Below are 72089 nucleotides of genomic sequence, written 5' to 3' on the forward strand. Positions count from 1 at the left end.
ACTTGCACTTACACATTTGGCAGCTAGGCATATCACTTGGCTCAAATATTGTTTGTCCCTCAGATACATGAAGGGTCAGTTCCTATGCAAATGCTGTTTTAGGGGTATGTGCAAAGTGAAATGTGTCCATGAATGCTCCTGATGTCGCCATCAGTATTATGCAGGTATTGTTTGCATTGTGAGCTTTGGATATTCGTTTCACAACCTATTGTGCATCCCATTGACCTTCCATTGTGTTGCAATGTGGGTGCTGTGTTAGTCCATCGATGAGCAGCACATGTGGCAGGACGTGTGTGTGATGGGCTCCATGGCGGCACAGGTCATGTAACACTGCCTGCAGGTGAGTTGCTTCCTTTATGCTTTCCGTTTCCACCTGCTGGGATGTGGTGGTTGGACTGTCATGGTCACGCTGGCGGTAGGCAACATCATAATGTTTCCATCCGAAACACCGGCTCCGTCAACCTTTTTGGCCTGCCTCGCCACCGCAGTGGTCTGCGCTGCCTGGTGGTGCTGGCGGGACTGCAGCAGTCTTTCCCTATGCGACTGCCAGCATCGTAATACTGTGGTCTGACTGCCAAGCAGATGGCGGTCACACCGGCGCCATGGTGGTGCACAAACCACCAGAATCGTAATGCGACCCTTTGAGAATATGTAACATTAATTTCAATATGTAATATTAATTTTAAAGCAAATCCACATAAGAGCAGAGCAAGCCATATTAATTTAAACAGCAGTCATATTCATTTAAACATGGCTTGGGTTCATTTCAATATTTGCCTAATTCATTTCAAAGCATGTTACATTTATCTCACAGTTTCATTTCATATCAAAAAGTGTGATATTCATGTTACAGAATGTCATATAACTTTTGATGTGGGCCATATTAATTTCATCAGGTGTCATATTCATTTCAAAGTGGCTCATATTCATTTTAACATGTGTCATATTCCTTTCTATGAATGTCATTCATTTCAACGGATGTCATATTCACCTTAACAACTGTCATAATAATTTTAACACGGGTCATATCCATTGCAACATAGGTCATATTAGTTCAATATATGCAATATTTTTTTTGCTGTGTATCATATCAATTTCAAAGCACAACATTTATTTTGACAAGTTTCATTTTAATTTCAGCATTGGTCATATTCAGTTTAAGACATGTTGAATTAATTTCGGTGGAGCTCATATTTGTTTCAGTGCTTGTCATGTTCATCTGAGCATGTGTCATATTTCTTTCAATGGATGCTTCATTCATATTAACACATCTTAATTTTAACATGAATCATATCCATTGCAACATATATCGTAATCATGTCAATGTATATCATATCACTTTCAATGCAAGCCATATTCATTGTGATAAATGTCATGATCATTTTAACGTTACTCATGTTAATTTTAAAACATGTCAAATTCATTTCAATGAAGGTCATATTAATTTCAACGTAGGTCATATTAATTTTAACATGTGTTATATTCTTTTCAATCAATGTTAAGTTTATTTCAATGGATGTCATATTCATATTAACACTTGTCATATTAATTTTAAGATGCAACTTATCAATTTTAACATACATCATATTAATTTGAATATGTATCATATTAGTTTTAATATGTGTCATATTGATTTCAAGGCATGCCGTATTCATTTTAACAAAGCTCACGTGAATTTCAGCTGTGGTCATACTCATTTGAAGACATCTCAACTTCAATTTAATGGGGTTGCATTAATTTCAACACATGCCATATTCATTTGTAATCATCTCCTATTTATTTCTGTGTGTCTCATATTCAATGCCATCTCGGTAATATTCATTTCAACACAATTCAAATTCACTGCAACATATTTAATGTACATTGTACATTGTATTAGTTTCAATGTGCATTGTTTTCTTTTCAGAATATAATATATTAATTTCAATACTTTATATTATTTTCAATCTGCCATATTAATTTCAATGTATATCATATTTCTCTTGGAATAAGTCAATCATTTCAAGAAATGCCCCATTCTTTTTGGTGAATATTGTATTCATTTCAGTGATTGCTTTATTGTTTACAGTGAGGGCCATATTAATTTCAGTATGATTTATATATATTTCAGTATATTTCTTATTCAATTTGATGTGTGTGTCATTCATATTAATCTCTAAGTAGCATATTCATTCTGCCAGGTTTTATATTTGTTTTGGGACAATTCAGATTCACTCTGCCAGGTATCATAATTATTTTGGCACCTAGTACATTCATTCTGGTGTGTGTCATATTGATTTTGCAGCATGCTATGCGGAGGTGTCCAATATGAGGAGCTGAAATTTTGACATGAACTGCTTCCCATAAAAGGGCTAATATTCCAAAACAAAGCCTCCCACTTGTGAAACCCGTACAACATTAAGACCGATCTGAAGGTAGTTAGAATTAGAAGTTAGGAGGTTTTATCATACACCGAATTACCTGGTGTGGTAAAATGCGGGCTCAATTCCACATGCCAAAATAGGTGGAATGGGCCGTGCTACTCGTTCTAGAAAAGGGAAAAATGTTGTTTCCCATTACATTACAAAACTATGTAAATGCACTATAACAGCAGACTGACACTGCACAAAAATAATCATTTTAGAGGGTATTCATAATAGTCCCACCATTACCGCTCAACTCATGATCGGACTCATAAATCTTTGTATATATCAGCATTAACGGCTGTACAGTACAAGTGAGAGAATAATTCTATCATTACACTATTCTTGCACATAATCCACATTCTAAAATTTGTGGCTGTAACTATTGGTTGCACAAAAGTAGATTTAAGTAATTAAGTTGTATAGTTTCCTTGTGAACATGTGTGCTATTATTTTTTCATTGTTATTTCACAAATGGCCCTGAAATCTCCTGCTGCATCAATGTAAGGGACACTGTTTTAATTGCAGTAAAAACAGTTTAGCAGGGCTGAAGTGAAACGGGAGTTGGGATATTGTCTGCTGATGATAATATAGAGTTACACGCATAGGAAATGAAACCTATTCATAATGACAATGTCCCAGGTAAGCCAAGAAGACCCATACTAATAAATGCATTCTACAATTTCACCGCACATAAAAGACAGGCTTTGGCAATTCCCTTGGAACATTTATGATTTAGTAACCCAACTCCATTAGTTGATTGCCATTGTTCTTCCAACACATATTTTAAAATGAACCTACTAGCAGTGACCGAAGAGCGTGACTTATCTGCTAATAGTACAGCATGCAAATGATGTGAAAAATGGGAAATTAAGCCTTGTTTTTCCCTGAACTGTTAATGATGAATTCGTTTCGCAATAGAAAAAATTAATCATGAACAAAATGAAAGAAATGAAGAACATAATGTCTTTGTGCAGGTAAACGCCATTGTACTGTAGACACCTGCAGAGAGATACCGATACCCATTCGAAACTTTCATCTAGTTTTTTTTCTCTCCTGCTGTTCCATCTTTATTCTTTCCTTCCCTACTGTTCCGTTATTTTCTCTTTTCTCACGCAAATTATTTTTCTTAGACACCCATCTCCAATACCCTGTCCTCCAACTTTAACATTCTTATACTCAATCCGTTTACAGAGTGAAAACGAAGATAGCTCGCGAATGTATATTCATCTCACAGGGATCTTGTAAGTTTTAACCCTTACATGTACCCACCTCTCGTGCAATAGCTGCCCATTCAAAATGTATATATGATTATGTCCATCGAGAGATGTATACCAGTGCAGACCAGTAATCACCTGCATACTTAAATAGTGATACATCTGTTCTTATTTGAAGCACGCATTTGAAGTCCGTTGACTCTTTACGAATATGGTGCACATATAAATGGTTAAGTATAGATATAGAGCCCCATTTAAAGACTGCATTTCAAAGCACGTCAAATAGTATTACAGTCAGAAACTTATGGATTGAGACCTCGGTCTCTATTTTGTATCTTCTCTGGGCAGCGATCCCCGCCACGCCACGTTGCTGGAGATCTCCATACTCCCGGGGGAGTGAGGAATAAGGGGCATATTTATACTCTGTTTGCGCTGGAATTGCGTCGTTTTTTTTTACGCAATTCCGACGCAAAACTAACTTCATATTTATACTTTGGCGTTAGACGCGTCTAGCGCCAAAGTCCATGGAGTTTGCGTCATTTTTTAGCGTCGACACCTACTTTGCGTTAATGAGAAGCAAGGTAGGCGTTCCCGTCTAAAAAATTGACTCCGAGGCATGTGCGCCGTATTTACACTCCCGGGCAAAATTCACACCCGGGAGTGGGTGGGTCAAAAAAAATGACGTACGGCCGCTTTTGCGCAGTTTTTTAGCGCCTGGACAAGGCAGGCGTTAAGGGACCTGTGGGCTCGGAAGGAGCCCAGAGGTGCCCTCCCATGCCCCCAGGGACACCCCCTGTCACCCTTGCCCACCCCAGGAGGACACCCAAGGCTGGAGGGACCCATCCCAGGGACATGAAGGTAAGTTCCGGTAAGTATATATATTTTTTTTGTGGCATAGGGGGGCCTGATTTGTGCCCCCCTACATGCCACTATGCCCAATGACCATGCCCAGGGGACAGAAGTCCCCTGGGCATGGCCATTGGGCAAGGGGGCATGACTCCTGTCTTTGCTAAGACAGGAGTCATTTCAATGGGGGTTGGGAGTCGAAAAAAATGGCGCAAATCGGGTTGAGGCGAAAAATTTGCCTCAGCCTGACTTGCCCCATTTTTTGGCGCCCAAGCTCCATATCCCCCTACGCCGGCGCTGCCTGGTGTACGTCGTTTTTTTTCACGCACACCAGGCAGCGCCGGCGGCTAACGCCGGCTAACGCCGGCTAACGTCATTGATTAAATACTGCGCCTGCATGGCGCTTCAGAATGGCGTTAGCCGGCGCTAATTTTTTTGACGCAAAACTGCTTTAGAGCAGTTTTGCGTCAAAAAGTATAAATATGGCCCTAAGTGCTCAAAAAATGGTAGGGTTTATAGGAAAATTAAGGAGCGGCTTAGAAGGGACATTCTACTGCTAAACACACTCACTAAAGAATAAGATCATTGCAATTCACAAAATACACTTTAAAAGTTACTACAGCCCTAAAAGTGCAAAAACAGGTGTAAATAGATTCCAACCCGGGCCTGGAGTAAATAAGGCAACACACAAGGCCAACCACTGGTACTCCAGCACACTTCAATAGAAAACAGCGGCGGTGGGGAATTAAAATAACTATGTTGTGCTGTGTTGAGCGCAGGCCGGGCGAGATGTCAGGCCCTGCAGCCAACCCCCACTGCTCACAGCCAAAGACTGTGAGCAGTGGGGACTACCTACCTAGTGGCGGTTGCCCAAAAGCCCTGAAACCAACTACCTAGTGCACATGGCCAAAGGCGTGGAGCGTTGGACACATGCCGGGGATTGGGTGCAGCTCGCCCAAGTGGGCTGGGCATATATTCACATTGGAATATGATATGAAAACAAACAGTAATTCACTAAAAAAAACAAAAGTTAAAGTGATGTTACAGTTAGATGTTGAAATGAGATATGATTTAACATTTTAAAAATGAAAAAACAATGAAATTCACCAGTTCTGGTTTAGTGAACTAACTATAGGCTGTGCCTACATTATAAACTGCTTATGACCTCATATATAGATCACTCAAGAATGTTAAATGGGATCATTGACATTGATAATATCACTGATGAAATCCCTCATGACATCCTCTATGATTCGTTTATTCACATAGCACCATATACCCTTAAATCATTTTTAAAAAAGTAAGTTGGTGGTAAAGGGCCTGTAGTCATTTACAATGTAGAATTACTGTGTGTGCAAATGTGGGTGCGTGGAATGGAAATAGCATAAGCCCTGGAGGCAAGTGTGGCTTTGTACAGCGAAAGGTATATGGTGCATAGTTTACCTACTTTTAAAGTTTTGAGTGCAAGCACTACTGCATGATAAGCAAGGTAAAGGCTGGGCACAGATGTTATGGGTTGGATAGGTGTGTTCTAAATTGGCTTAAAGCCAAAACAGGCTGCAGAAAATCTGAGAGAAACTTCAAAGCTTTTGTTCACAATAGATTAAACACCAGTTGATGTCTGGGCATGTGCCCATGTAAATAGGTGTTGTACAGTGTTATAGACACATTGTAGGTGAAGTGGACAGCTATTGACTCAAAATTACACATCACGTGAAGTCTTTAAGTGGGTGATCCCAGAAAGGTGAGTAGGGAAGAAACTCTTTTTGAGGAGTTTCAAGGTTTAAAAAGCATTGCCAAAGCCAATAGGTCTCACCATGTTGTACACCAGTATGGCTGCTGTTCTGCATGGCTAAACGTTAGTGGCATAGAATGTCCTAGAGAGAATGGGGAGTAGAATGACGTAGACTGAATTTGTTGGAGTGGAGTGTCGAAGAATGGAGTAGAGTTCAGTGGTTCAGTGGCAGAGAGCGAGTCTTAGAGTGCAGTGCAGTAGCGTAGACTGGAGTGGCGCAGAGTGGAGTGGTGTAGAGTGGAGTGGAGTAGAGAGGGGTGAGATAGGGTGGAGTGGGTAAGAGTGGACTCAGGTAGTGAAGTGGATTGGATTGGAGTAGATTGGGGTGGATTTGATTGGGCCAGAGTGGGTCGATTGAGTAGAGTGGGTTGAATTGGAGTGGATGGATCGGATGGTGTGGATTGGATTTGAGTGGGGTGGATTGAATTGGGGTAAAGTGGATTGGGGAGGATTTGAGTGGAATAGATTACATTGGTTTGGGGTTGGTAGATTGGATTGGAGTGATAGGACTGGGGTGGGCTGGATTGGATCGAGGAGGGGTGGAATGGATTATAGTAAGGCGGTTTGGAGTGGGGTGAATTAGACTGGTGTGGGGTGGATTAGACTGGAGTGAGGTGTATTGGACTGGATTAGAGTGGGTGGATTGAATTGAGTGGACTCAACTGACTGGAGTGAGTTGTATTGGATTAGAGTGGTTTGGGGTGGAGTGGGGTGTATTGGAGAGAGGTGGATTGGGTTTGAGTGGGGTGGATTGGAGAGTGGTGAGATGGATGAATTAGATTAAGTGAGGTGGACTGAACTGGGATGGGGTGGGGTGGATTGGATTAGGGTAGAGTGGGGTGGATTGGATTAGGGTGGAGTGGGGTGGATTGTACTGCAGTGGAGTGGAGTGGATTGGATTGGGTGGATTGGAATGGGGTAGATTGAAGTAAACTGGACTGGATGGTGTGGATTAGATTGCAGTGGGTTGAGTAGAAATGGGGTGGAGTGGGGTAGATTGCATTGGGGCTCACTGGAGTGAAGTGGATTGGATTGGGGTGGGTTGAGTTGGGTTGATTTGGAGTGGAGTGGGGTGGATTGGATTGGATTGAGGTGGGGTGGGTTGGGATGGATAGGATATATTTGGGGTGGGGTGGAGTGCATTGAGGTGGACTGTAGTGGAGTGAAATGGATTGAGTGCAGCAGATTGGATTGGAGTGGGATGGGGTGGGCTGGAGTGAGGTGGAATGGAGTGGGGTGGAATGGAGTGGGGTTGGATTGGAATGGAGTAGATTGGATTGCAGTGGGCTGGATTGGATTGGAGTGAGGTGGAATGGACTGAGTGGGGTGAATTGGGTTGGAGTAGATTGGATTGAGGTGGTTTGAAGTGGGGTGGGTGGATTTTAAGTGGTTAGATTGGATTTGGCTGGATTGAGTGGATTGGATTGCTCTGGGGTGGACTGGATTGGAGTGGGGTGGATTAGATTGGTGTGAGGTGGATTGGATTGGAGTTGTATGGATTGAAGTGGGGCAGGCTGTTTTGGATTGGAGTGGGGCAGATTGTTTTGTATTGGAGTGGGACGCATTGTTTTAGATTGGAGTGGGAGAGATTGTTTTGGATTGAAGTGGGGTAGATTGTTTTGGATTGGAGTAGGGCAGATTGTTATGGGGCAGATTGGAATGGGCAGATTCATGGGCGTCCGCTGGAGGGGCAAGGAGTAGGCGCTTGCCTCCCCCCCACCGGATTTAGGTACAGCCTGGTGTAACTCTATCACATAAAGCGCAGGCATGCAACCCTTTAAATGCCTGCACTTTATGAGATAATGACTATGCCCCTGTCCTTTTTGACATTGTCAAAAACGGTCAGAGGATGGAAGAAGTTAACATTATGCCCCCTCCTGAAAAAAATTCTGTGGACGCCCACGGGTGGATTGTGCTGTACTGAAGTGGGGTGGATTGGCTTGGTGTGGGGTGGGGTGAGGTGGAGTGGATTGGGAAGGAAGTGGGGTGAATTGGATTGGGGTGAGGTGAGATGAATTGGATTGGAGTGGGGGAAATTGGATTAGGGTGGATTGGATGGGCGTTGAGTGGAATGAAGTGGGGTGAATTGGGATGGAGTGGGTGTATTGGGCTGAGGTAGACCGGAGTGGGTGTATTGGGGTGAGGTAGACCGGATTGGAGTGAGGAAGATTTGGTTGGGGCAGATTGGAGTGGGGCAGATAGGAGTGGGGCAGATTGGAGGAGGGTGGTTTGTTTTGGATTGGAGAGGGGAAAAATGTAGTGGGGTGGATTGGGGAGGAATCAATTAATTTAGATTGGAGTGGGATGGATTGAAGTGAGGCAGGTTGTTTTGGATTGGAGTGGGGCATTTTAGAGTGAGGGAGACTGGAGTGAGCAGATTGAGTGGACCAAATTGGAGTGAGGAAGATTGTTTTGGATTGCAGTGGGGCAGATTGCAGTGGGGCAGATTGTTTTGGATTAGAGTGGGCCAGATTGGAATCTGGCAGATTGTTTTGGATTGGAGTATGGCAGATTGTAAAAGAGGATCAAAGGATGGATGATGTTAAAGTTATGCCCCCTCCTGAGAACAATTATGTGGATGCCCATGGGTGGATTGTGTTGTATTGGAGTGGGGTGGATTGTATCCGAGTGGGGTAGGGTAGGGTCAATTGGGGAGGGAGCAGGGTGAATTGGATTGGGGTGAGGTGAGGTGAATTGGATTGGAGTGGGGTAAATTGGGTTAGGTTGGTTTGGATGGGTGTTGCATGGAATGGAGTGGGGTGAATTGGGTTCGAGTGGGTGTATTAGGGTGAGGTAGATTGGAGTGAGGCAGATTGGAGTGGGGCAGATCAAGTGGGGCAGATTGTTTTGGATTGGAGTGGGGCAGGTTGAAGTTGGGCAGATTGGAGCGGGCCAATCGGAATGGAGCGGACTCTTTTGAATTGAAGTGGGGCTGATTGGATTGGGGTGAATTGTTTCAGACTGGGGTGGGACAGATTGGAGTGGGGCAGATTGTTTGAGATTAGAGTGGAGCAGATTGGAGTGGAGCAGATTGTTTTTGGATTGGAGTGGGGCAAATTGTTTTGAATTGGAGTGATGCATATTGTTTTGGAGTGGAGCAGACTGTTTTGCATTGGAATAGGGCAGCTTGGAGTGGGGCAGATTGCTTTGGAGATGAACACATTTTTTGGGATTGGATTGGATTGGATAGGGGCAGATCGTTTTGATTGTAGTAGTGCAGATTGGAGTATGGAAGATAGGAGTTGGACAGATTGTTTTGCACTGGAGTGGGGCAGATTGTTTTGGATTGGAGTGTAGTGAATTGGAGTGGGCCAGATTGGAGTGGGCAGATTGAGTGGGTGGGTTGGGAGGATTGGAGTGTGGTGGATTCGACTGGATTGGATTGGGGTGAATTGTCAGGATTCGAGGGGTGAATTGGATTGGATTGGTTTGGGGTGAGTTGGATTGAGTGGGGTGAATTGGTGTGGGGTGAGGTGGGGTGGAATAGTGTGGATTGGAGTAGAGCGAATTGGGGCAGGGTGGATTGGGGATACAGCACGATTATGTGTTAAAACATCCTTTCAGAAATTACACGTAAAAAAGAAAGAATTTTGCTTTGCAATACTTACAACAAGATAACCCATATCTTTTGAGAACATCACCCACACGTAAAACAAAAGAAAACATGAGTGCAAAGTAGAAAAAGAAGACTTGGAAAAATAAAAAAAAATGTTAACTATTGAAAATAAATCTTTACAATTTTGTTTGTCCTACTGCGCACATTTTTACCAGTCACACACCTTCTGTTTGCATGGCACTAAAAGTTGAAAAGAACAAAATAATACTGCAGTCATGTAGGGAGCAGCAGATCGTCACTGATTAAGTTGAATCAATCAGTACAATGATGCTAGGTCTGCAGTGATGAATTATGAGGCTGTAAAGAAGAGTGCCATGCAATCCAACAAATGGTAAGCAGTGGGTGGGCTCCAAACCCTTTTTGTTAACAACAGTTAACAACAGTGTCTAGCAAGCAAGATGCATGCACTAGTGCATTGTCTCGCAGACTCAACCCTAAAAAGTGGATGCCCCCATTAAAGTCTATAACCGCATTTTGTTTGTTAGGTGAGAAAATACCAGAAAAAAGAGGGTGGCATTCACCAAATGTGGGTGAGTGAACAGATATTATTTGACCTGGCATCCTTAGGATAGTCTTACCCCAGACTTTTTGCCTTTACCTCCTGTTTTGTTGCTGTAACTTTTTGTTGGCCTTAGGACTCTTAGCACTTTACCGCTGCTAGCCAGTGCTAAAGTGTATGTTCTTCTCCCCTAAACATGGTAACATTAATGTATCCCCAATTGATATCTTTCATTTTAATGTAAGTCTCTTGTAAAGTGGTATACCGAATACCCAGGACTTGTAAATGAAATGCTACTGGTGGGCCTGCAGCACTGATTGTGCACCCCACGTAAGTAGACCTATAAATATGTCTCTGTCCTGTCACTACAGAGACTGTGTGTGCAGTCTCACTGCCACCCCAACCTGGCATTCAAAACCTATTGCCAAGCCTTAAACTCACCCCTAAGGTAGGCCCTAGGAAGCCCATAGATAGGACATGTACTCTTTAGTTTTACATGTCCTGGTAATGAAAAGCTCCCAAAGCTCTCTCATAGGCCAGCACTGGGAATTCCTTAATATACTTTTAAGCTGTAATACATGATCAGAGAGGAGTAGCTGCATCACATTTAGAATAATTGAAATGGTAAAGATAAATCCTCTTCACCTGTAAAGTCAGATTTATTATCACTATTTTAGAAATGCCACTTTTAGAATGTGGGCATTTCTCTGCCCTCACTGTCCTGTGTGCCTACAGTCTATCTACAATACACTCCTGGTCTGGGGGTAGGTGGCGGCTACACTTGGGCATTCCCTTAAGACACCTACAACACAGGATACTCAACTGTATCTGCATTCACATGCATACTGATGGGCCTTCCTGGGGTGGGGGTTGAGAAGGGCTCCCACTTACACTTCAGAGGGTAGTGGCCAGAGCCCAAACAAAGGGGCTGATTACCCCCCCCCCCCAGTGATAGTCTGGAGCAGCGGCTGAGCTGAAAGGGGGACATGTGCACTTCACAGAAACATTTTGAAGTAATCCCCCACATCAAAGGCACTTTTTAGTATATGTACTGGGTCTCTGACCCACTAAATCAGTACACTTCTGGACTCAAGGAAACTGCTGGTGTTAAGACTGCTGTGCTAGAGGGTTGCCACTTTTCTGTGCCTGACAGTTGCAACAAACTGCTGCCCTGCCTTGCTGAGCTGCCCTGCTGCCTGCTGATCTCTGCCCTGCAAGCCAAAAATCAACAAACACCCCCAGAGTGACTCCAATGGCTTGCTGGCTTCCTCCAGTTCAGCACCAGGTCTCCAGGACATCAAAGACCTCAAGCGGAGCTTTGTTGCAGCCTGATGCTTGTTTCATCAAGACTTCAGAGAGGATTTGTAATAGCCTACTGCCCACTTCATCAAGACTTCAGACTGGCTACATTGCATCCTGCTGCCCATCTCATCAGGACTTCAGAGCAGCTTCAGTGTGGGCTGCCGCCCATTTTACCAAGTGATGGAGACGTGCAACACATGCTTGCCTTCCCCAACTGGCGTGCCGCAGTCGGGTGTAACCCTGCTTCTTGCCATCATGCCGGCCGGACTAAGATTACTTCACCCTCATACCGCAGCGGTGCATTCCTGGACCACAAGGGCCCGAGTGTCCTTAAAGCTTCTGCTGCGCTCTCTGCATTCGGAAGATGAGCACCTTGTACTCTCTACCCAGGCCTGTCCCACACGGCTCCGATAAGTCTGTACTGCAAGCCTCGGAGAAGGACACCTGTATTCTTATAAAATACCATAAAGACTCTAAAACGAGCCCCATACAAAGTGCGCTTATTGTGATACCTCTTAAAAGTGAATATTCATAAATGATGTCTATTTTAATTCACTTGTGAGAAGTCCTTTTGTTGGTGTTTCATTGAGATTGCTGTATGAGTGTTGCACAAATACTTTACACGTTGTCTTCTAAGTTAAGTCTGCCTGCTCTGTGCTAAGCTACCATAGGGTAAGCACTTATTAATTTACATTGTATAATTGACTTACCTTGACTAGGATTGTGGTCCCTACTTAGACAGGTTGCATACCACTGCCAATTGAGACCAAGGTGGTGATTCCTAGTTTGGTGGGCGGCAGTCGCGGCCCGCCAAGCGGGAACCGCCAGAAGACTGTACCGCGGTCAAAAGACCACAGCGGTCATTCTGGCTTTCCCACTGGGCGGGCGGGCGACCGCCAAAAGGCCACCCGCCCGCCCAGCGGGAAACCCACAGCAACGATGAAGCCGGCTCCGAATGGAGCCGGCGGAGTTGCTTTTGTGCGACGGGTGCAGTTGCACCCGTCGCGATTTCCAGTGTCTGCTATGCAGACACTGGAAATCAATGTGGGGCCCTGTTAGGGGGCCCCTGCAGTGCCCATGCCATTGGCATGGGCATTGCAGGGGCCCCCAGGGGCCCCACGACACCCGTTCCCGCCAGCCTGGTTCTGGCAGTCGAAACCGCCAGAACCAGGCTGGCGGGAAGTGGGTCAGAATCCCCATGGCGGCGCTGCCTGCAGCGCCGCCATGGGGGATTCTGCAGGCCAGGGGAAAACCGGCGGGAAACCGCCGGTTTCCCTTTTCTGACCGCGGCTTTACCGCCGCGGTCAGAATGGGCCTGGATGCACCGCCAGCCTGTTGGCGGTGCATCCGCGGTCCCCTACCCTGGCGGTCTCGGACCGCCAGGGTAGGAATGACCCCCCAAGTTTCTAACAGATATGCCAGGTGTCCTGCATGCTACCAAAGGTGATATCCACTATCACTTGACTGGTGATAGAAAATTGGGCACATATATACGTTGTTGAATTATTTCCAGCTCACAAACCCTATGGCACACTGTCTCATTCATTATATGATCTCATCAGTGATGCCATATGAAATGTCATCACTGAAATCATCAATTTGAATATGTCAAAAGTGATGCACTATGTAAGGTTATAAGCAGTGCATGACAGGGGCCAAGTTATAGCTAGTGTACTAAACTATTTTTCAGTGGTTTTCTTAAGTTTTTTAATTTTAGAATCTCATATCAACACATAACTATAATGTCACTTTAAACTTCGGCTTTTCAGTTACTTCCTGGGATGTGATTTTTAACTTATGTTATGATCAGATTACCATATGTAACTATGACTTCACTTTAACCTATAATTTGTTTTCAGTGAACATATATGAAAAGAATATGTGTAATTATTAATTCTTAGATTTTATTTTACAATACATTATAATAAACTTTGCTAAAAAAAGCTAAAATTAAAGCTTTTGGGGGGAAAAAACGTAAAAACATAAAATATGTAAATATATACCTTTTAACCAAGGTTACTAAAGATTACAAAAATGTTGGTGTGGGCGGTTCATTTTTTTTGTATAAAAATAATACTTACAAAGTACAGTATTTATTAAACAATATATTTAATTACAAATTTCTTTATGTAAATTATTTTTTGATTTAAAACACACAGGCCCAGATTTAAAAGGACCTATGGCCTCCTTACTCCACATTAGCGTCATTTTGTTTACGCTAATGTGGCCCAACGAGGCTAAAATGGCTGCGTCATATTTACAAAGTGGTGCAATGCATGCCTTGCACCACTTTGCAACCCCCTGCACCACATTATGCCTATGCCAGGCATAATGTATGCAAAGGGGACGTTCCCCAATTACGGGGACCGCAAAAATGGCACAGTGGAATCTATTAGATTCTCCACTGCGTAATTTTTTGTGTCTACTTTTAACACATTCACAGAGCAAGCGTTAAAAGGGGGCACAGAATTGCTTTCAAAGGTTTGGCACTAATCCTACACAGTACATCAATAGCGTCAAAAATGTTGATGCTGTTGCCCCTACCCAGCGCCATGGTGCTCCATATATTAAATATGGCACACACATGGTGGTGGAAGGGGTGTGCTATGGGGCTCAAGAAAAGAGGCGCTGCATTGGATGCAGCGCCACTTTTCTTAAATCAGGCCCACAATTATATGAATCAATGTGTTGTAGTGTGTTATTTTATTTTATTAGTTAGAAATCCGTAGGACCTGTGCAAAGCCTAGATTATCAATCAGAGCCTGTGGATGATTGTTTTCATACAGGAGCTAGTTTCTGTCAGTAGGGTTTAAGTAGACTTTACTTCCAAGCTTCCTATTATCAACTTTGATGAAGAGGTCTAAGAATGGTAATTTTTCTTTGTTCAGGTGCTGATTGAACTGGAGGTGTGAATCTTTTTAGCTTAACCAAATTGTAAACTGCTCAGCTTCCTCTTGCAGACTTGAGCGATTGATTACCAAATTTGCTGACCACTTTAAAACAACAATACACTAACGATGATTTTAGGAGAAAAGTTACTGAAAAGGTCCAAAAAAATGCCACCTGAACTCTTTATATATATGAACAATGGTAGGTGTTCAGACTGATGTCGCACAGTCGGATTGACCAATTACAATGAATGGCGCCAGCTGTAACAACCCCTTCTTGAGTCCATTAAAAGAAACTAAGCTCTCTTGCATGGTGGCATTTTAGGACACTACAGAATCCATAACATCGAAGGGGATACCTGGGAAAGATATTGCAAAAATCCTGCTACTGCTGGATAAACCTTTAATAGTGTGCCACAATTATGATAGACTTCAAACACCTGATATTGCATGCAATTGTGCATTGTCTAGCCATTTTTCTAAGGCATAGACCACTTCACACTATTTGAGGGAGATGCATCTCAGCATACATGGAGTTTTTTTTTAATTTCGTTCAAGTCATTGGTCATCTGTATCCTGCATTTATTCATGAAGATTTATACATTCAAAAAAATCGCTCTTTTCTAATAATTACAACACATGCATTCACATTTGTCCGAGAGTAATTCACACTAATTTAATTTCTCTGAACTTCTCATATCTAAGAATACCAATGCTTTCTCCAAATTTTTTATATTTATTTTTGGAGTGCATAATGATATGTTCTGTCCTGTAACTGCATCACCAATATGCAGTAGTACACAAGGACTGAGTTCCTTACTCTTTACAACATGGTAGACGTTCATGGTCAGATGACTAGGGGCTCTACCGTCATACATCATGCTGTGCACCTGATGCCAAAGGAATTAACAGCACAGATGACCATTAATTTAAAAGCTTGGTAGTTCTGATAGTAGGCACTGTTCAGTGGACCAGGGACCTGTGAATACTTGGAGTGCCTGTGATTGGGGTGAGTTAAAGACTGCAGGAGATAGAAGGTATTTCCCTTTGGGTATCAGGAAATTCTTTTTCTAAACAATTGTGCATTTTCCTCCAGATGTTGCTCTAAAGTTACATAGGTTACAGCCAAGTGAGTTCATTTTTAGCTACTTCTGATAAGTATGTCAATGAACAGTATTCCCACTTTGCAGTGGGCTGTATGTGCTAATTGTGGTGGTGCTCAAGTGTGCTATGTGTTTGCTGTGATCATGGGGAATGCTCCCACTGCAGCATTCTCAAAGAAACACAATGTTTACTCAAAATGTGCTGGGACAACCATATGTGGAACCTTGAATGGAAGTGGGTAATTATTATATCATCTCTTTGTAGGTCAGGTAACCAGATGGTGCACCACTCTGGCAAGGTGTAATCACTAATTTCCTTTTCCCTCATATTTTCTGTGCTCTTATAAATGACATACTTTGCGTGATCATAGACAGTGTCGGGTATGAGATGGCAAGGAGTGGGACCAGGTCCTGATGAATGACCCAGGTAGGTTTGGGCCATGACAGCAAAGTGTCAGAAACTTATCTACATGCTACTAGGGGTCTGCCCTGAACAAACACCTGAGTCTATTGCGTTTATTGATGTGAAAGAAAGGTATCAAGATTTATTTTTCAAACGCCACTGTCCCTTACACATTTTTGAACTGTAGGTCTCACAAGTAGGGATGCACACACTTATCTCCTCATAAAAAGCTCCACAGGGATCCCTCTTCAGTATATCATGGTGGGAAGAGCCTCAATGATGAAGCATGCCACCTCAGTGGCTGAGGGCCTTCGTATTTTTTTAAGGTCACCCATTGGGGGTCTAACGAATCTGAAGAGTCTATTCCTCACTGGTAGGTTCTCCAAGTAGCTGTTTATCTGAGTATCAGGTACTTTCTTGTGGCTCACTTGCAAAATTGTTCAGCATGTGCTATTACATGTGTGGAAATTGCTCCGTACACACGGGTCTTTAGTCCTATGGGTTTTTTTTTGTGGGTGGTTGGGAAGCCACAGTACAAGGTCAACAATATAGCCTCAGTGATTCCCCCTAAAAGGTGGCAGTGGTCTCAGGATGGTAGAACATCACTCTAAGGTGCTGTTGATATCATGGGAATGATAAGTTCTTCCCTACATAGCTGCAAGGTCTTTACTCAGTTTACTTCAGACAGTAGGTGCCAGGGATGTCTGAAAGTGAGTGACACATCACTAGTGAAAAACTTTAGGGCACTTCTAAAATAGGTAGGAGCTATACCTACACGGTGGGATGGTACGGGTGATCCAACCTTGCTGCTTCCTTATACCTTGGTTCCCAAAAATGTGGGCAAATGAAAAATAGTAGTAAGCTGGAGACAGGTGTATCTCACAGGGAGAGGTTATCTTAGTTTTTTCTGTTTATGTACCCCATAGTATTTCATATATTGATGTATCTGCGTACTTATCAATGTGTGCTGCACAGCATGTAACATTTGCTTTGTTATAGTTTGATAGCAGAATAATTATTCATATATATATATATATATATATATATATATATATATATATATATATATATATATATACAAACAAAGGTTACAGAACACTACAGTTAGGCTCACATTTTAAACACACATAACCATAGAAATTCACCTACTGTAGTTAGAGTTATCCCAAGTAACTATAACTCATGCCCTAAGGTAACGATAACTTGCCCTCCTGTATGCAGTTTTCTCATCAAACATTTGACTGCAAATATTACATTGCTATAATCAATAATGTTATCAAAGGTGCCCTGAGTGCCTAAATGTGTGGATAATTAGCAGGTCATGCAAGGGAGCAAGTCATAGTTAACTTAGGGAATGTGTTATAGTTACTTGCGATAACTAAAACTATAACAGGTTAATTTCTATGTTTTTGTACATCTAAAATGTGAGCCTAACTATAACGTCCCTGTAACCTTTGGTTTTTTAAGTGAACTTCCATGGTTTTCTTTATTCCATTTTCTAACCATAACATCCCTGTAACCCTTGTTTTTTTCAGTGAATTTCTATGGTTTTTTTTAACATAAAGTCATTTTCATTACATTATGCTAATTCAACCACCTACATGCACGGCCTTTGGCTGTGCGTGACACTAGTTGGTAGCAGGGCCTGTGGCCAGGCCCTGTGGCCAATACCCTATTACCACCCAACCTTTGGCCGTGCGCGGTATGGTGGTCGCAGGGCGTTTGAGAGAGAGAGAGTGATTAGGCTTCGAGGAATGATATAATTAGGAAACATATTTCTGGACAAATTGAAAAGAAAAATGTTTTTGTCAATTAAAAAGAGTGAGCTCACCTTTCAGTATGTAACTTAAATATCTTTAGTTAAAAAGAAACTAAAACTGTAAATGATCAAAGACTCACCTGGACTGGAACCCTTAACCTTCAGTGTGCATTTCTGAAACATTAACCACTAGGCCAGATGTGACTCATTACTGTGCAGTGTCCAGACTTAGCTATGACATTCAACCCACAGACTTTGAAGGTAAGAAGACTTCAATGTTACATCACTATGAATGTTTAAAAGTCAAAACACTGGAAAATACTGAACAACAGTCCATGTTCTTAACCGTTAGGCCAGAAGTGACCATGGTCTGCTGTTCATCAAAACATTACTATAACGTTTGAACCAAACATCTTGCTAGTTTGACAGTTTGAAGTCCCCATGGCCATCATTGGTTCCTCAAGAGGGCCACCCACTAATGTGTATTGCCCTGAGGAAGTGGTGGTCCCCAGGGCCCGGGGGCCGCAACAGACCCCCCTCATTGTTTTATTAGCCCTGGGAGGTGGTTCCTGGGGCTGCAGGGTGGCCATGCAGCCCCCACGCATATAATTTCACATTGGCCCCAGGGAGGTGGCGGTCACTGTGTCCGCGGGGGGGCACGCAGCCCCCCAGAACACAACTGATTGTTTGCCCTAAGAAAGTGGCAGTCCCAAGGGCTGTGGGGGGGCAGCAACCCCCCTACATATAGTTTCACGTTGGCCCGAGAGAGGTGAATAGTTTAGACCTAGGGAGGTGGCAGTCCCCTGGGCATAAAACTGCCCTAGAAGTGAGCCCTGAGCGCCCCTTCCTTAAATTTTACATGCCCCGAGGACCTGGCCCACCCGGGGGCTTCTTAAAAACCAGCACGGGAGTCCGCACTTTTTTTCGCCTTGAATTCTCATCATCATCACAAATTTGTGGCAAAATGATTTTACCATTTTTTGTAACATGTTTTTTAGCCCTGGTGGGGTGCCTCTGGGACCCCAGCACCAGAGCTAAGAGGTCAGGGTGACTCTACCCTGGCCCCTTGTCTTATTTGTTTTAACTTTTATGTGGGAAAGATAGCTGCCAACACTTCCTGGTTGAAGGGTTGGAAGCCTATCAGAGATCTGCAGATCTCTGAACAAGCTCGTTATTATTCGTTAGGTCGTCGCAGCCACAGATATACAAATTTGGATTTCCTTTAATTTCTCAACAACTACTGAACAGTTGTACACCAAATAACAAAACGCACAATCTGTGTATTGAAAGCTAACTTGCTGCCAAATTTGGATTAATTCCGTCCAGTGGTTCGGGCTGTAGTCATAGAAATTAGCATGGGAAATGCAAGTTTATTTACCCCCCTCTTCTTCTCAGCCCAGTTTGAAGGATCACCCTGAAACTTTCCATGCACAACAGAACTCACCGGCACACTGTTTTTGGGAGAACTTAGTGAAGATTCGTCAAACTGTGCCCAAGATATAGGTAAGTCAAAAAATGCTTTTTTCTATATAAACATGGTCCTAACTGTAACTACCTAAAAAACATATGTTATCGAGAGTTTATAGCTTGGGAATAGAATTAAAAATATATATATAAAAATTCACTTAAAAAAACAAAGGTTGCAGAGATGTTGCAGTTAGGTTCTGAATTTACTCGCACAAAACCTAGAACTTCAGCAGTTATAGTGTCATTTCAAGTAATTATAACTCACGCCCCAAGGTATCTATAACTTGCGCCCTCGTCATGCACTGCTAATTACCCCAGATATTACAGCACTTAAGAAAACTCTTATAACGCCAATAAAAATATCAATGATACATTAGCAGTCAAATATTGATGAAAAGAATGTGCATGGCAGGGAGGGCAAGTTATAGTTACTTTAGAGCATGAGTTATAGTTTCTTTGAGTTAACTATAACTAAAACTGGTGAATTTGTATGGTTTCATATGTTTAAAATGTGACCATAACTCTAACGTCCCTGTAACCTTTGCTTTTTTAATTGAATCTCATTTTTTTTTTTAATTCTATTTCCTAACTATAATGCCCCTGTAACCTTTGTTTTTTTCAGTGAATTTCTATGTTTTTTTAACGTATAGTAATTTTCATTAGCTGTACGTTAATCCAACCACCACCGAAGGCCTGTGCAGCAGCGGTTGCCCACAGGACCAGAGGCCAACCCCCTATAAGCACCCAACCTTGCATCATTAGCCCTTAGCCTTAGCCCGTGCACAGCAGAGGTTGCCTGCAAGACCTGGCCTGCAGCAAAACCCTGCGGCCAACCCCTCTAACCATCTAACCGCATGCTGTGCACAGCCCTTTGGCCGTGCACAGCAGGAGTAGGCTGCAGCCTCTCTGGGTGTTAGAATAGGTGTGAGGGGGTGTATCTAGGAGTGAGAGTGGCTGTGAGAGTGTGTGTCTGGGTGTGAGAGTGTGTTCATCAGTGTTTTAGTGGGTGTGTCACTGTGTGCACAGGTATGTGAGTCAGTGAGTGGGTGTATGAGGTGTCAGTGAGTCTGTGAGTGGGTGTGTGAGAGTCTGAATGGGTCTGTGAGTGGGTGTGTAACTATCTAAGTGGGTCTGTGAGTGGGTGTGTGAGGATCTGAGTGGGGCTGTGAGGGGGTGCACAAGGGTCTGAGTGGATCCTTGAGTGGGTGCATGAGTGTCTGAGTGTGTCTGTGAGTGGGTGTGCAATTGTCTGAGTGGGTGTGTGAGTTGGAGAAAGAAATTAAAAGATAGAGAGAGAAAGAGTGAGAGGGAGAGAGATAGGGTTTTTAGGCTTTGATGGATGATATACTTAGAATGGGATATTTCTGTACAAATTGAAAAGACAAAAGTATTTGTCAATTAAAAAGAGTAAGATCACCTTTCAGTATGAGTCTTAAACATTTGAATAAAGAAAAAGGAAATGACCATTGGCACACATAGATTCAAACCTTGCAACCTTCACACTTGAGCTCTTTTCATTTTTTTCTTTTTAGCCCTTTACGGGCTATCAGGGACGGTGGCCTCCCCCACGGTCTCTCACTATTTTTATATTTATTTTGTAATATGCCCTTACCGGTTATCAGTGACCATGGGAGTCAAGGCCCCCCCCACGGCCCCTCACTATTTTTTAAATGTCTTTTATACTAAGCCCTTTATGGACAATCTGGGACCTCAGGGAGAGCCTCAAGGCCTTGCCCGCACTCCCATTGCTCCAGCAAGCAGGCAGCTGCTTTTTACAGCAGCTGCCTGCTTGAGGAGCAATGCTTTCATCTCTGTTCCCTGCATGCAGAAAAATCTGCTCTCTGACAGCGGGACCTGTTTGATAAGTCGTGCTGTCAGAAAGGAGACTATGGCCCTCATTTTTACATTGGCGGTAAAAACCGCCTACTGCCGCGGCGACGGCTGCCAAAAGACCGTCGCCGCGGCTACCAGCCGTCTGCTGTATTATGACCACAGCCAGATTCCTGCCACAAGAAGGGTGGAAATATGGGTGTGGCCATGCCAGTAGACCACCGCCAGTCGTATTATGACCAATAATATGGCCTGGAAGTGTTCTGCTGGTGGGCCCTGGTGGTGGCAGCACCGCCCTGTCCCTTCCCCTGCCGGAGGACCACCTGGATCCAGGTATGTCGGGTCTCCGACAGGGGAAGGGGGGTGGGAGGTGTTGTGTGTGTGTGTGTGTGGATGCAGGTGTGAGTGCGTGTATGTTGAGTGATGTGAATGCGTGTCTGTGTGTACGTTTGAAAGTGTGTGCAGATGTGTGTGAATGGAAGTATGCATGCGTTGAAGCATGTGGAAATGGGTGTGTGCATGCGTGTGTGTGTGTGTGTGAAGGGGGCGTGAATGTATGGGGTGGTGGGGTGGGGCTTTGTAGAGGTAGGGGGGTGTGGGGGGTACCTGGAGAGGAAGGGGAGAGACCCCTATCTGTGACAGGGAAGGAATTCCCTGTCACTGATATGGCCTACCACCATGCTTTTATTGGCGTTACGGACGCGCTAGGCAGGGTCATAATCCCGCAGGCAGAAAAGTGACGGCCACCGGGCTGGAGATGGATATCTCCAGGCCGGCGGCTATTACCACCATGGCGGTAACAGGAGTGGTACATTGGTGGGTTGGCTTCAGCCAACCCGCCAATGTCATAATATGGAGGTACGTATCACCAGCCTGTTGACGGTACTTCCCACCATAGTAACGCTGACCGCCGGGGTCGTAATGACCCCCTATGTTTGCAAACAGCTATGTCTCGGGGATGGGCACCCCAGGATATAGCAGGAGCCGGTCCTGGGGAGTGGTGGCCCCAGGGCCATCAGTGGCTCCCTGAGTGGGGCCGTGCGGCCCCCCTCTAATGAGAATAGCCCCAGGGAGGTGATGGTTCCTGGGGCCTGGGGATCCAAATCACTTTTTAATTATAGCCCCGGGGAGGTGATGATCCCTGGGGCTGACAAAAGGGGGGGGGTTGCACGGCCCTCCTGCACAAGAGATAAATGCCCCCAGGAGGTGCTAGTCTCTGCGGCTGCGGATAGGTGCACGTCCCCCCCAAACACAATGACATAAATGCCCCCGGGAGGTGGGGTCCCCCAACTGTGGGAGAGCCAGGTGGCCCTCCTCATTTACTTGCATTAATGTCCCTGAGAGATAGTGGTCCACAAGGTAGTGGGAGGGGGCCAAGTGGCCCCCTCACACTTAAATATTGCCCCAGGACTTGGCCCATCTGGGGGCTTCAAAATGACAAAGCACAGAAGTCTGGGCTTTGTTTTTTTTTAACATGTTGCTGCTGATTCACAACCCCATTGCGATTTCGCAGCAAAATTTAAAAAAGAAAATGCTTTTTAACCCTGAGGTGAGGGGGGTCCCTTTGGGACCCCAGCACCAGAGCTAAGGTTCAGCGTGTCCATACCCTGGCCCCTTTTGTATTTTTGATTCTTTTTTGTGGGACTTGGCTGAAGCCGAGTCCCAACATGGCTGACAACACTTCCTTGTTGAAGTGTTGTCAGCCAATCAGATCTCAGCACAAGATTGGGAGGGGTCCCAAATCCTTTGTATCCCTATATATATACAAATTTTAATTTCATTTTATTTTTCTAAAGCTACTGAACGGAATTACACCAAAACACAAAAAGGGCTCTTTCTGGACCCATAGCTACCTTTCTGCCAAATTTGGTGTATTTTCATTCAGTGGTTTTGGCGATATCGCTGTTCAAAACCCCTATGGAAATATGAATGAGGAAAATTTGTTTTGGGACCCCCCTTTTTCTCGGACCCTGCTTGACAGATCACCACGAGATGTTCTAGGCAGCAGCTGAAGTGAGCATGGAAAATTTTGGGAAAATTTTGTGCAGATTCGTCAGGTAGCTCAAAAGATATTAGCAAAACAAAACATATTTTTCTAAAGAAACTAGGTCCTAACTATAACTAACTAGGCGTGACCGCCACTAGGAAATATAATATATATATATATATATATATATATATATATATATATATATATATATATATATAGTGTACATGTATCAATGTGATTTATAATATATGATTTAATTGTATTGAAGGTGCAACAGAAATAATGCACATTTTTGCATTTTGCATCATTCATCTCAGGGACTGCCCATTTCTAAATAATCAGAAAATGAATTAAAGCATGCTGAAGATATATTTATCAGGAAAAAGTGAATCATCAGCTTTCCTTCCTAGGAGATTGGTTTGTGGAAACTGAGCTGGAAATAGGCCAAGCACACATCATGGGCTCTTTAGAGCCATCTTGGTCTCATTAGCTCAGGGAACACCAAACCAAAGACAGAGAGTGACCTTCTGGAAGGACGACACAACATACTTCTTGTTCAGCTAAGGTATGTAGGCTAGAGGCCTCCTCAGGAAATTCAGAAGGGTACTTAACTATAATCTAGAAAGGAGGGGATGGTGGCAAAGTCTAGTTCTATCATTCAGTGCAATTAATTTCTGAAACACTGTCATAATGTTGTGGATCTTTTAAATATGTTGTTAATTAATTACTTTCATAACCACTATTGTGTTTGTTTGTATAGTTACATCCATACATATTATCTGCACTAGGTTACCACAGTTAGGCTTAACATTCTATGGTATGGATGTCCTGTGTGTCCATCAGTGGTGAAAGGAGTTTATTTCACAGCTCACTAAAAAGCAATTGATCATGTAAGTAACACAGGACTGATCATTACCTGAAATACACCACTCTCATATAATACGTAGGTAGTGTGTGGCTTATAATCCACCAGATACCCTGTGTCAAGTTAGTTAGTTGGCTTTGAATCTGTGCTTTAGCCAGAAGTCCTAGGTGGCTTGCAATGGGGCTATATTTTGCAGAAGCTGGTCAAAATATATGAATGGAAAAGATGAAGGAAACAAGGCAGAAAGATGAAAAAGGTAAATGACCTGAAGTAATGGAAGACCATTCAGGTCCATGTATAGATCCCTAAAGTACCCTAGTGGGAAATGAAAACAGAGAAAATGACACGGAACTGAGAACAGAATATCGAGGTGTGGACTAATAGGACTAACGGAAAGTCAAAACAAACAAGAGATGTTGCCAGGCACATCCAAAATAATTGCTATACTATCATTGCCAATGATGACCTGGAAGTGTACCAGCGAAGTGAAAGTATAAAGCCAGTTGTGAGTGCTCTCACACCCTTAGTCGATGGGCTCCAAAATGCCATGCACCAATTCACCACAGATGCCATGACCATTTTCTTCTTGTGAGTTGAGTTCTCCCCTTGCCTCTCCACCTTTAACATGAGTTGAGTGTGTGTACCTAACCATCTGACATTTCTGTTGCAGGAGGTCATACAAAGGAGAATAATTTGGTGTGTACCTCAAGGTGTTGACCCTGACAAAGGTGATTTTGAATGTTAAAGCAGGTCTTGGAAAAATGGAATAGCTGATTGGACTGTATCCTGTAAATACCATGTTTTGAATCCTAGTCCAGAGACATGCCAAATCCATATTTGCTATGACTCACTTTATATATTATGCATCTAGGTCCTTATTGGCTCCAAAACAGTACTTGTGGGTGACGTACCGAATGCGACAAACAGGCATTTCAACAAATGAAAATGGTTTGCTTTTCCGTTTGTTGGCTACAGCTTTCTGCTTCAAGTTCTAGCTGGTCATGTACACAGGAGCACCCCTGACATCATGCTCAGCAGCCCACATGTTAGACATGAATGTTATGCCAGCGGTGTTATATCTGTGTGATTTTACTGTGGCTTTTTTTAAGAGTCAGCCCAGTGCCCAGGGTTAAATATACCATTACATCAGTCGCAAAAACAATTGCACTTACCTATAAGCACCATTAGATATTTGGTCCCTGGTTTGTTGGAGATTTAAAGCAACTTTAGACATAGCGTCTGGCAATGGTTAAATCCAAATCAATTGTATCTAGCAGTTGGACACAGTTGTTATAGTACTTTTACTATGCTGTTACAGCAGCATTAGGACAAACTAATAGAGGTCCCTGCAATCTATGACCCACAAGAAAAGGCACCAGCTCACTTAGGATTTGAAGCAAATGGATCACTACTCCCAGGATCAGGGATTCAATCCCCTGGAAGACTTAGGGTGACTTTTTATATTTCAATGGGGAGCTGCTGCACCTCCTCCAGCAGACCCAAACTCACTTGCAGACAAACGGATGGTACAGTTGTCCTACCTGGGGCAGCACAAGAAGACATATGCAAATTGAAAGGCCCACGCTGAGTCTTGTGAGGCGCGCCTCCCCTGAGGCCTTGCACACATGATGAATGGCTTCTCAGCTGCAGGCGCTTTACTTTTGTGGCCTCGTGCCACATTCCTTCTTTGTTGCGGGTACCGCTGCACCACCCAAGGCACCGACATGCAGGTTCTCTTGTTGGAGGAATGGGGACCACTGGGAGTCCACTCCTGTGAGGATCAGCAAGCTGACAGTTGGCTGACATTATCCAATGGCAGTTCAGGGACACTGTGCTCATTCTCCCATGTGTGAGTTACTGCCAGGCTGAGCCTTCCCCACTCTTCCAATAATGGGCACAGGAAGTTGGGGGGGTGCAGCACAAATGGTGAAGCACAGTTGTGCACAGCTTCTTCTCTCATGACGAAGGAAGATGAGGTCCCCCCCAGGCACAGTTCTTTCTTGCATCGGACCCCAGCAGATGTGGTGCCCAGGGCCATCGAAGATCTTGGGACTTCTGCATGATTCCCTTCCCATAAAACTTAAACAGATGTGGATGCACCAACCACTGGGTCTTGGCTAACCTCATGGGTATTTTAATTTTCAGGAAGAAATTGCAAAGCAGTATGCGCTTTGTTGTTTGCTTGGTCTCCTGGGTACTAGGCTTTGTTTCATGTTTTTTTCCAACCTCTGAGTGCCAATTTTAATGCACATGTGCTCGTTTCTGCCCGGGTGGCGAGCCCTAGCCCCTGGCAACATTTATTCAGGCCTTCTAACCTCGAAAGGGAACTTTATGTGCGGAGATTGATATTTACTGTCTGTTAGACTCTTAATAAGGTGCAAATTCTTTGTGGTGAAATCCAAGAGTATGGAGTAAATCCTTACACATCGTGAGGTTCTTTTTTTAACTGATGCTGTAAGACATAACAAATGTATGTACAGCTGCTTTCAAAAATTGACAAGGAATGAAATATATGTGTAAATGTGATTAAGAAAGGCATTCTGAGCCTTCACAGCAGCCACTCAGAAGAATCCAAGATAGCATTCTTGGCAAAATCCCTTACATTTCCAACTGCAAGCCACTGTCTGACTCACAGAGATGTGAAACTTTATTGACAGATATGCGAGTCACCGAAGGACATGCACATTGAAAGAAGCACAGAAAACCTTGAAAAAAAGATAAAAATGAAACAACAGTCAGGTAAAGAGTATATTAATTGATCAAATTTAAGTGCCAGAGATGAGACTTCCAATAGAATAAATTATACACTCAAGAATTGCCATCAAAGTGGAAGGTAGACAAGTTAAAATAAAAATTTCAAGATCCAGTTCGGACAGGAGGATTGATAGAAGGTAGACGCACAGTTAAAGAACAGTTTTATTTCCCAAAAGGAGACAGCTGAAAGAGACAAAACTATAATATAACAGAAATCTGAGAGACCTGAAGTTAAGATATCACTCAGGAGTAAAATGATTTAGCAACAGAGATCAATTATCGAGTGGAAAGCCCTTCCTGGACCGCAACAAAAGATTGAGGGGAAAAATAGGAAATTCGGTTTTAGTTAATTTTATTTTTAAAAATATGATTGGACAGCCAATCCTCGATGGAATCAAAACATTCCCCCAGTCCCTGGACATCCTCTAGTATAAGCTATTTAATACGTATACCTAAATAACAAAGCTATCTTTATAGGAAGACAAAAAGAATAGAAAATGCAATTACTATCTAACGTTGAGATTTTACAAAATAGCATTCCCTTTAAGTTGGCTGCACCCACATAAGTTTGTGTATTGCTCACGAGGTTGAGAATAAGTTTGCTCTAAGTATAAATATAAATAGCTATGTAATTAAAAGGAACTTTGAAAGCATGCACTGAAGATTGTAATTAGTATGTCCTTCCCAGGTTGTGCTTCACTGAGTCCCTACATATAACGTTTGCGACTTATAGTTAATGAACGCAGCTTTAAAGTGTTTCACTGCTTCTAATTAGAATAGCATAAGTATGGTTTATCCTGATTTGTGCACTCCTTATATGTATCGGACGAGAAGCAGTCTAATAAATGAGTTGTATCTTTCGTTATATAATAATTTGTTTTGATACGTTAATCAGTAGCATTAGCAGTTCCGTGTCCACTTTTCCATCACAATCATGCTTACTGAAAATTGTTCACCCTTAAAAACAAATTTAGAACATTACAATATTGAGAGAACCATTGAAAGCAGATAATTTGCCGTGGCCTATAAATAATCACGTGCGCTTTCTTCTGTGTACTCTCTAATTTAGAGCACTTCGGCCGCAAACGAGAACTGCAAACAAAGCATTATAGCCCTTCCGTCCCAGGCTGCACGAGTCATTTAAGACCCACTCCTTGATTAAAGTCCCCCCTCCCCTTGGCTCGGGTCAATAATTCTAGTAGAGGTCCTTAACGTCCCGTATGGCCCTTAACAGCAGATTGTTAGAGACCCTTTTTCTTGCACTTTTTGAAGCTCCTGCCTTTTGTTTTTGCTTTTATCGCATTGGGTCACGATGCGCAAGTTAGTAGGACAAACTCACCTTTTTAAGCGGTTGAAAAACTGTTATAATTGAACTGGCCTGGCAATATGCAAAATAGTGTTTCTCTTGCCAGATTATTCCAACAGAAGGGCAACGGGTAAAATGCACAAAATAAAGAGGGGCGAGCTTAGAAGGCACCAGGGGCGCAGCTGCATGCTACTAAGAAAAAACATTTTTGGGAGGGAAATGGGAGAGTTCTGTGAGGGTTTGTGGGATCTCCGTGTCTAGGGAGTCGAGTAGAAGACAGTGTCTTATAAAAAAACACCTCTGTGTCTCCTTAAAAATATTGGCATAAACAGCAAAGTAAAATCCAAATCCCATCCTGCAATTAAATATAAAATGTAGATATGTTGATCATTCCAAAGCGGTCTTGATGTGAATTGAAAGTCAGATTTTAGGGGTATGTGGATGGATCTCGTGGGATATAAGTCGTTCAGTTCACTGTAGTTTAGCGTCTTATCATGTCAAACGTGCCAGCTGATTATGTTAAAGCTCTGTGAGGACTACTGTGAAATAGATGGCATTGATGCATACTGGTGGGAGAGCCCCTGTGAGAGCCAATTTGTTGCCAAAGAAATGTGATATGTATGGCACGGGGTAAGCAACGGTGATTACCACTTGATGTGGTCTGCCGTACCTTTGAAAAAAAAGAAACCATCAAAAAAATCTAAAAAGCTCTAGTATTATTGACTGCTTTCGCAATCAACGTTTTAAGCAGTTACTCCCTGAAAGGTATCTGTGTGCTTCACAATGGATAGTATAAAAAGTGACTGGAGGGTCTTTTCCCTAAGCAATATTAATTGAACCACAGTTTGACTGTTATAAAACTAAGGGACATATTTTCAAGGAATTGGCCCAGGACAGCACCACAAGTCTGTTAGTTGTGCTGCCCTATGCCATTTCCAAAGGGAAAAAATGCACCTTATTTAGAAGATTCAGTGCATTACTGTCCTTTCCACCGCGCTGGTGCACAATTTGCTGCCTAGCACCAACACAAGCACCCTTCCACCATTGCGCAAGGGTGTCTATGCTGTTGGTAGGATTGTTTTTGTGCAGGAAGGGATACCTTCCTGCACAAAAACAATCCCAAGAGGCGGTTTCCTCTTTCTTTGGGTGCAGCACCCTCTTTAGAAAGAGGAAACAATGAGAAGAAACAAAGATATTTCTCCTTGTTGTGCCTGTCCTGGAGAGGCATACAGTTATGACGCATTCTCAGTTTTACAAATCCTTGTAAATCTAGAAATGCGTCAAAACTCATGCGTGTTGCTTAGGAACACCACTGCAACGCCCATGGAATTTATCCCTGAAGCAATATAAGTCAATGCAGTGACTTGCACTGCGTTGCCTTACACCTTTTCTATGAGGCCATGACAAGCCACACAAAGTGGCTTTGCGTGACCTCATAGATATGGGTCTGGACTCTGCACCGCCAAAGTGTCATAAAAATTGACGCACGAGAGGTGCCAGTAGCTTAAACATATGTCCCCTTAGATTCTGGGCTAAATGATGAAAATCCACCAGTTCTAGTCTATACTTACGATACTCAGAGACATAGAGGAGAAGAGCAGGAAGGGTTTTTCAACAATTCTGCTCTTGAGCCACCTTGATACAAGGAGCCGTTCTGCTGATTCTAGCATTTCACTTTTACAGATGGTGAAGGATTGGCTAATCACAAGCACTCTGGTAAAGAGGGCCTGATCATCACCTATGGTGTAGCTTGTTCAAGTTTGTGTAGTGTTACAACCCAAACTGTAGGCCTTATTAAGTCTTTGGGTTCACCCAGCATCCCTAGCATTGTTTGGATATGTTGATTGAACCTGCTCTTGGAATGAAGGTGGGTGTGAAAGACTCATTAGAGAAGCTGAAAACTTATATTACGTAATTTCTCATGATGTCATTTGTGTTCAAGAGACCTGTGGCCATATGTACGAACACATTTTCCCATTGACACAGAGAAAGGGATGTCTCCAGGTGATTTAGCGGTTTATGTAACCACAAAACATAATCTTATAGTGCTTGAGGTTGTAATCCGGTGCAGACAATTACTATTCCTTCTATGCCATTGTTCAACAATTCCTAAAAACGTTATTAGTGGACACCCATATTCAGCATTCCTATTGATAGAAGCCACACTACAAAGTTTGACTAAAGTTAAGAGTGATACAGCAGCAATTTGGTAGTGAAACTCTAATTTTATTTTGTGACTTTATTCAAATCTCACTGTTACTTATTCTGTTGATTTGGACATCAGGATTCTCTGGGGAAATAAACCTTTTACTGGGTCAAAACCTTCCTTGTTCATACATATGTCTCCCCTATGGTAGGCCCTAAAGGGCAGGATGCATTGTATTTAAAAAGTAGGACATGTGGGTTTAAGTTATACATATCATTGTAGTGAGAAACTTCTATAGTTGTTTTTCACTATTGCAAAGCCTTTATCTCCCGCAGGAGAGTATTTGGTTACCCTATTACACTTAATAAGTGATAATGTAAGTTTGGGAGCAGATGGGAAAATGATGTCTACAATCAAATTCATTTTAACTTAAATCCCTCTTTAATGCTAAAGTCGGACTTTAAGTCAAAATTCTGAAAATGCCACTTTTTGAAATTTGGCATTTGCTTGTCCTAACCATTTGGTGCCTTCTGCCTGTGTCCTGGGTCACATGACTGTGAATAGCTTGGCAGTTGGCCTTTGTGTATTACTTCAAGACAGCAAGACACAGAGGGACTAGTTGCTGGCAGGATGGGTTATCATTACATTTTAAAGGCCCACCCCAGTACACTCACAAAGGGACTTGACACCAGCCTATTGTTAACCTGGACCACATGGAGACTGGGCAAAGGAAGGAAGAAAGTGTCCAGAACCAGATGTGGGGGAGTATAGGGAGTACCCCCCACTTCAAAGGCTGGCAACAGGTATAAATATTGGACCGCTTGAACCATTCATCAGATCACTTCTGGACATGTTGGAGACTCGGAAGAAGGATTATCCTGCTGCCCTGTTGCTGGGAAAATTGCCCTGCTGCCATTAGAAAGAAGCCTGGACCTCCTCTTTAAAAGGAAGACCACCAGTGTTATTCCAAGAGCTGGCTGACTGGCCTCCTGCTCTGAATTACAGAGACACTGGCCTCTGCTAGAGTGAGTCCCAGCTCCCCAAGAAGTGCCTCCCCAGGTCCTGACCCCTTGATGGCATCAGAATGCACTCCTCTGCCAAGAAGGATGAAATCCTGAAGCTTTGTGGTTTTCACAAACATGAGCAGTCCCACTCCCTCTGAGGCTTTGCTACCCAGGACAATCGGCAATGAGGGATCTGCATTTCACATCATTGACAGCCCATGGTGACTGCCACTGTGAAGCTCTAGCAATGAATGTCCTCAATGCTCGACTGGATTTTCATGCTACAACGATGACCATCTATGAGCAAGGCCTCCTCTTCACACTACAGCAACAACCATCCACTAACATTTTCAGTGGGACTAGTCTGGTCCCTATATTCAGCCTGTGCTCCAATATGGTCAGCTGAATTTGTGACTTTCCTCCCAGTCTAGCGTGACCAGATGTCCGCGAGTGGTGCTTTTTTCCTATAGGCGCTGTACTTACCTAGAATTTTGGAATTGCATAATTACTCTACTAATTGGATTTTTTGTTCTGGTATTGTTTTATTTATTAAAATGTTTTTTCTTGTGTTGTATATTTACTTTATTACTGTATGTGCGCTGCATAAATACTTTGCACATTGCCTCTATGTTAAGCTTGGATACCTTTATGCAAAGCTACCAGAGGTTTAAACACAGGTTTATTTAGTGACCTTTGTGGTTCATCCTGACAAGGATTGTGATTGTTAAGAAGCAACCCCCTCAACCAAAAACTCAAATTCCCACCGTCTACAAAATTCTTAGAACTTGAGCAATCCAAGTCATTCAGCACTTCATTATGTATCAACATAAACTTTGAGTGGGCAAATCAAAATCTCGCCTGGAATGTGTGAAATGTATTACAAAATTGGGGAATGAATCCAGAGAGGATAAGTAGCAGGTGGGTCCTAGTATTAAGGTTCCTCTGTACCTTCCCTAGAGAAATGATGTGTATTTTTTGGAAGATGGGGAATATTTAGAGGCTGAGCCTTCAAGGACTTGGATTGAGTGTCCGAAAGATCAAAAGAAGAGTATCATTAATAGGGTGCCAAGAAGTGGCTCTTAGAGTTAAAGATGATACCTCCCCCTTGAACAGGATTACAAACAGAATGGAAACCAGTGCAAAAAGTGAAATAGTAAGTTCATCCTCATTGTTGTAGACATGCTGACCGGCAAGTGAGGAACTACCTTAGGTAGGAATGGCACAAGCTCTCAATTTACGACAACAACACTGACTTCCTTGAAGTAGACATTAATAGGGTCATATTTAGTTGCAAGTTTTCTAAGGACCTCAAAATCAACATTGACAGGACTTGGCAAGCCTGCTAGGACAAAATGTTGGCTCTTTCTGGGTGCCTCCTACATTTTTGGAGATGGCCAAGGTAGCCAAAGAAAAATTAGGTTTGACCTATAGGTTCTAATAGTTCTGTCAGTTTGGGCTCAGACAACTTTGTGTCTTTTAATGAATGCTAAGGGTGCCATCTATTGATTCACCTTATATTTGACCCAAAGTTACGGGACATAGCATTTTCAGGGTTGGAACCAGATACAGCCTGTTGATATATTTTCTGGAAGAAGTTGTGCAAATAGTTGAGCAAACATTCACAGTTCTAGACATGGCTCAAATTGCTATAAAGTGTGTCTTTACCTCTAAGAATTCTGAGAGGCTGGTCTAGGCAAAGGGCACTTGTTTGACAGAGGGCAAGCCAAAGGCCCATGTGCTAGGCAAAAATCAAGAAGGAGTGGTGGTTGGCAAGACCAACACCCTTTCAGATCCTTCCATCCGTCAAGGCCTAGAGTTAGTTGTGGATGCTTCAACAAATGAGCTGGAAGGAGTTCCGGATCTTTTATAGGTAAAAGATATCTTTTCCTCCAGAGATAGTGTTAGCATGCCCTCGGCTTATCTATTTTTAGTGATATTAATTATAGTAAGCTGATGGCATCACTTAAGGTCGATGAGTCATTTGACTTGTTTAAATAATATTGGGATTTTAGATGTAAAACACATCAACAACCATCAAAAAATGCAATTTATTAGAGAGTCAGTAAAGAATGCACCATGACCCATTTGGCAATGAATAACCACACCTTTTAGTTTCAATTTAAATGTTTATTTCCCTATATTAACAATGCTAAGGTCACGAAAATTAGTCCCAACACCAAATGGTACACATAAAGAAACATCACAGGCTGCCCAAATTTCCGAAAGAATCTTAGTTTAAGCAAAGCAATGAGAACAACAACTTTAATGGCGAAAACACTAATCAATAGCAACAATATTTGAGCAAGAATAATTTCATACATTGATCCAACAATAGAGTGATAACAATCTGTAGACAAAAAAGTAATACCTCGCTAACCTCGGATTAGCATTAGCATGTTGGGCTTCATGCAAAAGTTTTAGAAACATTAATTTAGAAAAACATCTTGCTATGGCTCTATCAAAACAGCAGCAGTATTAAAACAGTAGCAGTTGGTACATGAAAAACAAAAGACAAATAACAATGCAGAGATCTTTCTTAATTACCTAACCCTAAGAGATGTCAGCAAATAGCTTCTGCTTCGTCAGGGGGACCTCAGTGTCAGTATCAGGACAGGAACAAGGAAAGGAGGATGGTTTAGAATTTGGACTATAAGATCACTAAACCATCAGTATATTAGTTCAGCATTGAACAGGCAAGGTAAACTCAAAAAATAATAATCCACAGAGTGTCAGTAGACTATCTGGCAAGGCATGAAGTCAAAGTGACAAGTCATACCAAAAATGAGAAGTGAAGCCTCTGGAAACCAGAAAGCAAAAAGATCCCTTGAAAGTTCTGAGCACACCATTAAATTTTAAATTAAAATCACCAAACTTTTCTATTGGCTAAAAACATCAGGTGAAGAAAGAACATTACAAAAACATTACATATCAGCAAAACATAAATTGTTAACTTGGAAAAGGTCAATCGGGCTCCTCCATCTTTTGCGTAACTCCAAACTATACTAAATGTATCTTGTGCGCTTCTTCTTCCAACTGTGATCTGCAAGATCTTTGTTTGACACATTCCAAATATGCTGTGAGACAGTTGTTACAGAAAGCTCAGTATCGTCGAGAGAAGAATACGAGCTAGAAACATAACTACGGACAAATATGCAAATTCAGTGAATGGAGTCTGTTAAACAATGGAGGTGAAAGCATACAAATGTATCAACAGCTTGAACACCGGGAGTTAGATAACTTCCCACTGTGGCCTTGTCTGCTTGAGGCCCAGCAGAAAACAAGAAATACTCAAATTATTTTAGCATTTAATTTTACAAGTAACATGCTCTTAAAGAGACATGTTTTCCATTTCAATATTAGTTCAATATTTCAGAATACATATGCAGGCCTTTTTCTCAATGGTTGTCAATCTTAAAGGCACATTTTGTGTTACATATAAATTGTTGACTGTTAATGCATTATATATATTAAATTACACACAGAAATATATGTAGAAAATTATTATCGAATTCTATGCGCTCACAAAAGTACTGGGGAGAGGGTCCTGCAGTGCCTAGAAAAATAGAAGGAGGTAATTATGCCTGGGTCTTGTCAACTGTGTATAGTTTCAGGACAGAATCTGTTGAGAACCATAAAGCATCCATTAGCGAAACATATTTAATTTGCCCAGGAGGAAACAAACCTATTGGACCCTAGAGGACATCATAAAAAGGAAGGGTGCAATTCACTCAACCGATTTATACCCTCTGCAGGATTTCCTAAGCAACAGTTTCCTGGTAAAGAAGAAGAAGGAAGGCTGGTGATCAACCTGCAAGGATATAATTGTTGGTTGGGTTAGAAATTGGGTTTCTGGTTGGCAGAGATATGTCCCTGACCAAGCAGGAATGAAAGTCCTAGTCAGGGTAAATCAAATACACAAATTAACCTGTGCTCACCCTCTGGCAGCTTGGCACAAAGCAGGCAGGCTTACCTTAAGAAGCAATGTGTAAAGTATTTGTGCAACACTTAAAACACTAAATAGTGACAACGCCACACAAAAACAAAAACACACCCGGTTAGAAAAATAGAGTTTAATGTAATGAACGTAACAAGACCAAAACAGGAAAAATCCATTAAGTAGCAGTTGAGATATGATTTTTTTAAAGAGTATCTGCAAATATAGTGCTTAAAAGCATAAAGCACCAACCAGAGCTATCTGGTCACGTTAGACAGGGTCAAATCTGAAAAGTCAGACTGACAACGATGTGTACAGGTATCAACCTTGTTCTGCTGAAAAAGTACCTTGTTGTGCTATTGACAGGGCCCAATGAATGGAGTAGAAGAGGCATGCATCAATCTAGATGGATGTAGGCAATGTGTCAGTTCTGAGGTGCACACATTGAGATGCATCAGCAGCATCTTTCTACATGCCAGGTGATGTATCATTGTCGAGGCACACAGCCAGCGAACCGATATCCTTAAAGTAGGCGAATCGTTGGCACTGAAGGGGATGCATTGGTTCCGACTGGTGCAATGGCACTGATGCACTAGTCTTGGCAGTTGCAACACTTTATTCACAATTCCAAGGGCCCAGGACTGGATTGGCACAACTTGACAGCAAGTCTTTAGTCCAGGTTCTGTTGCAGGAGAGAGAGAAGCCTTTGATGTCCCTGAGACTTCAAAACAGGAGGTAAGCCAGCAAATCCTTGGAGTCACTTTGGTTCTGGGAATGTAGAGTTGCAGGTCCACTCCTTTTCACTCCCAGGCAAGGAGGGCAGCAGGCAGCAGGGCATGGAACAGCAGAGCAGGAGTCCAGCAAAGTCCAGTACAGTCCAGCAGAGTGACAGTCCCTTGAGCAGCACAGCACTCCTTCCTGCCAGAATGTCCTTAGATCCAGATGCACACTGAAGTGGTGGTGTTTGAGGTCCAGCACTCATACCCAGTTGTTCCTTTGAAGTGAGGGAGACTTCTAAGGGAGGCCCTGTTTTTTCTTGCCTTGGCTCCAGACCCACGACACAGGGTATGCAGTCCTTTCTGTGGAGACAGGAAGAGCCTGTTCAGGTGTTATTGTCAGGTCCTCCATCCTATCCTGCCCAGAATGGCCCATCAGTATATTGATGGCCTATCAGTCACACCTAAGCACCCTTTGTGTGTGGGTGTCTGGAGGGAGTGCACAAAGCCCAGCTGTCACTCACCCCAGACGTGTATTCAGAGACAGGCACAGAAAGGTTAAAGTAAGAAAATGGCACTTTCAGAATTACAGTTCAAAATCCAACTTCACCATAAGTTGTGATTTTAAATTGTGGTTTCAGAGGCACCAAACTTGGGAGCTGGGGAGGCTCACCTCTTCCCCATTCGAAATTGCACATATAAGGTGTAACAAAGTAATCCCAATGTTAACCTGCTTGAGAGATAGGCCTTGCAATAGTGAAAAACAAGTTTCCCACTACCCGAACATGTAAAACTAAAACATAAATACACTGCACCCTGCCCTTGGGACTGTCCAGGGCCTACCTTAGGGGTGACTTATATGTATTAATAAGGAGGGATTGGCCCTAGCAAGAGGGTTAACTTGCCAGGTCAACTTGGCAGTTTAAAACTGCCCACACAGGCTCTGCAATGGCAGGCCTGAGAAATGTTTAATGGGGCTACTGAAGTGGGTGGCACAATCAGTGCTGCAGGGTCAGTAGTAGCATTAAATTACAGGACCTGGGCACGTGTAGTGCACTTTACTAGGGATTTATAAGTAAATTAAATATGCCAATTGTGGATAAGCCAATGTTACCATATTTAAGTAGCGTGCAAATGCACTTTAGACCTGGTTAGCAGTGGTAAAGTGCCCAGAGTCCTGAAGCCAACAAAAATGAAGTCAGCAAAACAGGAGGTCAGAAGGCACAAAATTCAAGGGAGACCATGCCAAGGATGCCAGGTCTAACAGTTGGTCTACAGGCATTTCAAAATGAGAGGGGCAGAACACTAGAAGGACCTTTTACTGGAAAAAACTGTCATTCAAGATAAATCTAAAGGATTAGAGCCTATTGATGCCTGTGTTTGGATGCCACCTAGGAGTCCTCCAGTTCCCCCTTGCTGGCTCAGTTCAGGAAGGACCACAAGATCTGCCTCTTCGACTGATCCGCATCCCCCCCACCAGTACCTTGAGACTCCCCGGGTGATAAGTTGCGCTATACAAATATCTGATTGATTGATTGGTTTCTCTGACAAAAGCTGTGGAAGTTCAAGGTTCTCTCATTCAGCCCTTTATTTGTCTCCAAACTGATGTGCCCAATGGTTGCCTCATTAAAGGCACAAGGGGCGAGACTAGTTCTTGACTAGATTGGATAATTTGTATGGTCCATGATGGGGAACTTTTGCTTTCACATGTGTAGATGGCAATTCAATTGTTAGAGGAAGTGAGTTGACTAATAAATCAAGATATTTAAAACTCTGTTCCAAAGAGACAAGTGACATTTTTGAGGTTTCTTATCAATGCAGACTACATGAAAATCTAAGTTTCAAAGACCTAGAAGGCCTTGATAGAGAAAAAAAACGAAAGGTGTTCTTGCAAACAGTAATGTCTCCTTGTGAAATATCACTAGAATGTTTGGGTTATTTGTTTCATGGATCCAGGCAGTTTTTCAGGACATACTTCATTACTGCGACCCCAAAGAACTAAAATTGTGCATCTGTTAAAGGGTTTTACTTAATTGGAAGGGGTTTGAACCCAAGATAGAAAATAACTAGTGGTGGCACCATATGGAGGCCTGAAATTATGGCAGAACAATTCCTGGGTGTGTTTAGTCACATGCCACACACTGGTTTGGGGCTCTCTGTAGATGATCTGTCAACCAGAGGTAGGTTGTCAGGAGATGAATTGAGAATGCATATAAACTCTGCTCTTTCAGCGGTTCATAGGAAACCAATGTCTGTCCACAGACAAGGTTTCTTATTGTATTATTTTCAAAAAGAACTATGTGTCAGTGCTATATTCATATGTGGGTCACTTGGTGGAGTGCACCTACTCCAAGATGTCCGATGACTTGGCAGAGGACATTTGGTACTCCTACCTGGAGAAGGAGATATTGGTCAAGGTCGAGTACCTCCTGAAGAAGATCAAAATAGTCATAGATTAGAAATCCCAGTTCCTATGGGATTCCATCAATTGAGGCTGAATCTGAGAATGTAAATATTTTTCACTGTTAGATGTAGACTCCTGGTATGTCAGTTATTTGTTTCCATTCTGAATGCCCACATCACCTTGTTTGTCAGTTGGAGGATGGACCTGGACTTTGGTGGCAAATGCCTTTCCCCAGGCCAAAGAATAGTTCTGAACCATCCCTTTCCTTCATTCATTATGATGCCACGTGTAGGCTCAGGTCAATAAGCAGTTGGTTGATTTTGTACTATTTACTTTAATTAGGATGTCAGCTCTTCTGGAACCTCTCTGGGATTGTCTAATCTGACTTTACCTGTTTCTGGAAGTTCCGAAGCTTGAGTTTTCTTACCTTTGACAGGTTTGAGGACTTTTGCAAGAGGCTGCATTCTTCATCAATCAAGCCTGGGCATTGTGTGCAGATGGATCTTCATTCCATGGCAATATATGTTTCCTATGTGGATTAAAGTAAAACTCATCATAATATCAATTAATATTGGTCCACTATTTCAGCTGGTTATCATCTGTTTGCTTTTAGATTGCTTGGTAAACACGCTTGGATGTGTAAATTGTTGTCAGGATTTACAATGTTTAAGTAACATAACTATAAAGATACTGAGCTTTTGGAAATCAACCAAGCGTTCTTCATTTTTGTAGTTGGCAAAAAATAAAGATTTGTGATGTAAGCATTTGTTGATTTTTTATTAATGCTTTACCAACTTACAACTTCCAGTTCTGTCGAACCCTCCCTCCCTCTGCCCTCTTGATTCGTTTTTCCACCCAAAGATGAAGACTTTTCATCATGTTGACCACAACATTATACCTGTGGTGAGCTTAGAAAGTGGTAAGGGGCAAATTACCTGCATCGATTTTGTATGAACGATTACATTTAATGTTTCAGAACTCCTTTTAGAGGACGGGGAATATTGCTATCACAAAAATACACACTGGTTATACAGCATGTGAATTCATATATGCATGAATTCAATTTGAATGATGTCAGACATGTCTCACTCCAACGTTCACACAGCCACAATTTTGCAGTCATGAGATTAACTTTATTTCTGCTGTTGTAGTCAGAGCCATCTCATATACATTGTGTAGAACAACCATAATTAGATATCGTTATTTGCTCTCTGACAGCCCGTTTCAAGGCCTCTGGAGAGGCTCTGCAAAGAGTAAACTACATTTGTTAATGTCAGGCAGAAATTAAGCTTATCGGATCATCCCAAAGGTTTCTTTCTGGTACTTTTCTTAAGAGATGATTCCCTTCTGCTCATAAATGATGATTCTCTCAACAAGAAAGTGGATTGGGCCGAAGTCGGTGCAGCATTATGGATGGGAGCGAGCATCTTGGTGAAACATATACAAAACATTATACCAAGCCTGATGAAGAAACTGGTCCATGTGCTAAATTGCTTGTGTTTTCCGTCGCCGTTTTCATATCTTCTCTTGAATGGTGGTCTGAGTGGTCACATACACCAACCACCCCTGCTTTTTACACTGGTTCAAGTATAAACCTTACATCATGTACACCAACCACAAACCTAGTTTTCTTGGCTCGCTTGACAGCTATCGTGAGGAGGGTCGCTATATTGGCTGTTGTTGATTTCGCCATGTTGGCTTGGCGTGCCTTGATAGCAGGGTGTTCAGCTTTTATCCAATACATAGCTAGTAGGCGTTTGGCCATCATAACTATCATTCTAAATATATATTTCACTATCCCCTTATGTGGGAAGATCCCCACTAGACAAGTCTCTGGTGTATTAACGTGATGCTCCTAATGCCTCATTTAATTTGTTCATTATAGCTAGTCAGTATCTCTGTAAAAAAAGGGCATCCCCGCACCATTTTAACAAATCCCATATTTAGGAATTGCCATGGGGGCAGATTCCGTGACCCACACCAAATATTTGTTTTACTCTTTGGGGTGCAAAGTATAATTTATGTAAAAAATTGAATAGAAATAGTTTGAATCTACTCTTTCTGCACAATTTAGCATTGCAGTCTATTGCAGTACACTATCTTCCTCTCCAAGGGGCAAATTATCAAACACATTTATTGGCTGGAAACCCTGAGATTTGCTAAATCACAGCGTTTGCGACTAGAAAATGTGGTTTTCAAATGTACTAAATCCATTTAGTGATTCACAAGTTACTAAATGAGTTTGAGAAACCATACTAAATTGGTACATGGAAGGAGCATGCTTAGAGTGTCTCTTCCAAATACTGATTCTTTATGGTATGTATTAATGTTTCGTGAACAAAAACCCAATCGCAAAACATTAATGTTATTGACTACTGAATAATAGTTGTAACCCATTCACACACAGGAAGGGGTCCCCGAGGGACCCCTTCCATTGTGTGAGACATCACAAAAACATGTTTTAGGACTCTTCTAGTTGGACTGTCACTCCTAGGCGAGACTGCTGGTTTAGGGGTGACACCACCTTTGTTTGTGGGCGACTAGGCCAATCCTACAACAAGTTGCAAATGTCAACCCAACCCTCCCAGCTCATAGGCATTACCTCACCATAAACCCAAAAAGTAAAAGGTGATTTCTGGCAGCCTTTATGCATGGACTCTAGCATGAGACATCTCAGAGGAGTCATGTTGGAACGGAAATTACTCTTTTTTCACATTAGCAACAAGTCTCAGTCACACACAGGCAATGAAGGAGATGCAGGAAAGTTTTCAATATATTTATTGAAATGACTGCAATCTTCTGTAAAATGCATGAGCTCAATGATTAGGATAATTAATAATAAAAGAAGCATAAAGCATAAAAGATGAAAGCCGTGAATACGAAGACCCACCACCATTTTATGATAACAGGAGATGTAAAAACCCTAGCATGGAGAACCTAATCTCTAACATAATGAGAGGTAGGTGTGATAAACCTAATCTGCCAGTACCATGCCCATGAAAAGCACCCCACCAACCCTTGTTACCTTGGAATGAGGTCTCTAGGTCAGACTCCGTGGTGACATGAAGGCTGGATTCTGCAGCGAGGTGATGTGCAGCATATATGGCATCAATGGGATCTGCTAGGAATCCCACTGATAACCTTGTCTGTGTGAGATGTATTTATACAGACCATGTAGGACCCCTGACGCAGCTATGTTCCCAAACAATAGATAAGGAGGCATACTAGTGGCGGCAATTATGTAAACAATCCCCAACAAGTGTGCATTATGTTCCTGTCACCCATAAGTGAGAAGGGCACATAATGTGACAACCTATGTTCATCACTTGATTATGACATTGATAGTGACGCCTTCACAGTGTGGCACTGATAATGAAATACAAACAATTATCTAAATATAAATAATGGCAGCCATCTTAAAAGAAATAACAAAATAAATGTGCTAGATCAAAGCAAACTAAGTAGGTTAAAAGTCACTAGGTGACAGGGGGAACACAGGCCTGCAAGCCAAAAGGCTAATCTAAACATCTGAGTCCCAATAAAATTAAATAGGATCCACTACATAATTATGCAGTGGTCATAAACCATAACAAATGCTGACATTAGAAAAACATTCAAAACTTTTTTTAAAGGCATATGTCCTGCATTTAAAAAAGTTGCTTTATTGAAAGCATTCAAAGACATTGGTGGTCATTCTGACCGCGGCGGTAAAAGGCGCTTACCGCCGGTCAGAAGACCGCCATAACACCACCGCGGTAAACCGCCACGGTCATTCTGACCCGCAACTGGCAAGCCGCCAAAAACCCAACATCAACAAAATTCCGCCACAGCAACGGCCAGCGAAAAACTAGCGATGACCAAACCTCCACCGTCACGCCAACAGAAATACGCCCATGCCATTCCGACCCACAAATCCCCGCAGCGGTCTTTCAACCGCGGTATTCCATTGGCGGTACACACCGCCGCGGTCAAAATACACACACCTTTACAAAACACTACCACATTGGACAATTCAAAATACACACACCTGAGACACATACACACACCACTCCCACACACCCAATTAAATATAAAACACACACCCACATCACCCACAAACCCTTACGACCACAATTGCGACTGAAGGACAGAGAGAGACAGCACAGCATAGAGTAGACCATCACACAGAGGCAAATCACAACATCACCCACACAATATCCACGCACAAAACACCATACACCACCACACTCACCACACTCTACAACTCATACACCACCCCTCACCTCATCCACACCACCCCATGGCACCCCAAAGACACCCCAGGTTCTCTGACGCCGAACTCAGGGTCATGGTGGAGGAAATAGTTCGGGTAGAGCTCCAGCTCTTCGGGGCACAGGTGCAGCACACCACCATTGCCAGGAAGATGGAGCTATGGAGCAGAATAGTGGACAGGGTCAACGCTGTGGGACAGCATCCACGAAATCGGGATGACATCAGGAAGCGGTGGAACGACCTACGGGGGAAGGTGCGTTCCATGGTATCAAGGCACAACATCGCGGTACAGCGGACTGGCGGCAGACCCCCACCTACTCCCCCAGAATTCACAGCATGGGAGGAGGAAGTCTTGCACATCCTGCATCCTGAGGGCCTCGCAGGAGTAGGCGGAGGAATGGACTCTGGTAAGTCAAATCTTCACTACTTCATTCCCCCCACCCCACCTGCATGCCAAATCATACCCCCACCCTCACCCCCACCCCCATCACACCAACTCCTTGCAAATGGCTCACCATCACAACCCACCCATCCCAAAACCTAGCCCTGCATGCCTCCTTAAAGCATGGACACCCATCACCAAAGCATGCCCACTGCACATACCCATCTCCCCCACAAGCCACCGTCACAAAAGCCCCCACGAGGGAATGCCAGCACTGGGGTACACGGCCACCCACCCATTACACAAAATGTCACACACAGAAGCAATAACCATACTCTAATACCCCTGCAGAACCCGAACGCCACCACACCGCCCAGGAGGGTCCAGAGATGTCCATCCCACCCCCAGAAGAGGCCCCCAGTGATGACAGCAGCTCTGTCTCCCTGGACCCAGATGACCAGCCCGGCCCATCGGGGACCTCAGGACAGTCGGTTCCCCACAGACAGGCTACAGCAGACCTAACCCCCTCTGGGAACACCAGCACAGCTCCCACCCAGCGGGCCCATGCCTCTGTCTCCAGGACACGTCAATCAGCGGTGTGTCCACCACTACAGGGCACCCAGGTTGACCCACCACCCCAACAACAACAGGGACCTGGGGGCAGTGGTAGTGGGCACACGGTCCAGGGGACAGAGGCCCAGGGAAACAGGGGAACTGGGAGGGCTGCTGTGCGACAGGGGGGGGACAGGCCCAGGGAACCGACTCTCCAACAGGCCCTCTCCTCCATCATGGGAGCATACCACCACTCCCAGGAGACGATGGCGACGGTACTGGCCAGGTTCCAGGAGATCCAGGTACTGCAGGAGGAACAGTACATGGGGTTCAGAGAGGAACTGAGAAACATTAGTTCCGCAATGGGGACCATCGTCGTGGCCCTTAACCAGATAGTCACCACATTGCGGGACCATGTGGCACCACAAAGGGCCCCTGTCACTAGCATGGACCAGGAACAGCCTACCACCTCCGCCGGCGCTAGTGGACAGGAGGCCCCCACACAACGACAGGCCACCAGAACCCCACCTCCTGCAGAAGAAGAACCACCCCGCAAGCGGTACCTGAGATCTCACAAGAAGACAGAGTAGGATGCCAAGACCCCCGCCAGCAAACGATACCCCCTGATGTCATCCCACTGTCCCACATTGTCACCCTGTCCAAACTTAAACTGCCCCTGCTCCATCCTTCCACAGGCATATGGACAATGCACCTGTGAGACTGAAAACTGGACTCTGCCATGGACATTACTCCACCATCACCCATCACCGTTTTACAATCATGTCCCTAAATTTAGCACTTTAATAAAATCACTTATTGCACTTAAAAAATCTGGAGTCTGCTTGTATTTTGAACAAATGTATTACAGTAGACATAACGTTGCCAAAATGTTCAGTTACATTGTGATGACAACATACCACTGTCACAGAGCTGTAGTCCATGGGCAAACAAAGCAGAGGTCACGCAGTGGGGCCCACAGCTCTGAAAACGGAAGGGAAAGTCACAACTCAGTTAACAGGAAGTGGGGGGAAACCCAGACAGTAGAGAGGCAGGAGACTTTAGGTAAATGTAAAATGGCGGGGTTGATTCGTACCTGTGTGCTACTGAAAATACTGTTGTATCACTGTGTCCCTGTTGTCTGTGTCGTCCCCGTCGTCTTCCTCCTCTTCACTCTCCACAGGCTCCACAGCTGCTACAACACCACCGTCTGGACCATCCTCCTGCAGGAAAGGCACCTGGCGTCGCAAAGCCAGGTTGTGAAGCATACAGCAGGCCACGATGATATGGCACACCTTCTTTGGTGAGTACATTAGGGATCCACCTTTCATATGCAGGCACCTAAACCTGGCCTTCAGGAGGCCGAAGGTCCGCTCGATCACCCTCCTAGTATGCCCATGGGCCTCATTGTACCGTTCCTCTGCCCTTGTCCTGGGATTCCTCACTGGGGTCAGTAGCCACGACAGGTTGGGGTAACCAGAGTCACCAATTAGCCACACACGGTGTCTCTGTAGCTGTTCCATCACGTAAGGGATGCTGCTATTTCGCATGATGTACGCATCATGCACTGACCCAGGGAACTTGGCATTTACATGGGAGATGTACTGGTCAGCCAAACAGACCACCTGGACATTCATCGAATGATAACTTTTTCTGTTCCTGTACACCTGCTCACTTTCACTGGGGGGAACCAAAGCCACATGGGTCCCATCAATGGCACCAATGATGTTGGGGATATGGCAAAGGGCATAGAAATCACCCTTCACTGTAGCCAAATCGCCCACCTCAGGGAAAACAATGTAGCTCCGCATGTATTTCATCAGGGCAGACAACACTCTGGACAAAACCTTAGAAAACATAGGCTGAGACATCCCTGATGATATGGCCACTGTTGTTTGGAATGATCCACTTGCCAAAAAATGGAGTACTGACAGAACCTGCACCAGAGGGGGAATCCCTGTGGGTTGGCGAATGGGGGACATCAGGTCTGGCTCCAGCTGGCTCCAGCTGGGCACACAGTTCCTGTATAGTGGCTTGGTCAAGTCTGTATGTCAGTACAAATTAAGCCATGTGGGTCCTTGAAATGGCGGCTGCCTGACCTGTGAAGTGTGACAATGGGATGTGAGGTCAATGTGCTGGCGTGGCACACCGTGGCGGTAGGCGGTCGAAGACCGCGGCGCAATGCAGCATTGGTTAACATTGAACCCTATGGGTCTCAGGAGCCAATGACGATGTGCGCCGGCGGTCGCGGTACACACCGCCGCGGTACGCACCGCCGCGGGCGTGACCACCATCTTCTATCTGCTTAATCACTCGAGACCTGATCATCCACAGGAGAGGACCTATACTGCAAGTGCTGCTGTGACCTCGGTCTGGAAGATACAATGGCTGCTGCGACTGGGGAAAGGGCCCCTGCCTTCACATCTGAGGAATTGGAGAAACTTGTTGATGGGGTCCTCCCCCAGTATGCGCTACTCTACGGTCCTCCAGACCAACAGGTAAGTACACTGGGACCATGCTTTGTGGGCAATGCCTGTGTTGAGTGGGGTGGATGAAAGATGGTGGGGAGGGGAGCGAATGAGGCATGCATCGCACGACAGATGAGAGCATGTGCCATATGGCAAGGTTGGGGGGGGGGCCACTCACATCGACCATGCAGAAAATGATGATATTTATTTTCCCACCCTGTCCATGTCACATAGGTCAGCGCCCATCAGAAGATCGACATTTGGCGTGCCATCGCCAAGGACGTCCGGACCCTAGGGGTCCACAACAGACGGGGCACCCACTGCCGCAAGAGGTGGGAGGACATCCACCGCGGGAGCAGGAAGACCGCGGAGGCTCTGCTGGGGATGGCCTCCCAACGTAGGAGGGGTGGCTCCCGGCAATTGACCCCCCTGATGTCCCGGATCCTGGTGGTGGCCTACCCCGATTTGGATGGGCGCGTGAGGACATCACAGCAGACACAAGGGGGTGAGTACCAGCACATTCTGCTATGTTAGCGCACAGTGGAGGTGTCTGGGTGGGGGAGGAGGGCTGTGGGTATCTCTAGGCCAGGGCAACTTCTGTAGGCTGGTCCCCTCCGTAAGGCATGGCCCTGTACCCCCGCCCCCCACCTCTGTAGGGTGCTAAGTACAGCTATCCATGGCCCTGGGTCACCTACGTGTGCAGTTGTCGTCCATAGGCTTGTAGGCCAAGTCACAATAATTGAGTAGTGTACACCGAGTGCGCGGCGTAGTGCAGGGGGCTTCTGTGTCTGTCCTCTCCGCCAACGGTGTCGCCAATGCATGCACTCAACATGTAATTTTTTCTCCCCCCACCTTTTTTGTGGTCTTCCTGTTCATGTGTGCATTAGCATCATCAGGCGGAGGAGAAGTGGCATCAGAGCACGAGGGAGCTGCATCTCACATGGCCCCGGAGAGCCATGCAACCGACTCCGAGTTCACCAGTGAGACGGAGGGCGAGGGGAGCTACACAATGGGGACCCGTGGAGATGTCAGCGACACAGACACGTCCTCGGAAGGGAGCTCCCTTGTGGTGGCGGCAACATCCATGCCCACCGCTACAACAGGTACAGCCGCCACCCCGCGCACCAACTCCGCCCTCCAAGCAGCCCCTCAGTGTTCGCCTCGTGCCCGCTCGGCCAGGAAGGCGGGCATCTCCTTCGCCCCAGGCACCTCAGGCCCTGTCCCAGTTACCCCTGCTGCCCTCAGTGAGGAGATCATTGACCTCCTGAGTACGCTCATTGTTGGGCAGTCTACCCTTTTGAATGCCATCCAGGGTGTAGAAAGGGAGGTGCACCGGAGCAATGCATACCTGGAGGGCATTCATTCGGGTCAGGCTGCCCATCAGCGATCGTTCAACGCTCTGGCCTCAGCACTGACGGCAGCCATTGTCCCTGTCTCCTGCCTCCCCCTCCAATTTCCTCATCCCAGTCCCACTCCCCTGTTCCTCTGCCTATCCCAGCCACACCTACAGACCAGCCTGCACACACATCAACACCCAAGGGCAGCTCATCCAGACATAAGCACCACAGATCACACAAGCATTCACACATGCAACATCCACATGCAGACATGCCAACAGCCACTGCCTCCTCTGTGTCCCCCTCCTCCTCGTCTCCCTCCTCCCTCCCTGTGACGTCTCCACTCACACCTGCATGCACACCACCATCAGCCAGTACGTCCATCACCAGCACACCCACCAGAACACTCCGCACACGTGCAGTCACCACCCCCACTGCCATTTACACATCCCCTGTGTCCTCTCCCAGTGTGTCTGTCACCCCCTCTTCCAAACCACACAAATGCAGGCAGCCACCCACCCAACAGCCATCCACCTCACGACAGCCTCCGTCACAAGCACCTGCACCCAAAGACAGCACACTTGACTCTCCTACAACCACATCCTCTTCCTCCACTCCCATACCCACTGCACCTACCCTTCCCACAGCTACTAAAAAGTTTTTCCTCTCCAAACTGAACCTCTTTGCATCACCTGACCCACCCCCTCCATCTCGTAAGAGTCCAAACAGCACCTCAGCCACCACAAGCCCTGCACCTACAAGGACCATAGTCCAGGGATATTGGAGTCCACCAGCTTCTAGGGCAGCAACATCGGCCAGCAGCAAGGGGACAGCCAGCCCACCCCCTGGGAAAAAAACTAAAAAAGGGAAGGGCCGGCGCGAGAGGCCAGAGACGGCAGCCCCCAAAGGCACTACCCTGACACCGTCACCTGGCACATCCACAAAGGGAGGCAAGGGCCCCAGAGAATTGGCGAAGGAGGGCAAGGGCAGCAGGGCGGACATTTCCGGCAGCAGACGAGCTGCCCAAGAGGGCCCCACCAGCCCCATTTTGGGTGTGAAGGAGGACACCCACGGGCCCAGGACTCCAGCACAGGAGGGCCCCGCAAGCGAAAGGTCGGATGGCGACTGAGCGAAAAATATTTGCCCGATCTGGTTCCCTGGGAACACATGTCAAGCACCGCTGAACAGGGCCCCGCCGTGACAAGCACCGCTGAACAGGGCCCCGCCGTGACAAGCACCGCCGAACAGGGCCCCGCCGTGACAAGCACCGCCGAACAGGGCCCCGCCGTGACAAGCACCGCCGAACAGGGCCCCGCCGTGACAAGCACCGCTGAACAGGGCCCTTCCTGTCAAGCACCGCTCCGCTGGGCCCTTCATCTCAAGCACCGCTCCACTGGGCCCTTCATCTCAAGCACCGCTCCGCTGGGCCCTTCCTGTCAAGCACCGCTCCGCTGGGCCCTTCATCTCAAGCACCGCTCCGCTGGGCCCTTCCTGTCAAGCACCGCTCCGCTGGGCCCTTCATCTCAAGCACCGCTCCGCTGGGCCCTTCATCTCAAGCACCGCTCCGATGGGCCCTTCCTGTCAAGCACCGCTCTGCTGGGCCCTTCATCTCAAGCACCGCTCCACTGGGCCCTTCATCTCAAGCACCGCTCCGCTGGGCCCTTCCTGTCAAGCACCGCTCCGCTGGGCCCTTCATCTCAAGCACCGCTCCGCTGGGCCCTTCCTGTCAAGCACCGCTCCGCTGGGCCCTTCATCTCAAGCACCGCTCCGCTGGGCCCTTCATCTCAAGCACCGCTCCGATGGGCCCTTCCTGTCAAGCACCGCTCCGCTGGGCCCTTCATCTCAAGCACCGCTCCGCTGGGCCCTTCCTGTCAAGCACCGCTCCGCTGGGCCCTTCCTGTCAAGCACCGCTCCGCTGGGCCCTTCATCTCAAGCACCGCTCCGCTGGGCCCTTCATCTCAAGCACCGCTCCGCTGGGCACTTCCTGTCAAGCACCGCTCCGCTGGGCCCTTCATCTCAAGCACCGCTCCGCTGGGCCCTTCCTGTCAAGCGCCGCTCCGCTGGGCCCTTCCTGTCAAGCACCGCTCCGCTGGGCCCTTCATCTCAAGCACCGCTCCGCTGGGCCCTTCATCTCAAGCACCACTCTGCTGGGCCCTTCCTGTCAAGCACCGCTCCGCTGGGCCCTTCCTGTCAAGCACCGCTCTGCTGGGCCCTTCATCTCAAGCACCGCTCCGCTGGGCCCTTCATCTCAAGCACCGCTCCGCTGGGCCCTTCCTATCAAGCACCGCTCCGCTGGGCCCTTCCTGTCAAGCACCGCTCCGCTGGGCCCTTCATCTCAAGCACCGCTCCGCTGGGCCCTTCCTGTCAAGCACCGCTGGCCCGTTGGCAGGGCCGGATCTGTGTCGGCCAGGGCTTCACGAAGCACTCTGGGCACCATGCCTCCTCCAGAACCAGTGGAGTTTGTAATCCACTTGATGGACTGTGGCTTTGCACTCCCCAGGATGGATCAGTGGGCAAGCCACCCACTGTAGAGACTTGAGAGACTGTGGCTTTGCACTCCCCAGGATGGTACAGTGGGCAACCCACCCACTGTAGAGACTTGTGAGACTGTGGCTTTGCACTCCCCAGGATGGTACAGTGGCCATGGAGGCCCCTCGTGGATCTGGCGTCGTGGACTCAACTGGCTGAGGTGCCCCCCTTCACTTCTCCCTGAGGTGCCTGTAGTTTTACTATCTGATGCCCCTGCAGTGTTCTCTCCAATGGAATCGGGTCTCGTGGGTGGGCTTTGCCCATGTGTTTAGGCCCATTGGCCCACGAACAATGGATGATAGCCAATATGGCCCGGACTTTTGACCTATGTATATATTGTTCATGATGTAATATATTTTATTTATATATTTCATATTTCACTTAACTTCAATTATGCTATAATATACTTCATTTTTAATGATCATTTTATTTTGTCTTTGCATTCTTCCGGGGGGGTTGGGGGGTGTCACTCTGACTTGGTGCTCTGCATTGATGTGTGTGTTGTAGTGGGTGAGGGTGGGGGTGGGTGTGTGGCGTATGTGTGTCCCCCTAATTTTTTGCCTCCCCCCTCCCCTGTGTCGTAGGTGCAGTACTCACCGTTGTCTTCTGCGCCGGCGTTCGTGCTCCTGGTAGAGGAGCAGGTAGACAATAGCTGGTAGGATGTGTAGTTCGGGTTCCATGCTGTCCAGATTCCTTGTGGAGTGTGTAGAGGTGAGCGTTTTCCCGTTCGAAGTCTGTTTCCGCCGTGTTTTTATCGGCGGGGCTCCCGGCCGGGAAAAGGTGGCGGATTGGTGAGTTGTGATAGGGTGGGCGGTACATTGTCTGCCGCCTGTCTGTTGGCGGTGACCGCCACGCTGCTTGTCTGTACCGCCGTGGCGGTCGGAGTGTTAACGTGGCGGGCTGTGTTGGCGGTTCCCGCCAGGGTCGGAATTCCATTTTTTTGCCCGCCTGCCTGTTTGCGGGTTGGCCGCCTCTTTTACACCGACCGCCAAGGTTGGAATTACCCCCATTGTGTCATGCTGACCCAAGCAGGTCACCATTCCTGTTATGGCAACAAATCGTAGTGGGACACAATGTGCAACCTACCTCATTATTATGCATGAGGTAGGTTGGATTCTGGCCCATTACTACTTTTAATAACCAATTTACCAGAACATAGGTCAGTTCTTATAAATCCATACTGCCTACAAAAATACTTGCCACAAATTGCTAACAGTTATGTGTGACCCGTAAATAGTACATATGGCATATGTACAATGCACATAAGTACATAATAGTACATTGTACATAATCACAAATGGTACATATGTACAATGGTACATACATACAATGTACATATGTAAAATAATACTTAAGTCTGCCTAATGCCTCCTTCCAATGTGTATTAAAAGCTGGTGAGCCCTGGTCCCAAATTTCATTTATTTGCTAATAAAATACATATATAGTTTGAAATACCTTTTTTGTGGGTGGTTTATTGTTAATGGTACTCCACATATTTTAACCAAATGGAAAACTTAATGTAAGGTAGAGGCTGATGTTCTGGGGTTCCAGAGCTCTCCTCCATACCTTCCAATTCTCTCCTCAGTCCCTCAGAGTACATATTTCCCAATGTGTTGCATGAGCAGGATCCCCACATGCCCTTTGTCATCTCCAGATGAGTCCACCTACCAAGCCTTCATACATCTTAGGGGTATTTCTGAATAATAACCAGGGCCTTGGCCTTTCAGTCTAGTATACCATTGCAAGCATTGCTTCAAAGCTGACACCAAACTAGATATTGCTTTGGGACATTGTTTCTTGACAAACACAATACTCCATAGTGTACCTGGAATAACAACCATCTATGGTAGTTTTGTTCTGGGTCATCCGAATCCAGAATCCATTGTGCAGCATATTGCAGTTGTGTTGAAATGTGATAATATTCATTGTTAAGTATGCCTAATGGGATTGCTAGACAGTATCACAACAATGGTGTTTAAGAACTATAATAACCTAGGTAGCATGAATATTTTAGATAGCATCACCTGGCCCATCACTAATATGGATAGCTCCTTCCAGAATGCTACAAGTCTTTCTTGTGCTCATATGGATCTTAATATATTTCCTTCTATCACTGTTTTTTCTCTGCCTGAGTGGGATATTTGCGATGTACCTACATGTAGACAGGAACAACTACAGTTAATACAGATACAGCCACTGCTGGTCCACTTCACTGGGTCATGCACAAGAAACAGGTATGATATACCCCCATTCATGTACAGTCCAGACATCTCATGAAGAGTCCCGTAATAGCATTACCTCAAATATTTGAACTTCTGGTACATAAAAAAATAAAGCAATATGTTGTCAGTATAGAAAGAGATCATATGCTGTGGACAGCAACTTCCAGTGTGCCACCCATCATGTATTGTGTAAAGTGTCTGGAAATAGACTTAGGCCCTCATTAGAGCCCTGGTGGTCGGTGATAAAGTGGCAGTAATACCGCCAACAGGTTGGCGGTAACTACCGCCAAATTATGACCATGGCGGTCAGAACTCAGATAGACAGCCACTTTACCACATCGACCGCCAGGGCGGATACAACAGCCCCCACAGCGGTAGCCGCCTACAGCCAGGCGGAAGTCAATGTTCTGCCCACCATATTAAGACCTTGGAAACCGCCACCTTTTCCAGGGCGGTACCAACGACATCAATAGCATGGTGGAAACACTGCACAGAAGGGAAAGGACTCACCTTTGTAGACACAGGGAATAACCACACCACCATGGAGCCTGGACTTCAAATATTCCCAATGATTTTCTACGTCCTGCTCCACCACGAACACCAACGACGGCGAAGACAACCACGGTGAGTACATCTGCCTAGCACACAGAGGAGGGAGGGAGGAAAAAGACAGTGACACACACACACACAACACACACCCCCACCCCAACACCATAAACACAGTCAGCTGCAGTAATAAAACATATTTACCCCGTCCCCCTGAGGAATAATGCAAGGACAATAGGATTGTGCAAAAGTGAGTGTAATAATAACAACACAGTTGAAATCTGAAAATGCAATGTAATGGTATATACATATGTACAGTTCAAGGGACACTGCCCAATCCATATTATGCGTGGGCCACGGGGCCACAGGCTAATGTCCAGGGCCCCACTTGTCACCTGCGCCAACACAGAGAGAACACTGCAGGGGCATCAGTTGGAAAATAGACAGGCACCTCAGGGGGACGGGGAATGGGGGGCACCTTAGACGGCAGTTGGAACAACACCACACGTTCTGGAGGGGGCAACATGCCCTGTGCATGGTCCTGGGGAGTGCAAGGCCACAGTCTCTCCAGTGGGTGACTTGCCCACTGGCTCTGGAAGTGGCAACATGCCCTGTGCTTGGTCCTGGGGAGTGCAAGGCCACAGTCTCTCAAGTGGGTGACTTGCCCACTGGTTCTGGAGGGGGCATCGTGCCTTGTGCTTCTGATCCTGTGGAGGCTGGGGTTGGTGGGTGTCTTACCCACTGGTTCTGGAGGGGGCATCGTGCCCTGTGCTTCTGATTCTGGGGAGTGCAAAGTCACAATCTCGCAGCTGGGTGTCATACCCACTGGATTTGCAGGGGGGCAGGCCACACAACAGCCCATGGAGGCAGGACTACATACAGTCCGCAGGCGGTGATGGCTGCTCAGTGGTGGTTGTTCTACAGCCGCTAGTGGGGGGAGGCTCCAGCCCATCCCATGCAGCCTCGGATGACTGCCCACTGGTGGTGGTGGTGCTGCTGCTACTGCTGGTGGTGGTGGGGGGGGCTCCAGCCCATCCCCTGCAGCCTTGGATGGCTGCCCACTGGTGGTGGTGGTGCTGCTGGTGGTGGCAGGGGAAGCTCTAGCCCATCCCCTGCAGCCTCTGATAGCTGCACAACCATGGTTGGTGGTGGGTGCACTGTCTGAGTCCTTGCACCAGGCCCATTGTCCTTCCTGCCTGCTGGTGCTGGCTCCTTGCCCTTTCTGGCAGCAGCTGTGGCAGGCACCCTGCCCTTCCTGGCAGCAGCTGGGGGGGGGGGGGTCCTTGCCCTTCCTGGCAACAGCTTGGGATGGCTCCTTGCCCTTCCGGGCAGCAGCTGGGGATGGCTCCTTGCCCTTCCTGGCAGAAGCTGAGGATGGCTCCTTCCCCTTCCAGGCAGCAGCTGGGGATAGCTCCTTGCTCTTCCAGAAGCAGCTGGGGTTAGCACCCTTTCCTTGAGGCTGCCTGGTGCCCTGGATCCTTTTGCACCATGAGTGGGTATGGAGACTACTGGGCCCGTGAACTGGGTGGCTGAGTTGCTTGCCTGGGTTTTTGCCACCCTGACCAGACATGAAGGACAGGGGGAGGGGGAGGGAAGAGGTCAATGGTTGAGAGGAAAATCGTCTTAACGACATTGGGGCAGGAAGAGAGGGAAGGTTTGGGAGTGGAGGAAGAGGGAGTAGTTGTAGGAGGTGTCTGTCTGCTGTGTTTGGGTGCAGGTGCATGGGCTGGATGCTGCTGTGAGGTGGATGGCTGTCAGGTGTCTGAGTGCTTGTGTTTGTGTACCTTGGGAGGGGGGGTGACAGACCCAGTGGGAGAAGACACAGGGGACGTGTGCATGGCTGTTGTGTAGGTGTCTGCCACTGAGGTGTGTGTTCTGCTTGGTGTGGTGGTGATGCTGGTAGTGGATGAGGATGTAGTGCATTCAGGTGTGAGTGTAGACACGACTGGGAGTGAGGTTGAGAAAGAGGAGGAGGAGGACACAGTGGAAATTGTGGATGTTGGTATGTCTGCATCTGGATGGTGTTTGTGTGAGTGCCTGTGGGATGAAGTGCGATGCTTGTAGTTGCCTGTGTCACGCTTGTGTGTTGTCTTGTGTGCCTGCTCGTCTGCCTGTGTGCTTGGGATAGGTTGAGGTTGAGGGGAATGGGATTGGGAAGAGGAAGTTGGAGGGGGTGGATTGAAACAAAGGCAATGGCTGCCATCAGAGAGGAGGCCAGAGTCTGGATTGATCTCTGTTGGGCCTCCAAGCCAGTGTGAATGCCCTCCAGGAATGCATTAGTCTGTTGCATCTGGGCTGCCAGCCCCTGGATGGCATTCACAATGGTTGACTGCCCTACAGAGATGGATCTCAGGAGGTCAATAGCCTCCTCACTCAGGGCAGCAGAGCTGACTGGGGCAGGGCCTGAGGCGCCTGGGGCAAAGGAGATGCCCACCCTACTGGGTAAGCGGGAATGAGCAACTGGCTGAGGGGCTGCTGGGAGGGTGGTGCTGGTACGGGGGGTGGCGGCTGTACCTGTAGCTGGGGTGGTCACACAGGTTCCCACCACCACCAGGGAGCTTCCATCGGAGGAGGTATGTCCGAACTGTCCCCTCCTGTCTTCGCCATGGTGCTCCCCTCACCCTCCGTTCCACTGGTCCCTCAGTCCTGTGGGATGCAGCTCCCTCAGTCGCCGGTGTCTTTGCTCCTCTGCCAGATTATGCTAATGCACACAAGGACGGGGTGGCAAAACAAAAAGATGGGGGGAGACAAAGGATACACTGGGTCAAGTGGCTGCATCAACACCACCGTTGGCATAAACACCACTGGGGAGGGGCACATACTGCCAAACGCAGCTCACCTGGGATCCACACAGCCCTGACCAGTTGTGGATGCCGACGAGCTAGGTAGCAGGATTATCACTTCAGAACCCTGGCCAACATGGAACCTTCTCTGCAATGTCAGGCCTGGCATAGGGGCATCCACTGACACACATCCCCCACTCGGATACCACCCTACCATGCATACGTTGTAATGATGGGCACTGTACTCACCCCCTTGTGGCTGCTGTGATGCCCTCAAGCACCCATCCAGCTCTGGATAGGCCACTGCCAGTATGTGGGCCATCAGGGTTCGACGGGCACCCCTTCCTCGTTGGTAGGCCATCCCCAGCTGGGCCTCCGCTGTCTTCCGTACCCAGAGTCTCAGGTCCTCCCACCGTTTCTGACAGTGGGTGCTCTGCCTGCCATAGACCCCCAGGGTCCACACGTCCTTGGCAATGGCACGCCATATACCCTTCTTTTGATGGGTGCTGACCTGCAGAGAAATACACACAGGAAATAGTATCAGTCAGACCGTCCTGCCTGTTACACTTATGGCCCACCATACCCCTTCACATCGCCATTTACACACACATGGCTCAGCACACAAGCAGTACGCCGCCCAGAGGGACATCCATCCACCCCCCCTACACGAGGCCTTCACACACACCACTCCATGCATTCATGCCACATTCATCGTGCCCACAGTGTACTCACCTGCTGGTCTGGAGGCCCGTACAGCAGTCCGTACTGAGGTAGGACCCCATCCCCCAGTCGCTCCAACTCCACCGAGGTGAAGGCAGAGGCCCTTTCCCCAGTCACACAAGCCATGGTAGGTTCCAGACACCAGATGCCATTTCGGGGGGGTCAGGGCCTGGATAATAACTGTCACAGTTAAAAATTGGACATACAGGACAAATACCACTTACCCATTACAAATGAACATCATGCATTGTACTGTTGTGGCTCCGATGTTAAGTTTGTGACCAGCTCCTAACTCTTTTGTCCCTTACACTGCAACCGCTGCAGATGAATAGGAGATGGAGACATTCACCCGTGTACAGACCCCTGGTGGACTTGGCAACAATGGAGGACACGCACATTATCCTCACCTATAGACTGGACAGGGCCACAATCACAGAGCTGTGTGCCCAAATGGAGCCTGGCCTGATATCTGATATCCGTCACCCCACTAGGATCCCCCCTCTTGTGCAAGTCCTATCTGTGCTCCATTTCTTGGCAACTGGTTCTTTCCAAGTGACAGTGGGCTTGGCAGCAGGAATGTCACAGCCAATGTTCTCAATAGTGCACACCAGAGTGTTGTCTGCCCTGATTAAACACATGTGCAGCTACATTGTATTCCTCCAGTTGGAGAATTTGGCCACAGTGAAGGCTGACTTCTATGCAATGGGACATATCCCTAACATAATTGGGGCAATTGATGGAACACATATTGCATTTGTCCCCCCCGGCAAAATGAACAGGTGTACAGAAATAAAAAGAGTTTCCACTCCATAAATGTCCAGATTGTGTGCTTGGCGGACCAGTACTTCTCCCATGTCAATGCTAAGTATCCAAGGTCGGTGCATGATGCCTTTATCCTGAGGAATAGCAGCATCCTAAATTTGATGGCCCACCTACAGAGGCACCGTGTGTGGCTAATAGGTGAGCCCTGGTTCCCACCCAGTAGATGTTGGTGTATGGGTATAGTGTGTGCCATATAGGATAGTGTGTGGCTAAATGTTGCCCCTAAATATTTGCAGGTGACTCAGGTTACCCCAACCTATCATGGCTACTGACCCCAGTGAGGAATGCCAGAACAAGGGCAGAAGAAGGTTACAATGAGGCACAGAGGTGATCCATAAGGATAATCGAACGGACATTTGGCCTCCTGAAGGCCAGGTTCAGGTGCCTCCATCTAACTGGGGGATCCCTGCGCTACTCACCCAAGAAGGTCTGCCAGATAATCGTGGCATGCTGCATGTTGCACAACCTTGCCTTGAGACGCCATGTGCCTTTTCTGCAGGAGGAGGCTGGAGATGGCCATGTGGCAGCAGTGGACCCTGTGGACAGTGAGGATGCAGAGGATGAGGAGAACAGAACTGCAGTGATTCGACAATACTTCCAATGACACACAGGTAAGAGAGTGTTACTTCACACTTCATTGTCATTATTTAGATTATCTTCGGCACTGGCATGCTGTTATTTCCCACTTCTATGCCTACTCACAGTACCCTTTGGCAACTAATTTTGCAGATGTTGGTGCCCCACTATCGATCCTGGCGTGATCACTGCAGCCAACTACAGGTCTTTCCTATTTGAACATTATTGTACATTTGAACTGCAATGCTTGAACCTGGTTAAACAAATACATATTAAAATACGTTTGACATTCTCCATTTTTTCAAAGGGTGTTTATTTAAGTGCTAAGAAGTAGAGGGGCAAGTGCATTGGGATGGGGTGATGATGGAGGAAAGTCCAGGGTATTGTTCCAGTCTATTTGCAGCACAGGTGCATTTGCCATGGGGACATAGGAAGGGGAGAAATGGCAGTTCAAGGTGGACAGGGTGACAGAGTGGGCCACATGGGTGACAATCAGGAGAGTTTAATTTCCTGGCGGGGGTCTTGATAATAGTCTCTGGCTTCTGCCTAGATCGCAGGGAACGTTTGTGGGGTGGTTCTCCTTCTGCAGGAGGTGGGGTGCTGGTGGGCTGTTGGTCCTGTGGTGGGGCCTCCTGTCCACTAGCAGCAGCGGAGGTGGAAGGCAGTTCAGATGTCTGGCTAGTGGCAGGGGCCCGCTGCAATTCCTCCCTGATCTGCTGGTACTCTCCCTCCTGCAGCCACCTGCTCTCCTGCACGTTGTCCAGGATCTGGCCCTGTGTATCCTGGGAATGTTGGTAGGCTCCCAGGATCTCTGCAAGTCCCTCCTGGAGAGTCGGTTCCCTGGGCCTGTCCTCCCCCTGGCACACAGTAGTCCTCCCAGTTTCCCTGTTGTCCTGTGCCTCTGTCCCCTGAACCATGTGCCCACTCCCACTGACCCCAGGTCCCTGATTGTCTTGGGTATGAGGTGTGCCCTGGGGTCCCTGTAGTGGTGGACACACTTCTGATTGACATGTCCTGGGGACAGAGGTATGGGTACACTGGGTGGGTGTTGTGGTGGTGTTTCCAGATGGGGGAGGCTCTGTGGTTGTCTGGGACTGTGCCGTAACCGTGGGTAACCAACTGTCCAGAGGTCCCTGATGGACCAGGTTGTCATCCAGATCCAGGCGACCAGAGTTGCTGTCATCACTGTGGACCTCTTCATTTGGGGGACTATATGTTGCTGACACCTCTTCGCCACTGACATTGGCTGGGATACCTGTGGGGATGTAAATGCAGTGTTATTGTTTCTGTGTGTGACATATTATGCATTGGTGTGTTGTGCTCTTTGTTTGTATTTGCCCTGGCAGCTTTCACTTGTGTACATTGGTATATGGTGGGATGATTAGTTCTCTCTAGTGTGCATGCTTTAGTGATAGGTGTCCATGCAGGTGTGAGTGGTGTCCATGCATTGCTATAGCATGCAGAGCTTGGCATTGGGATGAGTGAGATGTGATGGTGGGAGATGTGGGAGGTGGTGGGGTGATGGGATTGAGAGTGAGGGTGGAGGTATGTGATGGCATGTAGGTAGGGGGTGATAGTAGTATTAAGTTGACTTATCAGAGTCCAGTCCTCCTCATACTCCGGCCAGGCCCTCAGGATGCATGATTGCCAAGACTTGCTCCTCCCATGCTGTGAGCTGTGGGGGAGGAGGTGGGAATCCACCACCAGTCCTCTGTTCAGCGAGTTGGTGTCTTGCTGCAATGGAACCTACCTTCCCCTGAAGGTTGTTCAACCTCTTCCTGATGTCGTCCCTTGTTCTGGGGTGCTGTCCCACGGCGTTGACCCTGTCCACGATCCTCTGCCATAGCTCCATCTTCCTACCTATCGGTATCTGCTGCACCTGTGCTCCAAATAGCTGAGGCTCTACCCGGTTGATTTCCTCCACCATGACCCTTAGCTCCTCCTCTGAGAATATGGGTTGTCTTTGTGGTGCCATGGGTGTTGTGTGAGTTGTGTAGGTGAGGGTGTGTAGGGTGATGTGTTGGGGTGTGTGATGTGGGGTGCGTGGGTGGTGTATAGGTGTAGGTGGTGTGTGTTCTGGTTTTGTCTGTAGTTGTGGTGTCTGTCTTGTGCCAATGGTTTGTAGTCGAAAAGAGTTGTGGGTACTGTGGGTGTGTGTTTCATAGTGGTGTGGGTGTGTGGGTGTGGTGTGTGTATGGGTGTCAGGTGTGTGTTATTTAAATTGACCAATGTAGTGTTTTTTTGTGTGAGTGTGTGTATTTTGAGCGCAGTGTTATGTACTGCCAATGGTTTACCGCCATTGAATGTCCACTGTGGTGATTCGTGGGTCATAATGCGATGGCTGTTGTTCTGTTGGTGTAACAGTGTGGGTTTTGATACCGGCAGTTTATCACTGACCTTTGGTGTGGCAGACTTGTTTCTATGGCTAAATAGTGACGGATTGGTGTGTGTGTCATAATATGGTGAACTGATAGCCGCCGCCGCGGTGGTATGTTGGTGGCAGTCAGCATGGCAGTAAGTGGGATTTACTGCCAATGTCATAATGAGGGCCTTAATGACAATGGCAAAGGACCGTGGCAATAATGATTATCCCTGCCTTGTTCCTCTCTCTATATTACAATTCCTTGATATGATTCAGCCGATTCACACTCTACCAACTGGATCTACATAGAGCAAATTGATCTTCTCCCTTATGCCAAATTCCCATTTTTGTACCCAGCATGCAGATATGGCTAACTAAGGAAATTAAAGGCCTTTTTTATTTCTAATGTACCCACCAATGCACCTGGTAGGTTGATGGAGCCTCCTTCAAGGCATGAAATAAATACATCAGATTTAATGTGGTAATTCTGCTGGGAAAACCAACTATGATCTGGGTGTATCATAGTTGGTCATGTATTTGTTAAATAAACCCAGCATGTTGCTTTGTTTGATCTCAGACTCTCAAATATTAGAATGCCAATGTGTTGGACTTGATTGGGGGTGCACTTGTATCTCATCGAGTGACGTTATGAGCTCTATGAGAATCTGTAAGTCCTTTCGTTCCAAGGTTTTCTGATCATTACAGGTTGGGTGGGGGAGGTGTTTGAGTATAAAAAAACTAGTGCCTTGAGCCCCCTGGCTATTAAAACACTGATTTCTATCAGGAAGCGTTTTGTGCCAGTCTCTTTATTGACATTAGCAAGATGGGCAAAATGAATCAAGGAGGAAGAATTGACCTTTTCACTTTTGGGAATGCTCAGGTAGGAGAGCATGGGCTTCCCAGGCATTTTCCATGGAAGCATGGTTAGAGAACCTAACAAAGGCTACTGAGTAGTCTTCTGAATCAACTTTTTTGAAGTTCTTTTTTAATCCTATTTGTTATTGTAAACCTAATATAAAATCTAAGCTTCTCCTACATTTTTATTACAGAGTGTAAAATATACTAGCTTGTAGTAAGGAAAGTTATGATTCTAATAAGGACATAGAAGTAACCATTTTCCTGTTCAAATTTAATGTTACTGGTCATTTAATTGCACTCTCCCTGGGTGTTATTGGTCATAGTGTGTGTTCTTAGTGCATTGTGTCTGTGTTCCTTCTTGTATCTTATGATTTTTGAATTTGAAGATTGTTTGTGTTTTTAGTATGAGCTCTGGAAGAAAACCAGTCATAGTTGTATCACAACGTGTAAAGAGGTTTCGATCTGATTACTTAAATCGACAAGAGAGTGGATGATCCGGACAGATCAAAAGATTATGAAGGACAAGATGTGTATCTGTGTGTGTGTGTAGGTTTTATCCATTGCTTTATTAGTATTATAAGGTCTGAGACCTTTTGTTGGCTAATATAGCATTAGTGAAGAAAGAGAATATATAATCCTATCCTTATGTCCTTAATAGAAAAGATAAACAATCTTACATTTTTCCTTCGCCAGCATTATTTGTTATATTGTTTAGTGTATAGAAAACTAGGAACACATTAGACATGCAGTAGCTAAACAAGTTTTAGTTAAATTGTTATATTTTTTAAAATGAGACAGCAACAAATATACAATAAATTCTTGACAATTTCACCTGATCTTTTCTAAACAGTAAACATTGATTAACCTCTCATGTTTTTGTGTGACAGAAACTTCATCGAAACTTGCTAAGAGAACTGCATTCTTTACCTTAATTTAAGTTCATCAAGAGCTCTATGCTTCATAGCTTTCTTTAGCTGAATAACTGACAGGCTGCTTCACGAACAAGTTTAACACAGTGTTTCTGCAAACAGCCACGTCTGAAAAGATGAACATGATGGGTTTGAGGGTATCTTTCTTACTGAGACACTGACAGCTTAGTATATCATACCTTGATGTGCTTACATCTACTAAAGATAATTCCCTAAATATTATGTGCATGCGATCCTCAGTACCCTTAGCAACAAGATCCTTTTCAAATAATAAAACTAGACATTTAGAAAAAAAACTCATATAGTGCATAAGGAGGTTTGCCAATTTTTGACTTTTCTAAAGCCTTGCTTGCAAAAGCGTGAATTCTACATTGTACAAGTGACTTATACTGGTGTCTTCTAGTTGCATAGAAACCTTTCATACTGGAGAAGCATAGTTTGGTTCCACCATTTCATACTACAGAAATCATATAAACATGTAACTGAGATTAAATATACTGTGTGCCATAATATTATTAATGTAAAGTGAAGCACCAAAACATATTGCTGATAGTGCATTCACTGTAGAACACTGGAGTTTCATAAATGTATGTTTTTAATGTTTAACTTTAATATGAAAGTTTGTAGTTGTCATTCACATTTACACTTGTGCATTTTGAGGTATACTGCTTTATTGAAGTTTCTTTTATGTACTCACATTTTTATTCTGTATCTGTAACGTTGCATTTATAATTATGTATTCTGATTATGGATTGATTGTTCTGAATATGCGTTGATTGTTTTACTAAGTTAGCATGACCAAAGGCCTTAAGCATTTGGTTTATTGTGTTTAATCTGGAACATGAGGTTTTGTTTGTGCTGCAATGTTCTTTCCTTGCAGGTGTGCTCATGTGACTCTATAGTTAGTGAAACACATATTGTGTATTATAGATAATGAGGTCCAGGAGGATGCTTGGGAAGGACGAGAGACGTCAACGAACTAAGATGAACAGACTCCTGTCCACGTTGTATCAGCAGCAGGGAGACACTAAAGGTCATCCTGATGTTTAGACTATGTTTAGACTATGGGATAGGAGAATCTAATGGAGTTGCCAATCTCAACTGTAGGAAGGCAGAAAAGTGCTGGTATTGGTGATGTGGAATTCTCTAAGGGTCTGTGAGATTAATTGGAATTCACACTGTTAGTCAAGAGAGCAGATTTTCCTGGACTTTGAGGGGTACAGACCTCTCTGCCCTTACTCTGTTTGTGTGGCTTTGTGCTATGCAACACCTCGATCGGAGAACTTCTACTAAATTCTCAACTATGCTGATACCTTCCTATTTTCCCAGAATTAACTAGGGTTTCCTGACTTTAACTTAGTTTAGGATTCATTTAGACTTTTTAAGATTTATTCATGCATGGACAAGAGTATCAAGACTTGTACACTGTTCTTCAACTGAAATCCTTGTATGCCTTATGCTGTTGTGATTTAAACGTATCCAATGCTTTAGTTCGCCTTTGGTGACCTTGTACAAATATAGTATGTCTTTAACATTCATTTACATTAGTTTAGCCCTTAATCTGTAATATACCTCATTTAACTTCACTTACCGTCTCTTGGTCATTAATGTACGACCAAATGGGTTACATTGTTAACTGAATTGTGGAGTTGAACTAATTCTCCTTTACCACTCAGGCATCCTAAAAAGATCTATCAAAGGAGGGATGATAAAAATAAAGGCTCAGTGCTCCATCAGATGGTAGCAGAGGATGGTTAGGTGCTAAAGTAGGGGTGCAAGAGTATTCCACTATAGACTAGTTAGGCCCTAGAGCACAGCCCCTAGAGCCCATGTCTTGGTTTATGGGATCTACAGAGTTCCAGAGGTTCAGGAGAGTTGTAACAGCGGAGTATTAATAGGGTTGTGCATTGCAATGGTGTACTCTTAGGTTGCAGTGTTTTGTGAAAATTGTATTGTGTTTTGCGGAGATGTTTTGAATGTGGTGTGAGTGTGGTGTTTAGTATGAAGAAGTTTAAGTTTTGAATTTGTTATCGGGTATGATATGACCTAAGATCCCAGGATAGTATTGAAAAGTGTAGAAGACACTGTATTGTTATTGTCTACAAAGTTTTGTGATGCTTATCGTGAGACGTCATGAATGGCACAATTGAGATAAAGACATTTATCTTTGTTTGAGTGTGAGATGTGGTTGGTAGAGTGAATCCTAGTGCACAGGGAGAAAGTGTACCAGTCTGAGTGATACCCCACAGGCCAAGGTTTCATTCAAGTTCTTGATTGCATTTACTCTTGTGTGGTTGTGTACTGTCAATTCTTTAGCAGAGCAGATAAAGTTTATTTGTATTGAATTTTGTCATGTGTGTTTTATGCTGAAAAGTGTGCATTTGTGAAAATTGTGAAAGAGAGTAAGCTGCTGCAAGCAGTGAGGTTGATGTCACAGTTTGACGTGCTGGTATCGGTCGGTTGGTGTGGTATTGAGCTGGTATTGGCTATCTAGATCACAAGGTGTTGCACTGTTATTGGTTATTGTCAGAACAAGAAATGCTGTAAAGAGATATTTCCTGGTTCGGAACAAAATTCAATCTGTGATTATTGATATTTTGATTTAAAAATGAAGGTGGTCATTATGAACATGGCGGTAAACACCGCCCCGCCGGCGGTAACTACCGCCAACAGACTGGCGGGTCGGACCGCCAAATAATGAAGCAAATGAGAAACAAGTAGCAGTCCATCCACACACCGCCATCTTTGTAGTCCTGACAAGGATGGAGGAGGCCGCCTACAGGCCGGCAGGAAGGTCTTACCCGCCCACCAAATAACAAACTACCTAACCGCCAGCAGTTCCGGGGTGGGAACCGCCACCATGCAATGTGTGGCGGCAATGATCAATTTAAAAGGAAACACTCACCGGAGGGACACACAAAACAGTGATGCAGACATGGAAAGAGAGTTGGAAATAATGCCAGAGCTGCTCCTTGCCATTTACCACCACTACCGTGACTGATGACGAAGATGACGACGGTAAGTACCGCAGCCTAGTACACATGGGAAGAAAGGGCACAGTTACACAACCACCCCACCCACCCTGCAGTGCACTCCCAACCCCTCCCACATCCCAAGCTATACATACCATAACAAGTTGTACTTACCAGACACAAGGCAACAAAGACCTGCACCAAAGTACACATATATGCACACCACATACCGCCAGTGAAACGCTGAAACAACGTTACAATAATGTGCCAACAGCACTACCGGGCACTGTAAATTTATTAACTGGAGAAAACGTGATGTCCGATAAGGCCATTGGCCAGTCCATATGAAAGACCCTGAAGGGCCAAAATAGACCGAACTTGACTCCCACATGCGCAAAAGCTACTCCACTTGAAGGGGGCATAAATGGGGCAGCCAGGCACCTCAGAGAACAGGGGCAGGGGGTGGTGGTGGTAGGTTCTTTCGTCTGGAAGGGGGTGCTTCAGCTTAGGTTTGGGAAGTGGAGGGGGTTTGGGCATGCCCTTGGAAGGAGGGGGAGTGGGCCTGGACTGGGAGGTAGCAGAGGGACCTGGGGCAACACGGGGCTTCTTCTTCCCTGGAGAAGGGGCACGGGATTGGGAAGGGTGGACTGGGGCGGACTTGGACGTGGAAGGGGTGGACTGGGCAAGGAGATGGGCACATTTAGGGACAAGACTGGGTGGGCCACTGGATTCGAACAGGCCAATACGGGAAGGGAAAAGCTTCTTAGGGGCAGTTGGAGGAGATTTGGAGCCAAATCTGGTAGTGGAGGTTGCTAGAGTGCTTGTATGAGGTGTAGAAGTGCCGGGCGTGGATGCAGGTGCCTGTCAAGTTTGCTGATGTGTGGTGGATGTGTGTGGTGTGTATGTCTGCGAATGTTTGAGTGTTTTGGAAGGAGGGTGGTGGACACAGTGGGACAAGACAGGCTGCCAGTGTACATGGATGTTGTCTGGATGTCTGCAGGTCTGGTGAGTGTGCTGCAGGTGTCTGTAAATGTACTTGTGGTGAGTGCAGGTGTGGTGTCTGGGGTGCATGTCTGGTTGTCAGATGTTGTGATGACTGCGTGAATGGGAGCAGGAGCAGTGATTGAGGGTGCAGTGAGTGTGGGAGTGCATGGTGAGGTGACAGACAGGGTGGCTGGGGAGATTGACACACTGGGAGAAGTGGGTGTTGTTGTGTGTGCATTGGTATGTGTAGTGTGTGCATGCTTGTGGTGGGACGTGTGGTGCTTGTGTTTCTCTGTGTGCTTCTTGTGTGTTGATCGGTGTGCATGGCTGTCAGTACGTGTGCTTTGGATGGGTGAAGGGAGTGGGGTGCTGCAAGGGGTAAAGGTGGTGGAGGTGAGACTGAAAGACCAGAGACACTGGCTGCCATCAAAGATGAGGGCAGAGCCTGAAAAGATCTCTGTTGGCCAGACATGGCACCATGAATGCCTTCCAGGTAGGCATTACATTGCTGCATCTGGGATGCTAGCCCCTGGAGAGCCTTCACAATGGTAGTCAGAGATGGTTCTTAGGAGGTCAATAGCCTCCTCCATGAGGGCAGCAGGGCTGACTGGGGCAGGGGATGAGGTGCCTGGGGCGAAGGAGACGCCAGCCCTCCTGTGGGAGTGTGCATGGGCAACTCGTTAGGGAGCAACTGGGAGGGCGGTGATGGTATGGGGGTGGTGGAAGATGGCAAAGAATGGGTGGGCCCAGTAGGGTCCGCCACCATCAGGGAGCTCCCATCAGAGGAGGTATCAGAGTGCCTACCTCGAGTGGTAGTTGCCTCCCCCATGGTACTCCCCTCGTCCTTCAACCCACTGTTCCCCTCTGCATCACTCGACTCTGACTCCTTGGGACCATGGGCTGTTGCATCCCCACTCGCCAGTGCCACTGCTCCCTCGCCAGATCATGCTGATGTACACAGAGGAAACAAGAGCACAGGGGTGGAGAGACAAAACAAAGGGACAACTTGGTCAAAAACTGAATATATGCACATTGCAGCCCCACACACACTCCTACCCAGGTCGCACACTTACACGCATCACCTACAACATTAGTCATGACTGTGCTCCTGACTAGTGGCCATTGCCCTAGAATAGACCACATTACCCACAGAAATAACATGGGCCTGACATACTGTGTGGGGTACACCCATGAGAGACCATGCCCAGCCAATGCACTTGAGTCCATGAGGCCACAAAGCATACCAGATTACAATAATGAGACCCCCCTATGTGCCTAAGGTGACTGCCCAAAGTAGTTCTCACACCAGTCCAGGGACTGTGAGGGGGTAGTACTGCAGGAACACACCTGTCCATGTGCCTGGCACTGGAATGCAGACACACTGCAGCACCAACATACATCCATCTCAGCAGTATCACAACAGTGTAGGTACTCACCCCCTTGGGGCTGCTGTGCTGCATTCAAGAGTCCATCCAATTCCAGATAGGCCACCACCAAAACGCGGGCCATTAGGGGCGTCAGGGTCCGACTGGCACCCCTTCCTCGTTAGGAGGGCCTCCCCAGCTGGGCCTCTCTGGTTTTCCTGGCCCAGCGCCTCAGGTCCTCCCACTGTTTCATGCAGTGGGTGCTCCACCGGTTGTAGACCGCCAGGGTCCGCACTTCCTTGGCGATGGCTTGCCACAGTCCCCACTTCTGATGGGCGCTGACCTGCATGAGACACAGAGTAAAGAAACAGACGTCAGTGTGGTGCCCCATTAACAAATGCCATGCTCGTTCAACCTCACATGGCCCATTGAGACATACATATGGACATTTTCGAAGAAATACACTGCTAGATAAGCTACAGGTGAGCAGTCACACAGCGAAAAGAAACGCATACAGGCATCCACCACATTCACACTCATCTAAGGGGGACACATAGCAACTCACCAGCTCCTCTGGTCCACCATATAGCTTGGCATACAGGGGTAGGACCCTGTCCACCAGCTTCTCCAGCTCCTCCATGGTGAAGGCCGGGGCATGTTCCCCTGTGACCCGCGCCATCTCAGGGACCAGAGTCAGGACACAGCAGCACACGCAGTGGAGTACTAGCCTGCACGGGAATCAGGAGTCAAGTGTCAAGGGTCAGATGAAATGGTGTTGGTACCGTGGTGGTGTGCTCCGTCACCACCAGCGGCGATCATGATTGGCCCAGGCCCCCCATTGACAGCCATGGCATCCAATGATCGGGTGCACAGCAGTGAACACCGCCTTCCGCCATGACGACTAACACCAGCGGAATGAAGTCACTTCCACTCCCTCACACTTGGATGGCAGGAGGCTGCCATTTTGCTACCACCACGTCACCATAGCCTGGCCAAGGGGCTCATCCAGGGCCTCCAAATCTATGACCTTAGTCGCCTGCTGACTTTAGTCTAGGATCTCGACATGCACCTATCTTTGGAATTGTGTCCTTACTGGGGTGCCATTAAGACAGATTTCACTCAGGACACATATACCTGACGGTCTACTCCAGAATTTGTGTACGTGTTTATTAGCTATGTGTCTCACTTACAGGGATACAGTGACATCAGGTGATGCACGTGCATGTTCACACTCAATATGTGTCTTTTTCTCCTGCATAGGTACAGACCCATGTGGCGAGGAAGGGCCCCATCGGTTTACAGACCCCTGGTTGACTTGGAAACTATGGAGGAACATCACATCATTATCACCTACAGACTCAATAGAGCCACTATCCAAGACCTCTTTTTATTGTTGGATCCTGTACTGAAACTGTCAAACTGGAATCAGCATGCCATCCCTACAACTGTGCAAGCGCTATCTGTACTCCATTTTTTGGCTACAGGCTCATTTCAAGTGACAGTGGGCATGGGTGCAGGAGTCTCACAGCCAATGTTCAGACTTATCCTGTCAAAATTCCTGGATGCATTCGTCCAACACATGCAAACATATGTCCAGTTTCCCCAAAGGGCTGAACTTCCTGCCATCAAATCTGGATTTTATGCCTTTGCCAACATCCCACATATGATTGGTGCCATTGATGGTACCCACATTGCACTCATACCCCAAGAGTAAATGAACAGGTGTACAGGAATCGGAAGAACTATCACTCCATGAATATACAATTGGTGTGTACTCCTGTCCAGTACATATCACATGTCAATGCCAGGTTCCCAGTCTCAGTCCATTATTCCTTTGTCCTGAGAAACAGCAGTGTATCACACTTAATGGAACAACTACAAGGGGACAGAGGATGGCTCATAGGTGAGTGTGTATGATAATGGATCCGTACACAGCTGACAGTCAGCCAATGTGCATGTGATGTCAGTTTGTTCAAGCCCTCTTTTGCCTACTTTTGCAGGTGATTATGGCTACCCCAACTTGCAATGGCTTGTGACACCTGTGAGGAATCCCAGGACAGATGCAGAGAAGAATTATAATGAGGCCCATGCACATACTAGGAGGGTGATAGAAGGCACTATAGGTCTCCTGAAGGCTAGATTCCATTGCCTCCATCTCTCTGGAGGATCCATGTGTGCTGTAAGTTGCACAACTTGGCCGTGAGGAAAGCTATCCCCCTTCTAGAAGAGGAGGGTGCTGTCGAACCAGCCCAGCAACCTCAGAGAGGGAATGCGAGTGATGGTGAAGAAAAAGAGGGGAAGATGTGACCTTCAGGAACCAGCTGATCCGCCTATACATCCAGTGACTATAAGGAACTGTTCAATGATGCTGATGTTTTCACAGAATATTTTTATCTGACTAATGTAATTGGTAATGTGGTGTCTAAAGTCAGTGACACTGTCAACTGGTGTCTACAGTGACATATGCCAGGTAACCAAATATTATGTACAGTGTGACATACTTCAGACAGTACAGTAGGTTGTATCCCTGCCTGCAAAAAAAAGCATAATTATGAAATGTACTGGCTAATGCATACACACTTTCAAATCTTAAATAATAATGATGATGGACATACGATTAAAGTGCATAGATGTATTTATTGTGTAGCAAAATATACATAAGTGTTGAGACAGTGAAAGGGACTGGGCACATGGTGTATGAACAACCGCAGGTACATCTGCTCCGGTGTTGGTAGCACAGGCTTTAGTTCCATGTGCCAAGAAAAGGAGGGGCTAAAGAGACTGGGAGATTCAGAAAAAAAAAAGTCATGGTCCTGTGTATAATACTCCCATCTAACATGTAAATCAAAAAGGTATAGACAGCCGATTAATTGTATTCGCACATTGCACATCATTAAATGTCCTGTGCCTGTTCCTGCCTAATGCGATATTCCCTACTATAGGTAACATATAACTTTAGTATTAGGTAGGTTTATTGGTCCTGAAGAATCACACAAGATCTTATAGACAAAAAAGCGAGAAACATGTTGACCTTGATTCAATAGTAGTACAGGGGATCCTGTACATACATACACTACACTCTAAGTTCAGAGGTTTAGTGATAGTTACCAATACTTTTTCTTTTCCTGTTTTTTGGGGAGACTAGACCTTATCTTCCTCCCTCCCCTCACTTCTGTTTTAAATCATGACAGAGGTTAGATATCCAAATAAAATACGTTTTACCTCTAGTCATTTTTAGCAGCACTCCTTCTTTTTGCATACCAATCCTACATCATTATACATACTGACCGGCTATTATTCATTGTCAAAAGATCTCCGGCAAAGAGACCCCGCGTGGGGCCCGTCAGGCATTGCAGTGCCGGCCTGACGAGGAGCATAGCCCAATGATGAAGCATGTCACCAAATGGTGAGTGAAGGATCTTGTTCCAAAAGATTTGGATTTTCAGGAACTTTTGAAATATAGGAATTTGTTTAGTTCCATGTGGCCATTGGTAGATGTTGTGATGGCAGTGACAAGTCAACAAGGAGGCACAGTGGCACACAAGGGAGTCAGTTCAGGGCACTGTCACTTCCTAGTGGGGGGCTTGGTCTTGGCTGGTGTTTCTGTGGCATGTCTGGGTATGAGGGCACGTTTGCATGGCTGGAGCTGTGCTACAGGGGTAGGGATGCTGGTTTCCTGTGTGACTCCTGGCAGTGCCACCAGTCCAGTAGCTGCTGCAGATGTAGAGGGCAGGACAGTGTCCTGGCTTGTGGTGTGGGCTTGCAGGTGGGTGGAGGACTCAGACTGGCTGTGGTAATGGTGCTGCAGCACCCCTGCAATGGTGGGCATGGTGGCATTGAGCTGTTTCCATTGCTCCATGGCCTCCTGGTGGTGTGCTACCTGCAGCCTCTGATTCTGCCCCAAGGTGGCCAGGATCTGGCCCATCCTGTCCTGGGTATGGTGGTATGCTCCTAGGACCTCAGAAATCACCTTCTGGGCTGCTGCATCCATCCTTTGCACCCCCCCCTGGGCCACTGATGTCCTCCCACTGGGCCTAGCCCCCTGTGCTTGTGTCCCCTGCACATGTCTGGCAGTCCCACTTGCACTGGGCCCTTCATCATCCTGCCTGTTGGTGGGTGGAGACTCTGGCCTCTGTAAATGTGGTCTGCCAGTCTGTGGCCGGGAGACACTGGTGTGGGGTCGTTTGGCCAGGACTGATGATGATAGCTGTGTCAGTGGTATCCAGGGTGGGGCTGCTGGAGAGTGATAGTCCAGGACTGTGTGATGGGCCTGGGTATTCCTCAAATTCCATACATCCCTCAGCACTCTCCTGAGTGGGGCCCCTGTCTTCGTGTGGGGCACTGGCACTCCTTGGCGCTTCTGTCCGGGTGGCATGGGTGGTGGTGCCTGTGGGGGGGAATGGACATGTGGGTATCAGGTACTTTTTGGGCAATTGACGCACTGCTTTGCCCTATTTTGTGCTAATATTCCCCCGTTGTGGCATGCAAGGTCCCTTCATGTACTTTCTTTGCATTTTATGTGGGGCATGGAGGTGCAGTGTGGATGCCGTAGTGCCACTGGGATTCCATGCAGTGGTAGGTGACTGTGCGCAGGGGGCAGGATGGAGGTCTGTTTGTGGGATAGTGGGCATGCAGGGTAGTTGGGTGTGGGTGATGTGGACATGCTGGGGATGGGGTCCTGGTGGTAGTGTTTGGGATGGGGTGATACATGCATTATAGGTTGGGTGGATGTTTTGGTAAATTGGTTGACTTATTCGAGTCCAGTCCTCCAGTGAGTCTGGTGAGGCCCTCTGGGTGCAGGCAAGCCAGGACCAGTCGGTGTATTTCGTGGGGTAGGTAGGGGACCACCACCAATCTTCTGTATGGCGATGTTGTGCCTGGATGCCATTGACCAAACCTTCCAGCGCAGGTCATTCCATTTCTTCCAGATGTCCTCCCTTGTGCATGGATGGTTTCCCACTACGTTGACCTTGTTAACAATCGTCTGCCATAGCTCCATCTTCCTGGCCACGGGTGTCTGCTGCACCTGTGCCCCGAATAGTTGTGGCTCGACCTTAAGTATTTCATCCACCATGGTCCTTAGCTCCCTATCTGTGAAGTGGGGGTGCTTAGGGGGTGCCATGGTGTGCGTTTTGGGTGGTGTGTTTTGGGGGTATTGGTGATGGTGGTGTTGTGTGGTTCTGTGTGTG

This window comes from Pleurodeles waltl, chromosome 3_1 (genome assembly GCF_031143425.1).
Source record: "Pleurodeles waltl isolate 20211129_DDA chromosome 3_1, aPleWal1.hap1.20221129, whole genome shotgun sequence".
Classification (NCBI taxonomy): domain Eukaryota; kingdom Metazoa; phylum Chordata; class Amphibia; order Caudata; family Salamandridae; genus Pleurodeles; species Pleurodeles waltl.